At 40.0% G+C, this 72,089-nt stretch overlaps 2 protein-coding genes across 2 annotated transcripts; one reads left to right on the top strand and one right to left on the bottom strand.

Annotated features, from left to right (window-relative positions):
- Window positions 1-36,197: 36,197 nt before the first annotated feature.
- Window positions 36,198-43,217, bottom strand: LOC124261453 (nudC domain-containing protein 3-like). The gene is given in 9 exon segments (XM_046695767.1): window positions 36,198-37,400; window positions 38,237-38,425; window positions 38,953-39,054; window positions 39,056-39,130; window positions 39,752-39,854; window positions 40,544-40,769; window positions 41,660-41,723; window positions 42,198-42,279; window positions 42,872-43,217. Coding segments are annotated over 9 exon segments (1,077 nt in total). The 5' UTR covers window positions 42,979-43,217; the 3' UTR covers window positions 36,198-37,271.
- A 29-nt stretch (window positions 43,218-43,246) lies between these two features.
- LOC124261427 (GPI inositol-deacylase-like) lies at window positions 43,247-64,218 on the top strand (the record flags this gene model as incomplete). Its single annotated transcript, XM_046695748.1, has 20 exons — window positions 43,247-43,381; window positions 47,172-47,239; window positions 47,656-47,676; window positions 47,952-48,016; window positions 48,255-48,343; window positions 49,525-49,567; window positions 50,254-50,345; window positions 50,878-50,974; window positions 51,723-51,880; window positions 52,560-52,592; window positions 54,008-54,060; window positions 54,564-54,630; window positions 55,318-55,482; window positions 55,835-55,927; window positions 56,450-56,502; window positions 57,069-57,132; window positions 58,061-58,135; window positions 59,625-59,859; window positions 60,779-60,848; window positions 64,068-64,218. Coding segments are annotated over exons 1-20 (1,827 nt in total), but the record flags the coding sequence as incomplete, so codon positions are not given.
- Window positions 64,219-72,089: the final 7,871 nt, after the last annotated feature.

The raw sequence follows: 72,089 nt of genomic DNA, 5'->3' as shown, positions 1-72,089 counted from the left end.
TAGTCACCTTATACGACAAGCATGGGTTACTGAAGACTAAGTCAAACACGGATGTGTTGATTAACCTTTAGTATTACAACACAAACACAACATAATCTTTGAAATGCCATCTCTTATGCCATTGAATTAAACTGCCCACTACACACATTCCCTCAAAATCACAAATTGAATTTAAAAATGTGTGTTTGCATGATAGCAGTAGTTAATTAATCTCCTATCAAAACAGCTTCTTAGCCTGGATATATGGGAGAGAATCCATGCAGAAAAGAGAATACCCACATGCCACCTGCTTGATAAAACGATACCACGTTAAGGTTTGAAGTTTGATAAACCAGCCTCTTTCCTCACTGATATCGATTATGCCGACGCGCAGATCACTATTAAGAACCTTATGCACATTTACAAGTGTGTAATAACCGTGGAATCGCGATTGAAAATTGGAACTGTCATTTGGGTGATGCAGGGTTTCCCATCATGGTTTTACCATGAGTGCAATGCAATGAAACCCTAAGGAGGCAATGCAATATCATAATGGACTACATTTACATGAATAGACAGAGTTGTCGCCATGATGCTGGAGGACAATCCTGTCATAGAGTGCACTCGACTTTCACGTCAAGGGGTCAACCTAACAAATTGTCTACTTGTAAACAGCAATATTGTGTAACTTCTCCTGGAGATCTACTAAGAAACGTTGCTTTTACTAGTTTTGTACTTCCCGTAGCTCAGACATAATTATAACGTGTCTAATAAACATATCAGTGTATATATTCATGTGTGTGTGTGTGTGCGTGCGTGTGTGTGTGTGTGTGTGTGTGTGGTGTGTGTGTGTGTGTGTGTGTGTGCAGAATATGATGCAAATACCGCTATCTGACAGTCGAAACGGGAACTACATTCAGAGCAAACGATTGACAGCTCAGTAAATTGTCACTTAATCGTTAATTTGAATCTCTGACATTTGAAAATCGACATTCACACCCAAACTGTCATGAGTTTGAAGTCGATTTGAAAAGATAAAAGTATTTATTCAAACATGTCCGTTCTCAAATCTGTTTTTCAATGTCATTATGGGTTTTTTTGTAAGAGAAAGAAACACGAACAATAATGGAGACTACTGGACCAAATGATTTCATCACTTAAACGCACTTTGATGGAATCAAAGTCATTGAAGTAGATGGCCTGCCACTTCCAAACAAAACAGAACAGAGCCATAGATCAGAAGTTTATTTCCAGAGCTTGGATATTATGATTACTTTCTGGTGCACATATAAGTGATAGATATACTATATTTTCTTCATCGTCATGACGAGCTGTCCACACGACGAACAACACACAATATATATAATCAGCCTGACGGCGTCATACAACTGGGATGAACAAAGATATTACATATACGTACATATGACATTGGAAAATACTGATAAGGTGACAAGGTGAGATCTGAGCATTCTTCTGTTGTTCTTTTGTGTACCAAATGTGTAGCTTAAAGTGACTTAAATCCAGAGCTGAAAGACCAAGTGAGTGCGTTCAGTACGTGCCATACTTCGTATACTCTGTTATAGTGTCTTCGCTGTGATGAGCGAATGTTTAACCACGAGGCTACTCCGCCGCCCCCAGCCAGTTAAGAGAGTAGAAGTATTCATGAGCTCTTTTGAAAGTAGATTCTCATCGTCATGTTGTAAATCTCTAACTAAGGGGGAAATGTGGCAGTTTTGATATTACAGACTGTATTTCTTCATGATTATGCTTTCTTCACAGATCTTTCTGAATAAGAAGAACGCGATCTATGAAATATCAAAGAACTATTTTCCCAGAAAGTGTTCAAGCTGCACACAATGTTTAAAAATAAATGTACTTTGAACCTCTAAAACGAAACAGCTTTTATTTCAAGAAAAAAACGCTTATTCAGTGATTTGTAAAATTTGACTTCAGGAATAAATTTCGCTGGTGCTGATCAAAACTCCTGAAACGAACCATGAAAGGAGAGTTTTTCTTGCCTTGCAACAGCCTGCTACAAAAATGTAGAATCTTTAAATGAGATCTGAATTCAGTGTTCTGTATGCCTCCAAAATGGTAAACTAAATCGTGACACAGATTTATATGAAATCTGCAGTTGGATAATTCCCAAAAAATATGAACTCTCTTGACAAAATAGACCCCCCTATGCGGGTCTTTATCATGTCCGCTTCTACATATGTAAAACCAACTGAAGGTGGTAATAAATTCCTAAATCATTTCTTTTGACATCACATACTGCTATCATTCACACTATGCCACATCTACTTTAGGGAGTTTGCTGCTGTAAACATTGGCAATACATTCAACTCACAAGGACACGCAACATTCATACAAATTTCACCAACGCCCTCAAAGTAGCCACACAACAACAGTCATATAAATCTTCGAGTCTGGACCAGACAATCCAGTGATCAACATCATGAACATCCATCTACGCAATTGGGATACGATGACATGTGTCAACCAAGTCAGCGAGCCTGACCAGCCGATCTCGTTAGTCGCCTCTTACCACAAGCATGGGTTGCTGAAGATCAATATTCTAACCCGGACCTTCACGGGTTGATATGAGAGAGGTGACGCTACAGAAGAGTGTCACATTCAAACCCGACCACCTGTCACAGTTTGAAAATATCATGATACATATTCCAAGATCAAGTCCAATACTTGACAATACAAGACACATATTGATCGAGTCGACACGCAAACCACAGTTAAGGACTTTATGCAGATTTCCAAGTTGTAAAAAACAGTGGAACCTGTTAGAAATTGGAACTGTCAGCTGCATTATGCAGGATTTCCAACCATGGTATTGCAATGAGAGCAAAAGGAGGCTATCGAATATCGTAAATGGACCACATTTACATAAATAGACCAAGCTGTCTCGGTGACGCTGAAGGACAACCAGGCCACAGCGTGCAGGTTGTAATGCTGAAGACAGTCTGTGCTTACGTAAAAACGGCAAATTTACAAATGCTTCTTTTCATAAATACCTACAACATTACAACATCCACCTGTCTTGGAAAAAGTGGGGTACGACGGCGGCGGGGGTATTGGTGGTGATGGTGATGGTGATGGTGATGGTGGGTGGGTGAGGGGGACCAAGTGGTTAAAGCGTTCGCTCGTCACACCTTAAACCCGGGTTCGAATCCCCACACGGGTGAAAATGTGTGAGGTACCCCCGCTGTAATACTGCTGAAATATTGCTAAATTTATCGTAAAACCATACTCTATTTCACATGCGCGTGGACATGAGTTTGACTAAAATTGTAAACGTCTCAGACCTGAATCAACCTTGACCTTTTTTCATTCTGGCACATGTAAAGTATTATACTCTGTGTTTATAGATGGAATGAAAAAAATCCTCTTCATTTCTCAAAAATCCACATTCTGCATTTGTGAAAAACCGCTAATAGAGATTGATTAACTGATACAAACAGGAAGGCAAATGTCCTTACCTTTGCGCTCAGCTTAACCCTTGTCTGCTATAGTTTTAACTAATGTGTCCTGTTGTCCCTTCCAAAAGGTGAGGATTCAGATACGCTTGGTGCTTGTTCATCTTATGAGTATTTACAAATGAAGAGTGGATTCATGCAAGAATCATGTATGAGTATGGATCGTCTGTGGTTAATTGCGTTCAGCGGTGGTTAAAATCTTCAATGGTCACGTCGAAAACCTAGGTTCCATTCCCCACGTGGGTTCTATGTGTGAAGCCCATTCCTGATGTCCCCCGACATGATATTGCTTGCATATTGCTAAAGGCGGGGAAAAAACACACTCATGTTGTGTACGAGAATTCTATTTGATAGTTGGATAGAGCACTTTCAAAATTATATGGCCTGATATAAAAGGACGTCGAGCTGCAAGGTCATGTTGTGCTCGAAGAATGTTCAACCCCAGCTTTTGTCAGTCTGTTATTTTATGAATTGGTACCAGTGTAAGATCATATGTTCTTTTCTATAAGGAAACTAGTTTTTAACGAGGAGTGTCTTTACGACTGTCATAGTGACAGCCATGTAATCTGGATACGAATAGACACCTTAACATTGGAAACAATAGTAGTCAAAGAGCGACCATGCCTGTTTTAATTAGAGGACTAACAGTGACAAGGGGGACATTTTGTGACAGAAGCTATTAACATGCAACTACTAGCCTCCACGGGCAAGTAAGGACGCGATGCTTTGACGAATGTTTTTTTCCCTCTCTCGTTAAATTTCGCGCTTTGACTTTGTTATATTCGGTTCTTTGGTCCGAGCTACTAATTGTACGATGGCACGAGGGAAACGGGTTATGTTGCGATTATAGGAGCAAGCTTTCAGCTTTCAGATTCTTATGAATTATTGAGCCAACATACTAAGGGGGTACTGCTTTAGTCAGCCTTTGTAGTCACATGATGCTTCATTGTTGAACATGGTAAACAGTTGCTTACTGAAGATGTTGACCTCGACTGAGTGAAAATTGAGCTTCCAGAGTAAGCTGTCTATGTAATCCAAGAAATGACGTTGCAACCTTCAAATGAAGCATCCTTACATAATGGCTGTTTTACATGAGACGATACATTGACATTTCCTTTCAGACTTCACTTGATACCCAGGCAGGAGATGTTTCCGCCCCATAAGAGGATTTCACCAAGGCGAGTCCAGTTGCTGGATAATTGTTAAACTCTTGCTCATGACAAACCCAGGAAACTAAAAGTGTCTCTGGGAAAATTCATCTGTAAGCCTTCAGTTCAACCTGATAAACCTTTAGTTTGTTTGTTGTGTAATTCTCCACTCAGCAATATCCCAGCTGTATGGCGGCGGTCTGTAAATAGTCGTGTCTGGACCAGACAATCCAGTGATGAACAACATGAGCAGCGAGTCTGACCTCTCCATTCCGTTAGTCGCCTCTTACGACAAGCATGGGTTGCTAAAGACTAATTCGAAACTTGGATCTTTACTTCAGGAATACACACAACATAATCTTTGAAATGTCATCACTTATGCCATTAAAAAGTGTCCACTACACACATTCCCTCAAAACCACAAACTGAATTTGAAAATATGGGTTTGCATGATAGAAGTAGTTAAATTATCTCCTATCAAAACAGTTTTTAAGCATGGAAAAATGGGAGAGACTCCATGCAGAAAAGTGAAAACCCACATGTCACCAGCTTCATGAAACGATACACGTTCAGATTTCAGGTTTGATAAACCAACCTCTTTCCTCACTGATATCGATTATATCGACATGCAAATCACTATTAGGGACCTTATGCACATTTACAAGTGTGTAATAACAGTGGAGTCTGTGGGAAACGCGATTGAAAATTGGAACTGTCATTTGGGTGATGCATGATTTCCCATCATGGTTTTACCATGAGTGCAATGCAATGAAGCCTGAGGAGGCAATGCAATATCATAATGAACTATATTTACATGAATAGACAGAGTCATTTGGGTGATGTAGGATTTCTGTAAATAATCGAGTCTGGACCAGACAATCCAGTGATCAACAACATGAGCATCGATCTACGCAATTGGAACCGATGACATGTGTCAACCAAGTCAGCGTGCCTGACCACCCGATCCCGTTAGTCGCCTCTTACGACAAGCATGGGTTACTGAAGTTCAATATTCTAACCCGGACCTTCACGGGTAGCAATGCAATGAAAGCCTGAAGAGGCAATACAACATTTTATAGACCACATTTACATGAATAGACAGAGTTGTCGCCATGATGCTGGAGGACAATCCTGCCCCAGAGTGCAGTCACTTTCACGTCAAGGCGTTAGCCTAGCAAATCGTCTACTTGTTAATGACAGGATTGTGGAGTAGTAAGCTTCTCCTGGAGATCTACTAAGAAACGTTTCTATTACTAGTTTTGTATTTCCTTTAACTCAGACAAAATTAAAACGTGTCTTATGTACATATCAGTGTATATAAACATGTGTGTGCCTGCGTACGTGCGTGCGTGCGTCAGTCCGAATATGTCAGTTACCCAGTCTCCGATGCAGAATATGATGCAAACATTTTTATCTGACCGACAGTCAAAACGGGAACAAAATTCAGAGCAAACGATTGACAGTTCAGTAAATTGTCACTTAATCGTTAATTTAAATCACTGACATTTGAAAACCGACATTCACATCCAAACTCTCTTGAGTTTGAGGTCGATTTGATCACATGAAAGTATTTATACAAACATGTCCGTTCTCAAATCTGTTTTTCAATGTCATTATGGTTTTTTGTAAGAGAAAGAAACACGATCAATGATGGAGACCACAGGACCAAATGATTTCACCTCTTGAAGGCAATTTCATGGAATCAAAGTCATTGAAGTAGATGGCCTGCCACATCCAAACAAAACAGAACAGAGCCATAGATCAGAAGTTTATTTCCAGAGCTTGGATATTACGATTACATTCTGGTGCAGATATGACTGATAGATAAACTATATTTTCTTCATAGTCATAAAGAGTAGTCCACAAGACGAACAACACATAATACAAATAATCAGCCTGTCATACAACTGGGGTGAACAAAGATATTACTTACATATACATTTCAATATGTACTCGATACTAATGGGACGCAGGTTCAAGTCTGGACATCTTTCTGCTGAACAAACGAATTCAGGTAGCTTTAATTGACTTGAATCCAGACCTGAAAGTCCAAGTGATTGAGATCAGTACGTTCCCTACTTCGGATACCAGGTTACAGTGTATGTTATTGAAGTCTGCATTTAATGATACTCGATCTGTCACGACAGCCAACATATAGTCCACAATCTCCACTGGGACTTAAAGTGTGTGGTGATTATGGGATGAAAGCGTTATATATTATTATAATTTGCATCAGCAGTTTCTTTATATGATCTGCATGGATCCACATAGCGTTAAAACATGATCCATACCATCAAAACATGCATGGGTAAATTACAAACCAATTTACGCGGTGAACGCTGGCGATTCGTTGTCGATGATGTTGCTAATTGAGGGGTATAATCCCCCTGCCGGAGGACATGTCACCAATTTATTACGCAATGCGTGGTGAGATTACAAGCTGCATGAAACCACTCTTTCTTGACATGCATTGATCGAAGACGCCGATCTCGAATATAAAATGTTGGCACAAGGCAGATTGTTGAGCCAAAATTAATTCCTGGTTGTGGGACCACGAACCAGGGAGGGCTAACATTTATAGCCAATGTGTCATGCTATTTTGTACAGTCTGTGAGACGTGATACGGCCAGTGTTTAATTTGCTTTCGTGCAAGTATTGTTTCTGTTCGACATGGTAACATTAACGGTTGCTCGGTGTTTATTTAGGAACACAATTTAAGCGTAATTCGTCAACGTCTACTGCTAGGTTATCATTTATACTAATAAATAATCGATAAGGAATCGATGCATGGGTCGCAGCAAAATAGGAAGACATAGTGTGTTTGTACTGTTGTTTAACATGCAACCACTTCATCTGCCACATATCCCCATATGATCAAGGTACCCAGTCTACATCGACAACGTAATAGAAGCATCTCTGAATGCTTATTTCTCATAAATGAAATCGAATAATCGTAGTCAGTATGTTCCGAATTGGATACTTTCAAGTGAGTGACGAGAAAAGTTATTGAAAACATGGACAAAGAGCATGTTCATTCAGTTCCAATGTCAACTGCTCATGAGACAAGAACGGGATGCCCATGGTGATTCTGGATAAAAGAAATCCCCTCCAAAATTTGTAATATTTTCGAAAACCAGTAACTGAAAACAGGGGCAAAGGTTCTGACCGATCAACTCCATTGTCTGCGGACATTTGCAGGGAACATGTGGAGCCAATGGTGATCTGAGGTTACGAAAGATCCCCAACAATCTATGATGTTATTTACGATTAAAGTAATGGATTGGAGGGTCCTACTCGGTGACTTTGTGAGTCATCACACCCATCAAAGTGAGTAATGATTCATTCTATAACAGTCGCTTGTTGTCGTCCAAGACTTTGCAGTTCAGTGGTTGATTTTAACGCGTATTAAAGACATAAATTGGATAAGTGTTTGTTCGCATTTCAGATTTTCCCAGACCATACTTAAATGTGCCCATTACTATAAATGGACTTATATTTTCAGGTGAGGGAAACATGCAAATCACCGCACCCAACATGCACCCAACATGCACCCACGTGCTGATCAAAACACCTGAAAATGAAACATCAAAGAAAGCTCTTCTTGCCTCGCAACAGGCCTGCTACAAAAATTTAGAACTTTAGATGGAATCAGAATTCAGTGTTCCGTATGCCTCCAAAATGGAAAACTTAATCATGATACAAATGTATGTGGAATATGCAGTTGGATAAGGCTACCAAAATATTGACTCTCTTGACAAAATAAATCCCGCTTTGTGGATTTTTATCATGTCAGTTGCTCCATATGAAGCCAACTGAAGTTTGTAATGAATACCTAATCATGAGTACTTTTGACATCACATACCGCTTCCAGCCATATTATGCTATATCAACGTTTAAGGAGTTCTGCTGCTGTAAAAAATGACAGTACTTTAAGCTGGTTCACAACTTTTGAGGTTTAATCAAGCATTTCAACAAACTGAAACATGAGTCTCATTAACCTATTCAGACATTGACCTACTTTTCAACCGATCCGAATTCGAATTTTCTCGTGTGAAAGTGAAAATAGACATCACAAACAACTATGGTTACATTGAATTTCAATTCCTTTTTTCATAAGAAAATGGTATTTACAACTGAATTTTAATCTTAAACTTTAATAACATCGTATTTCTATATTTTATTGCGAGGTGTAGGCAGCATGACCTTAACTAAGGCGTCACAGACTGCCCAAGTTTGATGAGGTCGTAAAATGATTCACAATGCATCTGGCTCACTGGTTACACCTGTTATGTGTTTTTAGTGCTTATTCAGTGTAGTTCTGTAACGCACAATGTGATTGCTATAACATTAAGTCCGTACCAGACCGCAAAACGTTTCTTGCGGCAGAGCCTCGTTTTGAGATTTCCACGATTTCCAGGTTTCTGTTTATCAGTGCTCGCTGAATAACAGAGCACGCTGCACGACATGTTTGCAAGAATTATACGGAGCGTAGTGTTCCAATATAAAAGTGCTTAGATGTATCCAATAATACTGATTAATATTTATGTATCCAGTTAAATGAATTGGTCTCAAAATTCTGGACTGGTTATTGTACTAAGTTGCGCAATAGGACGGAACCCAGTCAACACGAAAGGAGAATGTTGTGTAATCAATGTTTTGACTTGCATAGGTCTATTGCTCAAAAGAAAAACTGCTTGGTCTGGGTTATAAAATTCAATGTCTTACTAAAGATATCTTGTGGATGTGTGGTGGACATGCAACATTCATACAGATCTCATCAAGACCCTCAAAAGTAGCCAGAAAACAACATTCATACAGATCTCATCATCATCCTCACAGTAGCCAGAAAACAACAGTCATACAGATCTCACCAAGACCCTCAAAATAGACCGACAACAACATTAACCCAGAGCTCATCAACACTCTCACAGTAGCCAGACAACAATATTCATACAGAACCCATCAAGACCCACACAGTAGCCAGACAGCAATATTCATACAGATCTCATCAAGACCCTCACAGTAGCCAGACAACAACATTCATACATATCTCATCAACACCCTCACAGTAGCCAGACAACAATATTCATACAGATCTCATCAAGACCCACACAGTAGCCAGACAACAATATTCATACAGATCTCATCAAGACCCTCACAGTAGCCAGACAACAACATTCGTACAGATCTCATCAACACCCTCACAGTAGCCAGACAACAACATTCGTACAGACCTCATCAACACCCTCACAGTAGCCAGACAGCAACATTCATACAGATCTCATCAACACCCTCACAGTAGCCAGACAACAACATTCGTACAGATCTCATCAACACCCTCACAGTAGCCAGACAACAACATTCGTACAGATCTCATCAACACCCTCACAGTAGCCAGACAACAATATTCATACAGATCTCATCATCACCCTCACAGTAGCCAGACAGCAACATTCATATAGATCTCATCAACACCCCTCACAGTAGCCAGACAGCAACATTCATACAGATCTCATCAACATCCTCACAGTAGCCAGACAGCAACATTCATACAGGTCTCATCAAAACCCTCACAGTAGCCAGACAGCAACATTCATACAGATCTCATCAACACCCTCACAGTAGCCAGACAACAACATTCGTACAGATCTCATCAACACCCTCACAGTAGCCAGACAACAACATTCATACAGATCTCATCAACACCCTCACAGTAGCCAGACAACAATATTCATACAGATCTCATCAAGACCCTCACAGTAGCCAGACAACAACATTCATACAGATCTCATCAACACCCTCACAGTAGCCAGACAACAACATTCATACAGATCTCATCAACACCCTCACAGTAGCCAGACAACAATATTCATACAGATCTCATCAACACCCTCACAGTAGCCAGACAGCAACATTCATACAGATCTCATCAAAACCCTCACAGTAGCCAGACAGCAACATTCATACAGACCTCATCAACACCCTCACAGTAGCCTGACAGCAACAATCATACAGATCTCATCAATACCCTCACAGTAGCCAGACAACAACATCCGTACAGATCTCAGAAACACCTTCAGAGTAGCCAGACAACAACATTCATACAGATCTCAGAAAGACCCTCACAGTAGTCAGACAACAACATTCGTACAGACCTCATCAACACCCTCACAGTAGCCAGACAACAACATTCATACAGATCTCATCAAGACCCTCACAGTAGCCAGACAACAACATTCATACAGATCTCATCAACACCCTCACAGTAGCCAGACAACAACATTCGTACAGATCTCATCAACACCCTCAAAGCAGACAGACAACAACATTCGTAAGATCTCATCAACACCCTCACAGTAGCCAGACAACAACATTCATACAGATCTCATCAACGGCCTCACAGTAGCCAGACAACAACATTCATACAGATCTCATCAACACCCTCACAGTAGCCAGACAGCAACCTTCATACAGATCTCATCAACACCCTCACAGTAGCCAGACAGCAACATTCATACAGGTCTCATCAGAAACCCTCACAGTAGCCAGACAGCAACATTCATACAGATCTCATCAAGACCCTCACAGTAGCCAGACAACAACATTCGTACAGATCTCATCAACACCCTCACAGTAGCCAGACAACAACATTCGTACAGATCTCATCAACACCCTCAGAGTAGCCAGACAACAATATTCATACAGATCTCATCAAGACCCTCACAGTAGCCAGACAACAACATTCATACAGATCTCATCAACACCCTCACAGTAGCCAGACAACAACATTCATACAGATCTCATCAACACCCTCAGAGTAACCAGACAACAATATTCATACAGATCTCATCAAGACCCTCACCGTAGCCAGACAACAACATTCATACAGATCTCATCAACACCCTCACAGTAGCCAGACAACAACATTCATACAGATCTCATCAACATCCTCAGAGTACCCAGACAACAAAATCTATACAGATCTCATCAACACCCTCACAGTAGCCAGACAGCAACATTCATACAGATCTCATCAACACCCTCACAGTAGCCAGACAACAACATTCGTACAGATCTCATCAACACCCTCACAGTAGCCAGACAACAACATTCATACAGATCTCATCAACACCCTCACAGTAGCCAGACAACAATATTCATACAGATCTCATCAAGACCCTCACCGTAGCCAGACAACAACATTCATACAGACCTCATCAACACCCCTCACAGTAGCCAGACAACAACATTCGTACAGATCTCAGAAACACCTTCAGAGTAGCCAGACAACAACATTCATACAGATCTCATCAAGATCCTCACAGTAGCCAGACAAAACATTCATACAGATCTCATCAACACCCTCACAGTAGCCAGACAACAACATTCATACAGATCTCATCAACACCCTCACAGTAGCCAGACAACAACATTCGTACAGATCTCATCAACACCCTCACAGTAGCCAGACAACAATATTCATACAGATCTCATCAAGACCCTCACCGTAGCCAGACAACAACATTCATACAGATCTCATCAACACCCTCACAGTAGCCAGACAACAACATTCATACAGATCTCATCAACACCCTCACAGTAGCCAGACAACAACATTCATACAGATCTCATCAACACCCTCACTGTAGCCAGACAACAACATTCATACAGATCTCATCAAGACCCTCACAGTAGCCAGACAACAACATTCATACAGATCTCATCAACACCCTCAGAGTAGCCAGACAACAACATTCATACAGATCTCATCAAGACCCTCACAGTAGCCAGACAACAATATTCATACAGATCTCAGAAAGTCCCTCACAGTAGCCAGACAGCAACATTCATACAGATCTCAGAAACACCCTCACAGTAGCCAGACAACAACATTCATACAGATCTCATCAAGACCCTCACAGTAGCCAGACAACAACATTCATACAGATCTCATCAACACCCTCACAGTAGACCAACAACAACTTTCACAGACCTCATCAACATCCTCAATGTTGAGCTACACGAAATGTCCATTTCCGGAACCGTAAAAGCCTTGTGAAAATGGGATTATAGTGAAAACATTCAAGAATATGCGTTAAAAATGTCATTGCACTTTATATGATCTTTTTGCAAAAATACACAATAGAGACTGATTTTGGATTTCCAGCTTCGATCAGATTCCTTTGAAAACACTCATTGTTACATTATGTACATATCACATGATTTGTTGGCAGTTGCTTTCAGCATTGCAGACATTATGACCAGACAACAAATCGTACAACAATGTTTCATAAACATTTGCATTATTCAGGGTGTTTCTTATTGTCTGGAAAGTTCTGGAAGTTTTGATTGACAATATATCACTTGCATATACACCCCTGCTGGTCGTTCGCGTCATTTTCAAACCTCTCCATAGTTTCTTTTTTGATGGGCATGTTTAGAAGTTGAGTTGATGAAGAATAATGACAATTATTATGGATATACAACTTCTTTTATTCTGTGGAGGGGACGTTTCGACATAGATTCTAATGTCGTTGTTAAGCAAGTGATGACAACGACTTGCTTGACAACGACATTAGAATCTATGCCGAAACGTCGCCTCCACAGAACAAAAGAAGTGGCATATCCATAATAATTGTCATTATTCCTCTCCATAGTTTACCGTTTTACATGTATGGGGAGGGGTGGTGTCACAATTCGCTGTACATATAACTTTAAACTGACATTTAACTTGCTTAACAATACTGCAAACTCTGTTAGATCGATGCTGTGAGAAGAGGGAGGTGACGCTACTGAAGAGTCTAACCCTCAAACTCGACCTGCTTGATCAAACGATACACATTGCGATTGCAAGTTTGATAAACCAGCCTCTTTCCTCACTGATATCGATTATGTCGACAGGCAGATCACCGTTAAGGACCTTATGCACATTCTGAAGTGTGTAATAACAGTGGAGTCTGCGGGAAACGCAGTTGAAACTTGGAACTATCATTTGGGTGATGCATGATTTCCCATCATGGTTTTACCATGAGTGCAATGCAATGAAACCCTAAGGAGGCAATGCAATATCATAATGGACTACATTTACATGAATAGACAGAGTTGTCGCCATCATGCTGGAGGACAATCCTGTCATAGAGTGCACTCGGCTTTCACGTCAAGGGGGTCAACCAAGAGAACAGTATACTTGTAAATACCAATAATACACAGCATTCAGTTTTTCTCCTAGAGAATACTAAAAACCTTCCTTTCCACTTACTTTATAACTTAAACTTATATGTGTCTGATGTATATACTTCGGCAAAAGTCATGCACCACCAAATATTAATTCCAATAATTCATTGATTTCGGACGTGATGTCATTCATAGTTTATCCCAGTGTAGAGACTAGCTTTTTGTGAAATATTAGCATAAAGCATGTTGCACGAGACGTTTCACTTGCACGTGAAGTACGCGAGGAAGAGGGCACCCTCATTAGAGGTGTTTACTGTAAAGCAATATTGACGGCGATGAAATGAGGGCGAAATTGTCAGTAGGAACAACATGGCAAATCATTGGCATGCGTAGAGCCGGGATGTCATGTCGGGCTATAGGCAGACAGTTGAATATCAGCCATGCAACAATAAGCAGACTGGTAGCGAAACATGGCGCCACAGGAGACGTGAAAGACAGGGCTAGGTCAGGGCGACAGAAAAAAACAGAATCCAGGGAAGACAGGGTTCTTGTCAGGATGGCCAGACCTAATCCGTTCCTCAACAGTGTTCAGTTACGGAACCAATGGCGGCCACACCAGAGAGTCTCCACGAGCACTGTGCGAAGACGTCTTGCTGGTCTGAGGGCAAGACGTCCTGTTCGAAGACCCCTACTCACCCCCAGAAACAAACAAGATCGTCTAAATTGGTGCATGGCTAGGCAAAACTGGAACACGAGGCCATGGCGCCGTATTAGTCGGTTCTTGCTGCATGTCACTGATGGTCGTGCAAGGGTGTGGCTGTCACAAGCTTGTGTGGGGCTTATTTTGACTATAAACTCGATTTGTGAATCATTCAAGGGAATCCTAATGGACAGCGGTACCAAAATAAAATCCTGAATCAACATTTGGGTGCCTCATTTTGATAACCATGTTCTTGCCAATCGCCCAGTATTCATGGACGTAAATGCCCGACCCCACCGAGCCATCGCAGTTCGCCAGTTCCTTCAAGACAATGCATTGAAAAGATACCATGGCAAGCTCGAAGCCCAGACCTGAATCCCCTGGAGCATGTGTGGGACATTACGGGACGCAAGATGAAAATGAGAGATCCTCCCATGAACAATCTGCAAGAATTATCTCAGGCTTTAGTGGAGGAGTGGCGCCACACATATTAGTGTGTATAGATATGTGTATATGTGTGTGTGTATAGATATGTGTATATGTGTGTGTGTGTGTGTGTGTGTGTGCGTGCGTGCGTGCGTTAAAAGAAAGGAACATTGCCAAAATGTTCAGCATGACATACACATAACTTTATTTCTTTAAAAAATGTCAAGATCATCACCCATTCCGCCTCCCTAAGAAGACATATTCAGTATCCAGTCTCTATCCATGCACATAAATTCACAGAATGGTTGCCTCTGTGCCACGTTTTTACGACAAGAGGGGTTATCTGGAATGTCTTATTTCCGAATTGCCCCTTCATGTCGAGTGTTATACCATTAGTACCAGCTTATAGCTCCACATTTGGCAATTGCTTATGCACTTTATGGTTTGCACATTTTATTGAAATTACTCGTAAAGACACGTTGCCTTTAAGTAAGCTTTTCAATCAAGGCTTCAACATCAAAAGCCTAGTTCAGTCGTTACAGAAACTGACTAATGTAACGCTTGTCCACATGATGCATAATGCTGTCCTATGAAGTGGAGTTTTAACAACTCCTGCACAAACTTAAGTGCTATCTGTAGAGCAGGACATGATTATCCCTTTCGCAAACACATGGTATCTTCACATATTTTCAGTGATACATTCATTAATTTTTCTTCATTACTTTGCCTTTGACGCCTCACAAAATCTGATCGAACACTCGCGATTATTTTTCGAATTATGTTACCCATGTAAGTACAGAGAAGACATCCTCCACATCCCGTAGCAATAAGCCTTGCTATAGTTTTAAAAGGAGCTTAAATTTGAAAAATCATTGACTACGTAATAAATTGCACATTTTTATTTGCAAGATTAAACATCTAATAGATCTCAGTTCTGAATCGTGCGTTTGATGTTGTGGCTAGCTATCAATGGTCGTATATTTCTAAGTACGTTTTTGTCACACACAATAAGTTGCATATTATAGAGTATGTACGTAACTGACAAAGATCAAAGCTAATTTTACACAGGATTCAACCTATATGTACGCACAACCCATCAAAGGAGGGGGATGAAATCAGAGAAATATTTCGCTCAGATCTTTAGACTTCGAAACATTGGGGGTGAGGTGAGGTGAAATTGGGTTTAACGTCGTGCTTGACAATATTTCGCTCATATGACGACGTGCATGCGTGTGTATGTGTATGTGTATGTGTATGTGTATGTGTGGCTGCTTGTTCTAGCCCAGACTTAAGCTGGTTTTATAGTGCTAGCCCACTGAGATACCGTGCCGCAGTGAAGCATAAATACCCCACTCAGACACATTATACTGACTCCGAGCCGACCATTCCTTGTTGTACCCATTAATGCCGAGCGCCAGGCAGGGACCAACAAGTACCATATTTTAACGTCGAAACATTGGTAAGAAACAAAATGACATTCATATACTTGTTTATCTATACTGAAAATCAACAACCTATATGTGTGTGTGTGTGTGTGTGTGTGTGTGTGTGTGTGTGTGTGTGTGTGTGTGTGTGTGTGTGTGTGTGTGTGTGTGTGTGTGTGTGTGTGTGTGTGTGTTTGTGTGTGCTTGTTGTACAATGTTTTACAGAAGTAGAATAGGTCCAACATACTTGTTGTATGTTTTACAGAAAGAAAGGACATTACATTGACTTGAATTCCAGGACACAGAACACGCTGAACTGTAATACATTGACATGTTTGGTTGTTATAGTCAGGTGTAAGGAACAGCTTCCATTATGGATTCCACCAAGCACTGGCCGAGGCGAAGTACAGGGTTGAGAGCGAATGACCCAAATGCGTGACACACTCACAAAAAGTGGGAAAGGCTCATCAACTTTTCATAGAACACTAGGGTCCTTTGAAGATATAAGCATATATTTAGCTGTGTGCTGGAGGATAAGTTTAATGCCTGCCAAGACATAATAGAGATGTATGAGAGAGATAAGTTGGATCAGCTTCTTGACTAGGACTAATGATAACAAATATCACGCTACAAAATGGTACAGGTACATACACATGTATTCATCAAAGCTTGCAACATAAATGCTAACACGTTTGTAAGCAGATCCCGGAGGAACTGAGAATGGCAACTGTATGCTGATCGTCGAAGGTCCTGGTGTGTGGGGCCCAGACAACAATAGGTAGTCGGACAACTAGGTAATTGGGATGCAAGCGTAACTTGTCGTCAGTGAAGTCCGCATGTTTTCCTGAATCCTTTCAACCACATTATAGTTAAAAAGGGCAGAACATTGTATGATAATTTCACCTAGTTTTATTGAGAGAAAAAACAAAGAAACAAGGTCAGGTTTGGTGGCTTAGATATGCCTAAGGCTGTGTGTGGTGGATTTTTATAGTTGTTTATATTATGGAATTTCATGCATGGTTAAGTTATAAAACCAAATTACGAGGTGAACGTTGTCGATTCGTTGTCGATGATGTTGCCAATTGAGGGGTATAATCCCCTGCAGGAGGACATGTCACCAATTGATTACGCAATACGTGTTGAGATTACAAGCTGCATAAAACCACTCTTTCCTGACATGTATTGATCGAGGACGCCGATCTCGAATATAACATGTTGGCACTAGGCAGATTGTTCAGCCAAAATTAATTCCTGGTTGTGGGACCACGAACCGAGGAGGGCTAACATTTATAGCCGATGTGTCCAGATAATGTTGGCTATCAGCCACACTGTTGTGTACAGTCTGTGAGACGTGATACGACCACTGTTTAGTTTTCTTTCGAGCAAGTACACGGTAATATTAGTGGTTGCTGAGTGTTTATTTTACAACACATTTTAAAGCAATTCGTCAACACCTACCGCTTAATTACCATTTATATTAACAGGGTTGGCAGAAGTAAAATGAGAGGAATCGATGCATGGTTTGCAGCTAACATAATTATCCCGATTACTTACACCTCTTACATTTGGATCAGTTTTGGTTCTGTATTTTAGATTTTCGCCGGCCATAATTAAATGATTGATGTTTACCTTATCAATAAACAAGAACGCTGGGTGTGTATCTGTTATTTTATATTTAAAGTTGCTAATCATCATTATCGTCTATGAAGGCACGGAAATGGGGTCAGTTTGATATTACAGCCTCTATTTGTTCAAGATTATATTTGTTTCACAGGAGTTCCCTAATAAAATCTACAGGTCCGTAGAATATCAAAAGAAATATCAAAGAACGGTTTTCACAAAATCTGATCAAGCTTCACACAAATTTTGCACTTGGCAACGCTGAAACAAAATACCATTCATTTGAAGAAAAAATGCTTTTCAATAACAAAGAGAGTTTTTTCTTTCCTTGCAACAGGCCTGCTACAAAAATATAAAACTTGAAATGAGATCAGAAATCCTTGTACCGTATGCCTCCAAAATGGAAAATGAAGTCATGAATCAGATTCATATGGAATTAACACTGCATATCCCGATCATGTCAGTTTAGACGTTTTGAAGCAACGTAATTAATGTTATAATGAATTCCTAATCATGACTTCTTTTGACATTACGTTAGGCTACCATCAAGAAGCATGTGTTACATCAACTTCAGGACCTTTGGTGCTTTTTAAAGTTAGCTGTACTTTCAACTTTTGAGGTATTAAGAAACCTCTTTCAAAGAGCATCAAACGTCTATTGCTCAAAAGTTGTTTGGTCTGGGTTACTTCATTCAGTATCTCACTGAAGGTTTCAAAAGCTTTTATGGTGAACATGTACGTGTGTTGAGGACATATCCAAATTCAACGCAACATCCGTATGGATCAGGATTTTACCCGGGTTAAAATTGGTCTTCAGCAACAACTGCTTCTCGTAAGAGGCGACTAACAGGATCGGGTGTTGCGGCGTTAAAACATAAACAATCAAAATCCATCATTTGTTGGCAGCAGTTAACGGGATAACAGACAATTTGACCAAACAAAACATCCTAGAACAATGTTTCACAAATGCTTGTATTATCTCAAGGTTTTGCATATAGTCTAGCAAAGTTTTGTGGCATGACAACGGATTTATGATTCCAAAGACTTCCCTTTTACCTAAACTCCAGTTAGAAGTTTCATGGAAAAGTTAAACAAGCATTAATTATTCCCATCAGTGCTATTTCTTCCCCTCCCCAAGCTGATCTGTTTCGCTTGTTATATCAATTGGATGATCGACCACAGGAGTTAAATAAAACAAAGGGAACCTTGCCAAACTGTCCAACTTCAAACACTCAGATGACTTCATTCCTATAAAAAGTTTCAAGATTAAAGCATACCATCACCTATTATACCTCCCTGAGGAACCACATTTAGTTTCCTTTCTCTGTCTATGCACATAAATTCACAATGTTGGCTGCCTTTGTGCCAAGTTGAACGACAAGAGGGGTGATTTGGAATTTCTTATTCAGTAATTGCTTCTTCAGGTTGCGTATAATACCATCTGCTTCACCTTATGGCTCCAATATGTCTCACTTTACAGATACATTTTACACAAATTTCATAGACATAGTATACCTTGAAGTAAACCTTTCAACCAAGGTGTCACAATCCAAAGCCTTGTTAAGTCAGTTCAGAAACTGAATATATTCAGAGAAGCTGACTTAATGTTACCGCTTGTCCACATAATGGGCCTTGTTGTCCTTTGACCTTTAAATGGAGGGAGTTTTCACAACTCATTTGCAAAGTTAACTTTTAGTGAAAAATGATGAGTGTCTGGTTCTTCTAAATATGAAACGTCACTTGTCTACATGAAGCGTGATGCTATCCTGTGACCTTTAAGTTTCCACATCTCCATCTACACAGCCACTTACTTTATAAATTTAAATAGTGCCGGTAACAAAAGATAGGAAAACGGAAGGACATTCTAAGTCTTTTCACATAAGTCTGGTGTCACCCCTGTTTTCAGTGTTCTGGGATATATTCCTCTACGATATATTGATATATTCTTAAACGACCTGTGAAATCTGTTTTCGCAGATATACAAAATTAATGTTACACTCACGTTGACGTCTTAAATTCTATTGACCTTGTAGGTACAATGATATGAAAATCATTCGCCACGAGCTTGCAGAAATATGTCTTGGAATCATTTTAAAATCAGCATACGGTTATGATGAGTCGGTGATAAACTGCACATGTTGTTGACAAGTTGAAACATTTACTTCAATTTTGAGTGTTGAATGACGTGTTTTCTGCTTAGTCTATACATAAATCGTCGTGTTTTGTGGATTATTTTGTCGTGGAAAACAATGAAACGTTACGTGTCATGAGAAATGTTATGATTGTATGTGTATGGAACAACATGTATGTATGTATGTATGTATGTATGTATGTATGTATGTATGTATGTATGTATGTATGTATGTATGTATGTATGTATGTATGTATGTATGTATGTATGTATGTATGTATGTATGTATGTATGTATGTATGTATGTATGTATGTATGTATGTATGTGTGTGTGTGTGTGTGTGTGTGTGGTATGTATGTGTGTGTGTGTGTGTACGTACGTACGTACATACGGATGGATGGATGGATGCATGTATGTATGTGTGTGTGTGTGGGAGAGAGATTTATGTGGTGATAAAAGTTCGTCAAGCCGGTTATCTTCAGAGACAGCAAAAATACAAACACTTGTATTATTCATAATGTGGTATTTTGCATAGCTAGGTTTTACGACCTGACAAGTGATGTATAATTGCCATGACTGCACTATTGTCCAAGGTTTAAGGGATGCAGGAGCGCGGACCTCAGAGGAAACACAGCCACAGTGACGCCATTGGCGACTGGTTTAATGACACTGCTTAGTAAATCCTTGAACGCTATTGTATAATGCTTCTATCTTCCGAAATATGACCAGTGCATTTGAAGCTTGCAACCAGTTTCGTAGCTCAAGTCTTTACTGAAAAGTTATGGGCAAACTCTTCTCCTTGGAGACAAAGAAATAAGTCTACTAGCTTTTTGTGTCATCAATGTTATGATTCTCCGTTGCCGGAGAGGAACATTGTTTCTAGAACACCATGAATCCAGATTATCACGTCATCTGTGAAGGGGTTTCTGCACTTCTGAAGGTTTTGCAAAAGGCTGCTCCTTACAGAGGTGCCACTTAATTCGTATTCGACAAACTCTGCCCTTTGTACAATGCCATGTCCAGCACATGAAATAGTGACATATCGTAAACTTTTCGCACCATGATGTTTCATGCATATTGAAATCAGGTCTACAATTTGAATTGAAAAATACAGAAAGAGTTAGTAAGTATGATCCTACGTCGTTTTCCCCAATATTCTAGCAATATCACGGACTCGACAAATGGGCTTGACAAATTGAACCCATGTGTGCAATCGAAGCCTGATATTCGGCGTGATGGGCGGACATTTTAATCACTAGACTACTCCCATCGCCCCAAACATTTTGTATATGACATAGACAGAATTTAACCCAGGTAATCGTGCCTTTGACACTTGTAGTGTGCATCATGGCTAATAAGGTACAACATTAGAACAGCTTTGTTGAAAATAGGAACCGCGGAGACAATGGTGCTCAAGTGACAATGGTTTGGCGGATCCAATGACGGTTTTTAATCAGGGAAAAGGATGTCATTTTCGTGCAGTAAATTGATAACAGAAAATGTCTCTCACATCGTCTGCCGTGTCTTATTGATGTAAGACTTTGTGGCTTTTGGCCATATTTACATCAGACATATCAATAACTTTGTATTTTAAGAAACAGGTCTGAGGCGTCTATATATGTGTGTGTTGGAAACCTATCTTTAGCTTTGATGGAGACATAAATATATCAGTTACCCATTGTGCGACGACTGCATGGTTCTAACAGGCCATGTATCTGTGATTGAGTCCGAAAGAATCTATGAAGATTGTGATGGCATGATAACTTCTGGCTGACCTGGAATCGAAACGGTAACCAAATTTAGAGTAAAAGATTGACAGCTTAGAAAAGATCACCTTATGGTAACATGTAAATCTCTGCCATTTGAAAATCGACTTTCACTCTCTCAAGCTGTCTTGAGTTTGAAATGGAGTTATGTCAGAATACATGTATTTATGCAGATATGTCCCTTCACAAACCTGTTGGTTTTCAGCGTATTTATGTTTAAACGAGAAGCAAACACGATCAATAATGCGAATATTTGATCAAATGATTGGATCATGTGAACGCACTCTGATGGAATAAAAGTCAGTGTAGCGGATGATCAGCCACATCAGAAAAATAACAACACAGTCACAGATCAGGAAGATTATTTTATTTGGGATTTACGGATTACGAGTTATTTGTTGATCGACAGTACGTGAGTTCCATTTTGGGTTGTTTACCAATGGGTTCTTCTTCCAGTGAAATTTCAGGCATTAAATCTACGTTCGAAAGCTCAAAAATAGAAACAAACTTGATTTATTTCTAAATTATATTTGGGAAGTCGCTTTCTAAGCAGCTACATGTTTAACTGTGATTACTGATGTGGAGGACCTGGTGTGAAGAAACTGACTTTGAGTCAAAACAATTCTATACATTTGGGAAAATAGGTAGCGCCATGAGTATATGCACTAGTGAAGTAATTGGTCTACATATAGTTCCTGTAATCTATCTAGCTGACATCACACCGGCGTGGATATTGTACCGTGATTGAACTATGTCCTAATCCACATAGCGTTCGTAGGCCTGTAATAAAGTCTGGACCAGACAAAAGAGTCTGGACCAGACAATTCAGTGAGCAAGACCATGAGCATCGATCTACGCAATTGGGATACTATGACATGTGTCAACCAAGTCAGCGAGCCTCAACACCAGATCCCGTTACTCGCCTCTACCGGACACCATAGTGATTATTAGCTATACAAATTCCAGATAATGAAGTGTGAAGCTAATGATTTTGACAAATAATTTTGTGATATTATATATGACTCCCGGGCGAACACATAAATGATTTTAGGTGTTGATTTCTTAGTTAACACCAGATATTCGCACGTAAAAGAATTAAGTGTGAATACTAATTTCTGTAAATTAATTACAATGACAACATGCACTAGAGTAGTAGTGCAAATTCACTAGTAGTAAAATCAAGAGAGCACTGGAAATACAATATGATATTCATTCCTAGAAGGAAACAGTGCAACACCAACAGTGCAACACTGTTCTACAATGAATAACACTGACATATAACACAATAGTCAAATAGTTCCCTATTTGAAGTGAGAGTATTTGGAGAATTTGGACCTCTGAAAGAAGGAATAACGTTGACGTGTGAATGTAAATCTAAAAAGTAGCTATCCAAAATATATATTTTATTCAAAAATGCAGAAAGTATAACTGGATCGCTTTAATCCCGGGGATGATGCCATCGTGCAAAGAGGAGTGTTGTGATCCTAGAGTGCCTTAGATCCCAGGATGAAATTGCTCAAGAGTGATTTGGTTTTTGGTAGTGACCTGATCCTCCTACAGTCGCAATGGAAACGGAGACAAAACTGAGAACAAACGATTGACAGCTCAGTACACGATCACTAACTGGTTAAATGTGAATCTCTATTTGAATTCGACATTTGAATCTCAAGCTGTCTTGAGTTTTAAGTCAAATTGATCGATACATGTAAACATTTTCAACGTTACAACACGTTAAATAATGGAGACTATTGGGCCGAACGATTCCATCACTTGAATTCACGTTTATGGAATCAAAGTCAGCGAAGCAGATGACCTACCACATTAGGAACAAAACAGAACATTAGAACAGACGTTAATGTCCTTAGTTATGGACATTACGAACAGTACATATTGCTTGAATATACACATATTAAATATATGTTAGAAACCAGAAGGTTGTCGAATTGACGTGCAGCCACACATGATCAGAGAACCAGGTAATGACGTCGAAACATAATCTATTTACGAATCAGAAAAACAGGAAGAGGTCTCTATAGTGCCAGGAGTAAAGACAGTAAGTAATTGGTCTCATTACAGTTCGTGTCCTGACTGGTGTGAGGTGTTTAATCATCAATACTCCACCTGTCACAGTAGCCAGTACATAGCTCTCGATCCAACCAGGGAGTTAGCTTGTTGTATGTTTTACAGAAAGAAAGGACATACATTGACTTGAATTCAAGGACACACAGAAAACGTTGAACTGTAATACATTGACATGTTAGGTTGTTATAGTCAGGTGTACGGACCAGCTTCCATTATGGATTCCACCAAGTACTGGCCGAGGCGAAGTACAGGATTGAGGCGAATGACCCAAATGCGTGACACACTCACAAAAAAGTGGGAAAGGCTCATCACCTTTCACAGAACACTAGGGGTCCTTGAAGATATAAGCATATATTTAGCTGTGTGCTGGGAGGATAAGTTTAATGCCTGCCAAGACATAATAGAAATGTATGAGAGAGATAAGTTGGATCAGCTTCTGACTAGGACTAATGATAACAAATATCACGCTACAAAAATGGTACAGGTACATACATGAATTCATCAAAGCTTGCAACATAAATGCCAACACGTTTGTAGGCAGATCCCGGAGGAACTGAGAATGGCAACTGAATGCCAACTGATCTGTCGCCCAGAGTAGTGTCCCGTGTGTGGGGCCTTACCCTTTACAAGTGACACACCATGTGTATCCATGTATACTGTCGTTAAGGCACCAGGAACAATAGGTAGTCAGAGAACTTGGTAATTGGGATGCAAGCGTAACATGTCGTCAGTGAAGTCCGCATGTTTTCCAGAATCCTTTCAACCCCATTATTGTTAAAAAGGGCAGAACATTGTATGATAATTTCACTAGTTTTATTGAGAGAAAAAACCAAAAGAAACAAGGTCAGGTTTGGTGGCTTAGATATGCCTAAGGCTGTGTGTGTGGTGGATTTTTATAGTTGTTTATATTATGGAATTTCATGCATGGTTAAGTTATAATACCAAATTACGAGGTGAACGTTGTCGATTCGTTGCCAATGATGTTGCTAATTGAGGGGTATAATCCCCCTGCCGGAGGACATGTCACCAGTTGATTACGCAATACGTGTTGAGATTACAAGCTGCATGAAACCATTCTTTCCTGACACGTATTGATCGAGGACGCCAATCTCGAATATAACATGTTGGCACTAGGCAGATTGTTCAGCCAAAATTAATTCCTGGTTGTGGGACCACGAACCGAGGAGGGCTAACATTTATAGCCGATGTGTCCAGATAATGTTGGCTATCAGCCACACTGTTGTGTACAGTCTGTGAGACGTGATGCGACCACTGTTTAGTTTTCTTTCGAGCAAGTACACGGTAATATTAGTGGTTGCTGAGTGTTTATTTTACAACACATTTTTAACGCAATTCGTCAACACCTACTGCTTAATTACCATTTATATTAACAGGGTTGGCAGAAGTAAATGAGAGGAATCGATGCATGGTTTGCAGCAATATAGGAAGGCAAAGGGCGATGAAAAAGATGCGTGTATTCCACATGTGGTGTTGAAACGGCAACCACTTCATCTGCGACATAATTATCCCGATTACTTACACCTCTTACATTTGGATCAGTTTTGGTTCGTATTTTAGATTTTCGCCGGCCATAATTAAATGATTGATGTTTACCTTATCAATACTCAAGAACGCTGGGTGTGTATCTGTTATTTAATATTTAAAGTAGCTAATCATCATTATCGTCTATAAAGGCACGGAAATGGGGTCAGTTTGATATTACAGCCTCTATTTGCTCAAGATTATATTTGTTTCACGGGAGTTCCCTAATAAAAATCATCTACAGGTCCGTAGAATATCAAAAGAAATATCAAAGAACGGTTTTCACAAAATCTGATCAAGCTTCACACAAATTTTGCACTTGGCAACACTGAAACCAAATACCATTCATTTGAAGAAAAATGCTTATTCAATAACAAAGAGAGTTTTTTCTTTCCTTGCAACAGGCCTGCTACAAAAATATAAAACTTGAAATGAGATCAGAAATCATTGTTCCATATGCCTCCAAAATGGAACATGAAGTCATGAATATGATTCATATGGAATTAACAATCTACCAAGAATATGAAATCTCTTCACCAAAACAGAACACCTTATGCATATCCCGATCATGTCAGTTTAGACGTTTGTGAAGGCAACGTAATTAATGTTATAATGAATTCCTAATCATGACTTCTTTTGACATTACGTTAGGCTACCATCAAGAAGCATATGTTACATCAGCTTCAGGGAGCTTTGGTGCTTTTAAAGTTAGCTGTACTTTCAACTTTTGAGGTATTAAAAACCTCTTTCAAAGAGCATCAAACGTCTATTGCTCAAAAGATGTTTGGTCTGGGTTACTACATTCAGTATCTCACTGAAGGTTTCAAAAGCTTTTATGGTGGACATGTACGTGTGTTGAGGACATATCCAAATTCAACGCAACATCCATATGGATCAGGGATTTTACCCGGGTTAAAATTGGTCTTCAGCAACAACTGCTTCTCGTAAGAGGCGACTATCAGGATCGGGTGTTGCGGCGTTAAAACATAAACAATCAAAATGCATCATTTGTTGGCAGCAGTTAACGGGATTACAGACAATTTGACCAAACACAACATCCTAGAACAATGTTTCACAAATGCTTGTATTATCTCAAGGTTTTGCATATAGTCTAGCAAAGTTTTGTGTCATGACAACGGATTTATGATTCCAAAGACTTCCCTTTTACCTAAACTGCAGTTAGAAGTTTCATGGAATAGTTAGACAAGCATTAAGAATTCCCATCATTGTTATTTCCCCCCTCCCCCCCTTCCCAAGCTGATCTGTTTCGCTTGTTATATCAATTGGATGATCGACCACAGAAGTTAAATAATACAAAGGGAACCTTGCCAAACTGTCCAACTTCAGACACTCAGATGACTTCATTCCTTTAAAAACTATGAAGATTAAAGCATACCATCACCTATTATACCTCCCCGAGAAACCATATTCAGTTTCCTATCTCTGTCTATGCACATAAATTCACAATGATGGCTGCCTTTGTGCCAAGTTGAACGACAAGAGGGGTGATTTGGAATTACTTATTCAGTAATTGCTTCTTCAGGTTGCGTATAATACCATCTGCTTCATCTTATGGCTCCAAAATGTCTCACTTACAGATACATTTTACACAAATTTCACAGACAAACACACACTTTACCTTGAAGTAAACCTTTCAACCAAGGTGTCACAATCCAAAGCCTCGTTAAGTCATTTCAGAAACTGAATATATTCAGAGAAGCTGACTTAATGTTACCGCTTGTCCACATAATGGGCCTTGTTGTCCTTTGACCTTTAAATGGAGGGAGTTTTCACAACTCCTTTGCAAAGTTAACTTTTAGTGAAAAATGATGAGTGTCTGGTTCTACTAAATATGAAACGTCACTTGTCTACATGAAGTGTGATGCTATCCTGTGACCTTTAAGTTTCCACATCTCCATCTACACAGCCACTTACTTTATAAATTTAAATAGTGCCGGTAACAAAAGATAGGAAAACAGAAGTACATTTTAAGTCTTTTCGCATAAGTCTGGTGTCTGCCCCTATTTTCAGTGTTCCGTTATATATTCCTCTACGATATATTGATATATTCTTAAACGACCTGTGAAATCTGTTTTCGCAGATATACAAAATAAATGTTACACTCACGTTGACGTCTTGAATTCTATTGACCTTGTAGGTACAATGATATGAAAATCATTCGCCACGAGCTTGCAGAAATATGTCTTGGAATCATTTTAAAATCAGCATACGGTTATGATGAGTCGGTGATAAACTGCACATGTTGTTGACAAGTTGAAACATTTACTTCACTTGAGTGTTGAATGACGTGTTTTCTGCTTAGTTTACATAAATCGTCGTGTTTTTGTGATTATTTTGTCGTGGAAAACAATGAAACGTTACGTGTCATGAAAAGTGTTATGATTGTATGTGTATGGAACAACATGTATGTATGTATGTATGTATGTATGTATGTATGTATGTATGTATGTATGTATGTATGTATGTATGTATGTATGTATGTATGTATGTATGTATGTATGTATGTATGTATGTATGTATGTATGTATGTATATACAGTCAAATCCCGATGAGTCGAATCTCTGGGGACCAAGTAATAAATTCGACTTATCGATGTATTCGAGACATAGGTATGTCTATGAGGGTAGAAAAAAAGATGATCCAGTCCTAATTCCTCCGCCTAAGCATGTGTTTATCTAATGATTTCCCTATCACTAATAGGGGCACCTTATCAGTTCCAGTCTGATTAGCACACACAGTTATTTCAGTAAAATCACTAATCTGCCTTTTGAACTCACCCATCAATGGCGGAAAGGTGTGAGCCGCGCTTGTTTGTTAATTGGATCAGTTTGCTACACCAATCAACTTCTCATTGACTGACTTCGGCTTATGTATACAATATTGCTGTTGTTTGAATCTCATGGGACCAAATTTTCTTCTCGAGTCATCGTGTGTATTTATGAGACGAATTCGTGTAACCGGTATTCAAATGATGACAACTATAACAGGGAATGGTCGGGACCGACAGGTACTTCGAGTTATGCATAATATTCGAGACACCGGCATTCGACTCATCGGGATTTGACTGTATGTATGTATGTATGTGTGTGTGTATGTATGTATGTGTGTGTGTGTGTGTGTGTGTGTGTGTGTGTATGTATGTATGTATGTATGTGTGTATATGTATGTATGTATGTATGTGTGTATGTATGTATGTATGTATGTATGTATGTATGTATGTATGTATGTATGTATGTATGTATGTATGTATGTATGTATGTGTGTGTGTGTATGTATGTACGTACATACGGATGGATGGATGGATGCATGCATGTATGTGTGTGTGTGGGGGAGAGATTTATATGGTGATAAAAGTTCGTCAAGCTGGTTATCTTCAGAGACAGCAAAAATACAAACACTTGTATTATCCATAATGTGGTATTTTGCATAGCTAGGTTTTACGACCTGACAAGTGATGTATAATTGCCATGACCGCACTATTGTCCAAGGTTTAAGGGATGCATGAGCGCAGACCTCAGAGGAAACACAGCCACAGTGACGCCATTGTCGGCTGGTTTAATGACACTGCTTAGTAAATCCTTGAATGCTATTGTATAATGCTTCTATCTTCCGAAATATGAGCAGTGCATTTGAAGCTTGCAACCAGTTTCGTAGCTAAAGTCTTTACTGAAATGTTATGGGCAAACTCTCCTCTTGGAGACAAAGAAATAAGTCTACTAGCTTTTTTTGTGTCATCAATGTTATGAACAACTGGGAACTGAAATCTGCCTGGAACTGAAATCTTTGCGGGTTGATACAGAAAGCATGACGTTGCCGGAGAGGAACATTGTTTCTAGAACACCATGAATCCAGATTATCACGTCATCTGTGAAGGGGTTTCTGCACTTCTGAAGGTTTTGCAAAAAGGCTGCTCCTTACAGAGGTGCCACTTATTCGTATTCGACTAATTCCGCCGTTTGCACAATGCAATGTCCAGCACATGAAATAATGATATATATTCTTTTTCGCTCTTTTTCGCACCATGATGTTTAATGTATATTGAAATCAGGTCTACAATTTGAATTGAAAAAATACAGAAAGAGTTAGCAAGTATGGTCCTACGTCGTTTTCCCCAATATTCTAGCAATATCACGGACTCGACAAATGGGCTTGACAAATTGAACCCATTTGTGCAATCGAAGCCTGATATTCGGCGTGATGGGCGGACATTTTAATCACTAGACTACTCCCATCGCCCCCAAACATTTTTGTATATGACATAGACAGAATTTAACCCAGGTAATCGTGCATTTGACACTTGTATTGTGCATCATGGCTAATAAGGTACAACATTAGAACAGCTTTGTTGAAAATAGGAACCGCGGAGACAATGGTGCTCAAGTGACAATGGTTTGGCGGATCCAATGACGGTTTTCAATCAGGGAAAAGGATGTCATTTTCGTGCAGTAAATTGATAACAGAATATGTCTCACACATCGACTGCCGTGTCTTATTGGTGTAACACTTTGTGGCTTTTTGCCATATTTACATCAGACATATCAATAACTTTGTATTTTTAGCTTTGATGGAGACATAAATATATCAGTTACCCATTGTGCGACGACTGCATCGTTCTAACAAGCCATGTATCTGTGATTGAGTCTGATAGAATCTATGAAGAGTTTGATCGCATGATAACAACTGGCTGACCTGGAATCGAAACGGTAACCAAATTTAGAGTAAACGATTGACAGCTTAGAAAAGATCACCTTATGGTAACATGTCTGCCCTTTGAAAATCGATTCACTCTCTCAGGCTGTCTTGAGTTTGAAATGGAGTTATTTAGAATACATGTATTTATACAGATATGTCCCTTCACAAACCTGTTGGTTTTCAGCGTATTTATGTTTAAACGAGAAGGAAACACGATCAATAATGCGAATATTTGATCAAATGATTGGATCATGTGAACGCACTCTGATGGAATAAAAGTCAGTGTAGCGGATGATCAGCCACATCAGAAAAATAACAGAACACAGTCACAGATCAGAAGATTATTTACGTATTTGGGATTTACGATTACAATTATGTGTTGATCGACAGTACGTGAGTTCCATTTTGGTTGTTTACCAAAGGGTTCTTTTTCCAGTGAAATTCCTAATTTATTTCTAAATTATATTTGGGAAGTCGCTTTCTAAGCAGCTACATGTTTAACTGTGATTACTGATGTGGAGGACCTGGTGTGAAGAAACTGACTTGAGTCAAAACAATTCTATACATTTGGGAAAATAGGTAGCGCCATGAGTATATACACTAGTGAAGTAATTGGTCTACATATAGTTCCTGTAATCTATCTAACTGACTTCACACCGGCGTGGATATTGTACCGTGATTGAACTATGTCCAAATCCACATAGCGTTCGTAGGCCTGTAATAAAGTCTGGACCAGACAAAAGAGTCTGGACCAGACAATTCAGTGAGCAAGACCATGAGCATCGATCTACGCAATTGGGATACTATGACATGTGTCAACCAAGTCACCAGATCCCGTTACTCGCCTCTTACGATAAGCATGGGTTACTGTACATCAATTCTAACCCGGATCTGCACGGGTCATTTAACATCAGTGAAACGAGTAGTATATGTTCATTGACGCTACATTCATACCGGAGCCAGTAAATACCTGAAACCATAACGAGGAGGGAAAGTGTTTACTAGTATATTTTCCGGAAATGAAGGAATTGAATTAAGGGGACACAGAAACACACTGAGCATTGAAAAAGGTTGACAGCTGCGGCCACGTTGGGTAGCGTCGTTTTAGATTCCATTGTGGGTTCCCACCAGTGATGGCCGAAGTGAAGTACAACAACCAGGCGAGCCGAATGTGTGACACACTCGCTATTAACGTGGCATTCCGGGTCCTTTGAGATACTATTTAGTGTACATATTACTATTTTGTTTTGTATAATCGTAAAAGAGAACACACTATTTGCAGAAATACATGAGGGAAGTAGCTCCACAGAATGGTGCCTGGCAACTCGACCTTTAATATATGGTATACTCCCCGTGGAACTTAGAATGACAGTTGAATCCGATGTGGCGTAGAACGTTACCCTTTACAAGTGACTCACCCACATTTATTATCATAATTTTTACAAGCAGTAATAGTAGCAGCAGAAGCAGAACCAGTAGTAGTAGTAGTAGCAGCAGCAGCAACAGCAGCAGTAGTAGTAGTAGTAGTAGTAGTAGCAGCAGCAGCAGCAGTAGTAGTAGTAGTAGTAGCAGCAGCAGCAGTAGTAGTAGTAATAGTAATAGCAGCAGTAGTAGTAGTAGTAGCAGCAGCAGTAGTAGAAGTAGTAGTAGTAATAGCAGCAGCAGCAGTAGTAGTAGGAGTAGTAGTAGTAGTAGCAGCAGTAGTAGTAGTATAATTGTTCTTACTAAATGAATCCATATTTAAGACCCTAGTATAAAAACATTGGAACTACATGTATGATTAAGTTTTAAACCAAAATTACCATCTGAACGCTGGCGATTTCTTGTCGATGATGTTGCTAACTGATGAGAATAATCTCCCTGCCCAAGGACATGTCACCAACCGATTACTCAATACATGTCGAGATTCCAAGCTGCATAGTAGCACTCTTTCCTGACATGTATTGATTGAGAATGCCGATAACGAATATAACATGCTGTTCAGCCAAACATAATGCCTGGTTGTGGGAGTACGAACCAAGGAGGGCTAACATTAATAGCCGGGGCGTCCAGATAATGTTGGCTATCAGCCACACTGTTTTGTAGTCTGTGAGACGAGATAGGACCAGTGGTGAATTTGCTTTCGAGTAAGAATTTTTCTGTTGGACATGGTAACATTAGTGGTTGCTGGGTGTTTATTTTATAACACAATTTAAGGTAATTGATCAATGTCTATTGCTCAATTACCATTTATATTAAAAGGGTTAACAATGATAAATGGGAGAAATCGATGCATGATAAGAGGCAAAATAGGTTTGATTGTTACAAAGGGCAATGAAATGAATGTTTATTTCTGCTGAATACAGAAATGAAACCACTTCATAATTAGCAATTTGCATATATAAATACGATTCAGGTACCCAATATTCATAGACAAACGAACAAGCCTCTTGAATATATAAAGAGAATGTTTTAACTGTTTCATTCAGAATAGTCCAACAAACCAGAGAGTGTGAAAAAGAACTATGTAGTGCTGTAGTGTGGAGCTGGATGACACAACACTACTGAGTATGAATGTAATTACTTCCACTTCCACCACATGGATAGTTTTCCTTTACGTTTCACACATTTCTTACTGCAGACTGAATTGTGTGAAAGTATTTTTATAATGATCAATTGTTTTTAGCAAGAAAATATCGCATTGCTTCGATTATTTCCTAAAATTTTCGACTTTTTTCGTCACTTAAAGTTTCTTTCACGTTTTGTAAAAAAAACCTAATCAAAGTAAAATGAAACCTCACGAAATTCTGAGAAACTAATCGAAGCAATGATACAATAAGCGAAAACTCAAGTATTTTATGGAAACGTGAAGTAAGGAGAAAATACTTGAAATTTCGAGAAACTATTTGAAATAACGAGAAAATAATTGAAGCAACGAGAAAATATTCAAAGCAATTAGAGAAATTTCAAATATTTTATGATACAAAAGTGGCAGCATTGAGCTTTTGAAGAAATGCGCTTATTGGGTAGAAGTGAATAACGTGTAAAGCATAGTCAACAATATTCCAGCTTGATTAAGTCGTATGTATAAAATACCAGAGGCTGAAAGCACCAGCAACGATCTGCACCATTCAGTACAATGACATGCTGTAGGCCCGGTCAACCATCCCGACCACAGATGCTATTGATCAGTTTTTACCACATGGATAGCATACTTGTCTCCCATGCTGCACAGGGATTTGCATAGGCTTTTTTATATATTAAATGCACTTGTAACTTCAATACAGCCATACATGAGCCATGTATTTATTTAGAATTCCCACTTATTCGTCCAGCTAACTAAACTATCAGAATGACATTCTTTATAAAGTCATTCGGTGGAGAATATGGTGTGTTTTTGTTACTTTTGTTACAAAGTTGATAATTACCAAAAGCTGTAAATTTAACACTGACTGACTGAGTTTGGTTTTACGCCGCTTTTAGCAATATTCCAGCAACATCACGGCGGGGGACACCAGAAATGGGCTTCACACATTGTACCCATGTGGGGATTCGAACCCGGGTTTTCGGTGTGACGAACCAACGCTTTAACCACTAGGCTACCCCACCGTCCCTGTAAATTTAACAAGGCGTTGAAAACGTAATGACCTTATATTACTGGCTCTGTTGTTTTAACAGTTCATAGTTTCTTAAAGCATCTGAAGAAGACATCATCAACATGATCGATGCAATATCCAAAGAAATGTCAAAGACTGCTTTTCACAGAATCTGTAGATGCATCACGCAAAGTTTAGATAAAAAAAATGTACTTTGAAAAAGTTCTTATTCAATAATTTTTAAAATATATTCTTCATTGCTGTTGATCAAAACACTGGAAATTTAACATGAAAGAGATTTTTTCTTATGTTGCAACAGGCCTGCCACAAAAATGTAGAACTTTAAATGAGATCAGAATTCAGTGTTCCGTATGCCTCCAAAATGGAAAATGGAAATACAATTTTATGTTGAATCTTGGATCAGACTGTCAAGAATGTGGAGACAAAATAATACACCTTATGCAGGTCCTTATCATGTTACTTTAGACATTTGTGAAACCAGCATTAATAAAGTGGTAATGAAGTGCTAATCACAACTCTTGACATTATATCATGCTGTCATCCTACAATGTCACATCATCTTCAGGGAGCATTGCTGCTGTAAAAAGTGGCAGAACATTTCCTTTCAGTCGAGCAATACTCCAGCAGTTCCAGCCTTTGATGTGTACATTTCCCAACTTTGGGGGTGTAATCAAGCATGGTCTTCCTACAAAGATTTCAAAGAGAGTCATGCTACTTTTGCTCAAAAGTTGTTTGATCTGCATTATAACATTCCTAGCTTCAGTGAAGGTTGTAAAAAAAATCTGGTCGACATGTGGAGGACATTTCCAAATTTGACAGTAATGTCGGATGCAATTCCGTTTTGATGTGTACCATGTTCTGATCTCTTCAACATTTTTTGTGTGTGCTTCTTATGGGTGCCATGGGTGGGCTGGGTAATAATATTGATTCATTAACATGTTTATGACATAGTCGGAATTAGAAAATGGACTTTGCAGACGTCTTCTGATTAAGGATAAGGTTTTGTTTTGTGGCTAAACTTTAGAGAAATAAAATGTGACTCCAGTAATAGATCTTTCTTTGAAATATATTGAACTTCTCTAAAGTATAAATGTTAAACAATGACTCTTACATAACACAGCTTTGACATATCCAAACAATAATATAATACCTTCCCTGTTATTTCTAATTCTGTGTTTTGGGGTGATTCCATGTTAACATGTTCAAGGTGAATCTGTCTGCAAGAATGATTTATAAATTTAAAGTCAAACAAGCAACAAATGTGAGCAAGAAGAGAACACAACCAACAATCAACCGGGACAAGGGTATATACCACAGACGTCATATAAAGAAGTTGACATCGATCAATTCTCACCTTTTAACAGAGCATATGTTTCTCTTGTGTGACATATAACTTACAGGACACCATTGATATGTATGTGTGACAGTTATACATCATAATCATCTCACTGTGGAAATACTATTATGATATTGTCAATTAAGTGAGATTGTTCAAGTAAAACAATAACACAGACATGAAATAACAATTTATGAACATGTTCTTTTATTTTTGGAAGTAAAATCTCAATATATGTATCAATGGATATAACAAGCCAACAGTCTTCATACAGATCTCATCAAGACCCTCACAGTAGCCAGACAACAACATTCATACAGATCTCATCAAGACCCTCACAGTAGCCAAACAACATTCATACAGATCTCATCAAGACCCTCACAGTAGCCAGACAACAATATTCATACAGACCTCATCAACACCCTCACAGTAGCCAGACAACAACATTCATACAGATCTCACCAACACCCTCACAGTAGCCAGACAACAACATTCATACAGATCTCACCAAGACCTCCACAGCAGCCAGACAACAACATTCGTACAGATCTCATCAAGACCCTCACAGTAGCCAGACAACAACATTCATACAGATCTCATCAACACCCTCACAGTAGCCAGACAACAACATTCATACAGATCTCATCAACACCCTCACAGCTGCTAAACAACAACATTCATACAGATCTCATTGAGACTCTTACAGTAGACAGACAAAAAGCCTTGTGCAAATGGAATTGCAGGTTAACAAATGTAGCAAGATGCGTTCCCTTTATCTCGTCACTGAAGGATTCATTGAAGTAGCCAGACAACAACATTCGTACAGATCTCATCAACACCCTCACAGTAGCCAGACAACAATATTCATGCAGACCTCATCAAGACCCTCACAGTAGCCAGACAACAACATTCGTACAGATCTCATCAAGACCCTCACAGTAGCCAGACAACAACATTCATACAGATCTCATCAACACCCTCACAGTAGCCAGACAGCAACATTTATACAGATCTCATCAACACCCTCACAGTAGCCAGACAGCAACATTCATACAGATCTCATCAAGACCCTCACAGTAGCCAGACAACAACATTCATACAGATCTCATCAACACCCTCACAGTAGCCAGACAACAACATTGATACAGATCTCATCAAAACCCTCACAGTAGCCAGAAAACAACATTCGTACAGATCTCATCAACACCCTCATAGTAGCCAGATTACAATATTTACACCAACCTCAGCAAGACCCCCACAGTAGCCAGACAACAACATTCATACAGATCTCACCAAGACCCCCACAGTAGCCAGACAACAACATTCGTACAGATCTCATCAAGACCCCCACAGCAGCCAGACAACAACATTCGTACAGATCTCACCAAGACCCCACAGTAGCCAGACAACAACATTCATACAGATCTCATCAACACCCTCACAGTAGCCAGACAACAACATTCATACAGATCTCATCAACACCCTCACAGCTGCTAAACAACAACATTCATACAGATCTCATTGAGACTCTTACAGTAGACAGACAAAAAGCCTTGTGCAAATGGAATTGCAGGTTAACAAATGTAGCAAGATGCGTTCCCTTTATCTCGTCACTGAAGGATTCATTGAAGTTCATGCACAAACTTGTATAGAATCTACACTGCCTTGTTTTGGATTTCATCCTTCGGTCAGATGCCATGGGAAACCATAACTGTTACATTTAATATGTATTTATTGCATCATTTGTTGGCAGTTGTTATCAGAATTGCAGACATTATGACGAGACAACACTTCCCAGAAAAATGTTCCAAGTCATGTCATCTACAGTGAAACCCTAAAGATCTGGACAGTAACATTCTTGGTGAAATGTCCAGATTAAACATATTTCCAGATATGGAATAAGGTCTTTTTGCACTTATGTCCAATTTCTGCAGCATTCATCATCCAGTTTCTGGACCAACTGGGACTGAACTTGTAAGATTTCACTGTACAGACATTTGATGCAAGCAAACAAAGGGCATCTTTCAGTAATGGAAGAGATAGTTGCATTTCACTCTTGACCAACAACAAGGGGACACAGGTCAAACACATGTCTCCAACATCACAATGGCCATGACAGTTACATGACACAACTAGTAAGGCATCAGGACTTGTTGACATTGGCAGAGATGACGCCCCCTGAATTGATGTTCAGGACTGAAGGGTCGAAGGGCTGGCCCTTGAAGGGTGAACCTTCAGCATCCCATGCTTTCCGGAGCATTTCATGCTGTTTCTGTGAACAATAAATACATTGACAGCCATTACATCATTAAATATTCTCATTTTCAAAAACTCGAAAACTTACCAAACCAAATGGTTTTGATGTGACCAGGGTTAAAAAACTGTATTTAAAATAAAACACATGACAATTATCACTGTTGACAAGTCAGCTCGAAACAGGTTTCTATTTACTTCAATACTGACAAAAAATACAGGAACTGATAAAGTGATAGTGAAATGTCATTAATGAGAATGTATGTTGACATTTGCCGAATGTCAAATATCTCAAATATTAGCTTAGATTGTTTAGAAAATGTGGACACAGCTTGGGGTAGCTTTGCAGGGAGAACAGTGCACAATACCACAGACAACCATACATAAGTTAAAAAACAGTATTACATCAAAGTGGACTGAGTGAGTGAGTTTAGTTTTACGCCGCACTCAGCAATATTCCAGCTATATGGGTGCAGTCTGTAAATAATCAAGTCTGGACCAGGCAATCCAGTGATCAACAGCATGAACAGAGATCTGCGCAATTGGGAACCGATGACATGAGTCAACCAAGTCAGCGAGCCTGACCACCCGATCCTGTTTGTCGACGCTTACGACAAGCATAGTCGCCTTTCGTGGCAAGCATGGGTTGCTGAAGACCTATTCTACCCCGGATCTTCACGGGTCCCAAGCATGGTGGACACACCAGACATTGATCTTCAGAAATACATTATTTGAAATTCAAAAATTTCCAGGGCACGTTAAATAGAAATAATTCATCTTAACTTTGAAGCAGTGACTTGTAATTCAATGAGCCATTCCAGCAAAATAATAAATCCCCCCTCAGACTATCCTCACCTGTTCATGTGATTGTGGAAGTCCTAGGCGTTTCTGCTGCTCATTGAACATCATCTCACCGATCTTGGCCTGGGCTTCATCATCAAGATCAGTCATAGGACGACTGCAGTCAATGTTACGAACGTTAATCTTAGGCTCGTCCTCTAAAGCTGATTCCCACCATCTTTCTTCTCGTTTTTCTAAACTGACCTGAAAAACATCCAGAGAAAATAAATACTTAGTTAGAAAGTTAAAGAAAGCTATTGAAAGATAAAAAGACCTGCAAAAGTGTTTTTAACTGAAGTCACTTCAATTGAAAAAATTGGACATCATTTGTTGGTTGCTTGGTTTGATTGTTTTACTGCCGCGCAGCTTTTTGTAAATAATCAAGTCTGGACCAGACATTCCAGTGATTAACATCATAAGCTTTGCTCTATGCAATTGGGATATTGATGGCGTGTCAACCAAATCAGCGGGTCTGACCATGTGACCCCATTTGTTGCCTCTTATAACAAGCATGGGCAGCTGGAGACCAATTCTAACCCTGAGTTTCATATCGACCTGCCATCTGATATTTTTATCTTGAAAATGAACCACTATTGTGGATATTGTATACACACTGTAATTTCAGAGCACTCATCCTATAGATTTGTCCTCAGATTTTCAAACAGATGGATTGAATTAAAAGACATACTTTAAATAGTGCACCCTCTTATCATCTGTGCAATCTGACTTACATGTACATGTTCTGCAGGGACCAAACTCCACATACATTCCTCCTTGTTGACATCCCAGGTTAGATTACCATCTATGACTGTCTGAGACACACCCTTGTCGTCCGCGGTAACACACTCGCAGGTGTCGTTTCTCAACGGTTACTTCAACCTGCTTTCCTTTCTTAATGTATGGCGGCACCTTTAGCAATGAAGATTGAGGGTTATAAAAATAACTAGTTTACAAATAGGCAGGTACCTTACTCTAATGTACCATCATACAAATCTAGACACATTTATGGCATTTCAAAGACCTTTTCATGGTAATTATTACACTCTTAATGCTTTAATATCTTGCCCATAAATCAGCCTTTAAAAGTTTAAGTATTATTCATCAATTGATCAAGAGACTAATATTCCTCTACATGACCTCATCAGGCAATAGTAATGAAAAAACAAGTTAAGAATTGTCGCCAAATGCCAACCATTTACATTCTGCTTGTTTTGTTTGTTTGTTGTTTAACGGCAGTCTGTAAATAATCCAGTCTGGACCAGACAATCATGCAGTCAACAGCATGAGCATCTATCTATGCAATGGGGATACAATGACATTTTGCCGTCCACAAAGTCAGTGAGCCTGACGATACGGACCTGTAAACCATGGTAATTGCCTCTTACTACAAGCAGGGATTGCTGAAGGCTAATTCTAACCCGCATCTGCATGGGTAGAAAACCATTTACAGGCTACACCATAGGTAGAACATTGTTAAGTGTAGTTTTGGAGAAAAAAAATCCACGAAATATGAGTACTGTTTCCACTTACAAAGATTCGAATGTCAACATCTGATATTGACTGTGACCAGACATACTTTTCCCTCACAGCCCCATTGTAGCTCAGCGGGTCATTCTGGAATGCCTGCTGCTGCCTGTAATTGACCATCAAGGGAACATTATGCTCAAATGTACAGGCCAATCTCTCAAGATGACGTATATAACAATACATTTGTGAAAGAAATATTATAATGTGTTTACTTGAACACACTGTGCATGCTCTCTCCCACAGAGTGGCTCTCTCTCCTTTTGAAAACCTTTTGAGTATACTAGACCAACCATTTCCATCCATACTCACCTTAGGCAAGTGAGTTTGTTCAAAATTGTCTCTGTTCACCAAACAGAAAAATGGGTACCCGGAGTGATAAGTCATGTGACTATAACCTGCTAGTGCCTAACAGGCAGATTGGGTTATCCGGCGTAATAATGTTGTGCTGTTTGAACATGCCCCTTTATGGTGTGGAGTATTGCGTGGTATAAGTACCCTCATTATTATTATTATTATTATCAATATAGAACATCATGCGCCGTACATATATGCTGCCATAAGTCAGGCTTATCATGCTTAGATCACAAGACATTTTACTAGCCTCAGGCTCCTGACTAGTGGTCAAAGACACAAATTGTGCTTGGGTTGCACAATCCACAGGGTAGTGAAAAACGAACAAGAATGAACACTTTAGCTGATCATGTTTGTTAAACAGGGAAATAAATCATGAACTTCTAGCACAGGCCTCTCTAGTATGGAATTGCTAATTATTTTCATTAAACACTATGAACCTACTTGGATGCCCTTGTGTTTTCATCTTCATCCTTGTTCTGACTTGGTGGAGCCTTCACATCACCAGCACCACCTGTGGAGGGGACGGTGGTTGTGCTGGCAGTAGTTGCTGTTGTTGTTTGTGGTGTGGATGTGGCAGCAGGAGTGTTAGTCTTGGATGTGGTTGTTGATGACACCTGCTGCTGTTCTGAAGTCTTCATCTCACTGATCCCTGGTGGATGTGTTGGTGCTTCTTTTGAAGAATAAAATATACACACAATTGAAGATACACAGTGAACTGGAAGTTAACACAGTTTTAGCCGGTAGCACTGACATGAAGAGACCTGAAAGTTGGCTGAAAAGTTGTGATCAACAGGTAAACCATAAAGCTTGAAAATAGATGAATATATTGCAACTGACTCTGTGGCATTTGATAGGCAAATCAATGTAACCAATCACAGTTTCATTCAATATATGTTTCCATAAACAGAAATATATATTAGCCCCCACCTACTTAAAGACTACTGTTTCCTGAGAATAAAACATGTAGGGCTTGGGTAGAATTATTGTGGTGATCAAATTGACAATGTCACAGATTTAATATTGCTGTCAACAGTTCTTTGTGTGTTGGTGATTTTGCAAGCTGTCTGTGAAGTTATTGTGTTTACATATTTATCTAGATAAGAATTGGTCTCATTACTTTAATGGGACAGGTGTAAGCAACAAGTGTCTACGGTCAAAGGGAGATAACTCTAACCCCTGGAAGTGGATAATGGATATGGCCACATGAGTCTGGATCTTGAATAGACAAGATGTGTTGTATGAGCTGTATTAAACTATTGTCTTACACAGTGAGATTAAAAAAAGACCCTGGGGTTGGTGTGGGTGTGTACCACACCTCTGGATTCACCAGTGTAAATTGCATTGGATCAAAGGTGTGAGTTTAAGTGATACCACATGGTAAGTATGGGAACTGGGAAGACAGACCAAAAACCACATTAGATGTTGAACCTCCGTTAGAATCCTCAATCTGCAGATCCAGGCACATTTTGAAATGCAAAACTGCACAAGGAATTGTGACTCCTTGGACCACTGGGCAACCTAGGGCAGGGCAATAGTTCCCTTTCGCCAACCCCTTACCTGCCCTTTTCTTCTCTCTTTCCATCTCGTCCCTCTGGGCGAATGCTTCGTACTTCTTGAATTCCTGACAAACATTGACATGGAACAAACAGCTGGATTAAAAGCACTTCACATGATCATGATTACTGCGAACAGAAACAAATTCATTTAAACACTAGCTTATATTAAGATGGGAAAAGGGTGTCAAATTCAATTTCAAATGAAATACATTTCTGCTTTGACAAATTTCGTCATGTTTACATTGCTTTTAAACGCTTTGTTATGTCAATTAACATTGTTATTGGTCAACTTAAACACTTTTTACAAACATGAAATACTGCTTTCCAGTTTAGTTGTGTAAAGGGGAAAAGAATGAATGAAGATTGTTATTATGATTGCAGGAGAACAACTACACCATGTACACAGGATGTTAATCATATTATCCAATATACATCCACATAGATACAGAATGCATAGAGCTGTGTTTAACACCACAATGACATTTAGGGTAACATGGCATGTCAGTGTAATTAAGTGCATTATCTGATTATATGCTGACCTTCAATAACAGTTTAGCAGCAGTTCCTGGTGGAAATCCAAGCTTGTCATTTTTGCTCTTCATGATGCGGAAAAAGTCTGTCCTGTAAGAAGAGATGATGAATGTTGTATCGTCATTAATCTGCATATTATTAATGAATGAATGCACTTTAACATACACCAATAAAAGATAATATTTATCAAGACTAAAATGTTACACTACAAAAAACAATCCCTGCCCCATTTTGTGGAAAAATGAGAGGCGAACAGATTCTATGGTTACACCTTATTTGAATAAAAAAGGTTGAGGATAGTTTGGTCTCGGTGTGCTTGAATATGAACCCGTCTGACAAACTGGCTCTGATGTACACGCTGAACAGCCTCAACATGCTCAATGCTTGCATAATCATGATAATGTCTGGCATTCAATCAACAGAAATTGACATATTTATACTGGTGAAATTGCATCAAACAGGCTTATCACATGAAACTATGTAACTATACAACATATTCTCTACAACTATAGAAGAATAAATGTCATACGTAAGTAGGTTCTGTCATCACAAATGATCACCAAACGAGCCTTGGTTAAGTCTTTGAGAGGTCTGAGTTTGACAGACTGAGACTCGTTACAGCTGATTTATGCCAGACAGTTGTACATCACGAGGTGATAAAGCAGCTAAGCAAAGTTCTAACCTTCTGTATAGGAATCCTATAACGACATCTAGGAAATTGGTAATTTCGCCTTCATTCGACAATATTCCAAGAAGCGTTGAATCGTATGTGTCGCGTACGCTTGCCATGATCGTATTTGTCCGTTTGTTTACAGCGTTCTCGTGGCGGAAGTCGTGTTGCAGTCTCGCGAGGAAACGATAACTTGCGAGAGTATTGACATGGGAATAGTGATATGAAACAGACAATTAAAGGCATTTGAATGAAAGATTACAAGCCATATATTAGTTTAGGATATATATATAGACCGGCATTTACACCGGTAAACGTGAAATTACTGGTCATAATCCGGTAACCAGGATGCACCATTCTACATGGCCGCGCCCATTGGAGTCAATCATGGCGCTTCCTATTCGGTATATCTTTGCTATCGCATCATTGGGATTGCTGTCCGCTGGCATATACGACTACCTAAAGAACTTTGAAGAAAATGGATGTGAAATGACATGGATGTTTGAATATCCTAAATATATTGTGCGTGTTTAGTATCTTTAGTTTTCTGAAATAAAAGACGAGCCAGTTCGCTCCGAAATTCAAATGATATTTAGACCCATTGCTTACTGGTCGACCCTGTGACATTATCACCTTATTCACCCCAAACATAAATGAACGAGATATAACAGAACTACCGATTGATTATCGGATTAAGATCGAGTGCACCTTGCACTGTCAAAAGAGGTCTACCGGAAAAGATCCGGATAAGAATTAACTGATCTTCAGCGTAAGCCATGCTTGTCGTAAGAGGCGACTAACGGGATCGGATGGTCAGGCTCGCTGATATGATTGACACATGTCATCTTATCTCAACTGCATAGATCAATGCTCATGCTGTTGATCACTGAATTGTCTGGTCCAGACTCAATTATTTACGGACCAACGACATACGATATGTAGCTGGAATATTGCTGAGTGCAGCGTTAAGTGAAAAAACCCAAATCAATTAATTATTCAATCAAAATAGGCGTGACATCTCCATATGAGCAAGTTTTTTAGGGTCTATACAATAGCCTAGATATAGACGTTGTACTAAGTGCTTGGTAAACAATTATGGCAATGTCTCCTCTGATTGTAATTAGCATGCAAATAAATTGCTAGACTGACATATAAGTTTCAGTTTGCAGACCTGTAAACTTTTTAAAATGGGATTGTCATGGACTTGTTAGAAACATTCCTTAAGGATCCTTGTGGGTGGGCACCCCTTTCCAATCAAACACCTCATTTCCTCCAGGGCTGTGGTAATTTTGTAACCCAAACAAGTTTGTAACTGTCAAAGTGACATTATCCCATGTCAGCTTTTCATAGCACCAGCAAGTGCCAACAGGCTGTACATCATACTGCATGGCACTACCTGATGCAGATTTATGTTTTTAGTGTGAAATGATTTCTAAAGACTAGAAATAAAGTCTAGTTCTAGTAGATGGATACAAGTGCAACCTGTGTGTTATAATGCAACATGACTAAAAATTCCAAAATAAATGTTTCTTCAGCTTTTAGGTAGTTTGCAGAATAAATCATATAGTGAATGAATGGTTGATTTTATGAATGTGAATGGACTGATTTTGTCATGATAAAGAATAAAATATGCAATTTCAACATCATCTGTTGTGTCTTGTCATCCCTACATGCTGAATGGACTGGTCCACTCTCATCAACTTCTTGATTGGCATTTTCATAATGTTGTTACATGAACTGGTTAGAAATATAGAAACAGGTTTCAGTTCAGTAAATGTTATCTATTTAACAAAAAAGTTACACCAAAACGAATATCAGGTTTTCAAAACTGCATAAGGGTTTAGTTGGTTTTTGGAGTTACAAAATTACATACACTACTTTTAAGTTTCTAAACTTTGATGGGTAGTATAGTTAGGTACCATGTTACAATCTGGAGGGTTAGTTGTATGTGTTAGCTGTCACCTCTTTTAATGAATTAATCAAGGATAATTTGAGGAAAGTCAGTACAATATATATTTAATGTCATGGTTACAGCACATGTGCACCAAGGTTACAATTGTGTGCTCAACTTATGGTAAATGAGAGCTGTAATTACTTGTAATGGCACCTGTTGTCCTGTGGTAAAATTAATCAGATTAAATTATTAAAAGGGAGCGGGAAGGGGTTTGGATTATAGATGTTAACCTCTGTATTATGAGGAACATGAAATTTTAGAGTATTTATCAGGTGAATAATGAAGGTGTAAGAGTATACTCTGAACCATTGTATTCCTCATAATATAGAAGTTGTCATCCATTATTTGTTCCCTCTTATGATTTTAGTTCTGAGTGCCATTCAAAGATATTAACTGGTTGTATCCCATTACCCCTACATCCCATTGCCCATTACTCATTAGAGAATACCTTAGCTTGAAGCTGGCAGCATGATTTAAATATTCTGTGCAGCCAATCTGAAATTAAAAGCTCTGGTCCAGGTGGAAGGCACTATGGCACAAACAATGCTGTGATATGTAAATGGTGGAAAGAGTAGGACACAACATTCTCAGACTTCTCAGTAATATCAGAATGTCACCAAATTAGCTCTTCATTATGCAATGAACATCATTTCAAAATCTTAGATGGCAGTGATGAAACACCTCCAAACATGTTTTATGAGGAATATTATGAAATGTTTTCATGGTAACATTCACACAGAGTATTAATTCCGTTAAAACCGTTTTTTGACATCATCATCAAGTCTCGGTGCTGTCTTGTCCTGATAGCCTAGCCATCAAGTGCACATTCCAAGTGGTGCTGAATCCCCAAACAGGGTTAGTTTACTGAATACCTCGAGAATGACAACACTCAAACCCAGCAACCACAACATTAGTATACTCCTACACCAAAAACATATATAAATTAAAGCTTTCGTGGATTATCCACTTCTTTATTCAGGCGATGCACCATTTTCAGTACAGATTCTTGTATTTCTGTCAAGCAGGAGTCGATAGAAATGTCGCATCACCTGAACAATGCAGTTCTTCATCCATCCATAAAGTTTGTCCCTATCTATACCCTTTTAATTCAGATCAATGGATCAGTGGTCTAGTGATTAAAGCGTTAGCTCATCACGCCAAAGACCCAAGTTTGATTCCCCCTCGTGGGTACAATGTGTGAAGCCCATTTCTTGAGTCCCCTGCCATGATATTGCTGGAATATTGCTAAAAGTGGTGTAAAATTAAACTCACTCACATACACTAACTGAAACTGACTAAAATATTTGTTGAATAGCAATATAAATATTACCTTTAAAACACAAAATGTTTTCATTTCAGTCAGTGCCAGAAGTGTTTGAATCTGTCAGCTGAATTTGTCCAGTGCAATCATTTCAGACGATTATGATGTTTATACGTATGATATATCAGATGTTATTAGCAATTCGACTTGACTTTCACATCAAACTAGTCAGTATATAAATTTAATCACTGGAGATTTCCACACCTTGGCTGGTCAGGTAGATGACTCCAGAATCATGGTCACTGGTCAGAATTAGGGCTGTAACGATGAATCAAACTATCGATCCATTGCAATTGTTGAGTCTCCGATAGCAATTAATCGATAGTAGAAACGAAAAACTATCGATGCATCGATAGTATGTGTGACTATCGATAGTTTAGTAATTGACTTCCGATAATAAACGTGCAGTGCAATACAGGAAGTACCAAATTCGTTCACTTTGATTTAGAGTGCAGACTTGCAGCTTCACTGAGTTTATGTTTTAACTGTTTACCTGATCTGGGTTTCAAGTTTCTTGTCAGCTATTAAATTGACTGAAACTACTTTAACCTGTTTTTATTTCGTATACACATTTGGGAAATGACTTCAAATGAGACAATTCAAGGAGAAAAAACTATTGCAATAGTATTGCAATAGTTGGTCACAATAGTATGTTGCAATAGACTATCACTATCGCAATAGTTGTTTCCCCCTCAATAGTCACCCCAAGTCAAAATTGCATAAGTGTCGGACTGTCATCAATTGTTTTACCATTTCTCTAGAAAACAAGTTATAAAAATGAAAAATATGGTTAAGAAAATCTTTGCAACTACAGTGTAAAGAATTAGACTAATGTTTTGTAACAGGGTGATTTCAATCAAACATCCACAAAAAGTCCCCTTCCCCCAAACACCCTAAAAGAAAATATAAACAATAAACTAACCAATTAAAACAAATAAATAATGCTTTGTTTCAGTTTGACATTGTGCGATAGTTTAACATTGTGCTTCCATATGAAAGTTAGATTTACCGTTAACATACTTAAATTATTTTCACAGAAAATTCATATGGACGATAGAGTAGCACGCAGATTTCCTCAGTATAGGCTTCACATATATGGAGAGGGGTAAGGCACTGAAGTTTACCTGTGCAGGATACCCAATCGTGAATGAAATAATCTGAACTCAAAACATTTAAGTGACAATTTTCACATATCTGTATAAAGTTATGTGACTCTTTGTGTTATATGTTGATCTATTAAATCGCTATACATGTAGTTTTATAGTACTGTGTAATGGAAGGTATTGCTGTGCCTTCTTTTTCTATTGAAACTTCTGTTAAGTAAAATGCAGATTTTACTGAGAGACATGCTGGAAATTATTTACTAGATCCTTTGCCATGGAAGTTATTGCAGTTGCTTGAATTTGGTTTTCTGTTAAATGAAATATGTCACTTAGCATCCACAGAAGGAAGGATGTCACAGCATATCATGAAATGGATCCTATTCAGTCTTCTTTAATTTCTTGTTGAATTATGTTTCAGAGAATATGCAAGAAAAGTTAGGTAAGTGTTAAGAGTAGTGATGGCTTCCATGCTTGAGACAAAATCTAAATTGTTAATGCATTAATTTCTATAATGTTGTTTTATTGATGAACAAAATATTGTAGCATTTGAAGGATTTAAATTAACACAATGATGAAAATAACATGTTTCCTTAAACACTGTAATTAGTTGTCCTATTGCATGTATTGCAGCGTCTTGCATGAAAGAAGTCAACAACTGACTGTTGTGATCACCATTGCTTCCATTGTATTCCTTACCATTCTTCCTTTTCTCAGTTCCTTGAAGCTAACTGGCATTCCTGTTCTCTTCATTCCTGGAAATGCTGGTAGTTATCGCCAAGGTAATATCTTAAGTTCAACTTAGAACAATTTTGTTTACATTATTTCTTCAGCATATCAGCCAGATATCAGCCAAAAAAGCCCAAACCATTGTTTGCGGGACATTCTGCTTGTCTTGAAAATAAAATGTGTCGTGCAACAAGGAAACTGTTCAGTTGTTCTTTGTGTGATTGTATGGTTTCAAGGAGTAACCCAAACATAACAACCCATCAATGATCCATGTCTTCTGCATGCTTCTAGTGCGATCCTTGGCGTCAGTGGCACTCAGGAAGGCCGAGTCATCTCGCACAAAGTTTGAATTCAACTACTTCTCAGTAAATCTTAATGAGGTAAGCTTAACATATGATCACCAGCTTATCAAGCTATTTATCATCCAATATCTCAGAATAATTATAGAGCAATGCTTTAGCAGCTTTATGTGTATCTAAACATTTTCAAAACCAGTTAGTTACCTTGAACAGTGTTCTGTAGTTTGTCTTGAATGTGCATGGAACACTCTACTCTGTTACAAGAATACTCTACAAGCATAACTCATGTCTGTCTCAGTGATAGCATAGGATTTCCATAGTAAGGTTACAAAGTTATATCAGAAAATGCCTCTTTAATAGAGCATTGGTTGACAATATTTGTACAAGAAAAGGCAGATACTCTATACTAATGTGTTTTCACAGAGGATGGAACTGTCCATCTTCATTAGCCTTAGATGGAGATGGACCGCCTCCGTGGTGTAGTGGTTAGAGCGTCCGCCCAGAGAGCGGAAGGTCGCGGGTTCAATCCCCGACCGCGTCATACCAAAAAGACGTTAAAATATGGTACTTGTTGGTCCCTGCCTGGCGCTTGGCATTAATGGGTACAACAAGGACTGGTCGGCTCGGAGTCAGTATAATGTGTCTGAGTGGGGTATTCATGCTTCACTGCGGCATGGTATCTCATTCGGCTAGCACTATAAAACCAGCTTAAGTCTGGGCTAGTACAAGCAGCCGCACATACACATACACATGCATGCACGTCGTCATATGAGTGAAATATTCTCAAGCACGGCGTAAAACCCAATTTCACCTCACCTCAACTAGATGGAGATGAGAATTCCAGTTAGAATAGGTCTGATAGGCCTCATGTTTCAAGAGGCAATTATTTGCTTGAGGCATGTCATCATAAGCTGCATTCATAGTATCAATCACTTGGTTTTAAGGATCGAACTCGGTTATTTTCAGGCCAGCATTATCAAACAGGACAACAAATAGTAAAATAGTGTACTAGCCAAGTTTAGTCCAGCTGAGGTGATATTTTTTCCATGGTAACTGCATGCACTAAAATGTCCTCATTTATGTCAGAGTTGTACAGATATGTTTCATCATGATGGGTAGACTCAAAATGCACCTGTTCAGTGTAGAATACACTGTTGGATACATTGATGTGAGGCCTACTTGTCAGAAGGCATGATGATGTTGTTATTGATTCTGACCATGGTTCTATATGCTGCATGTTGTGTAATGTGTGTTACCCACAGGAGCTGGTTGGACTATTTGGGGGGCTGATTCAAGATCAAACAGGTAAAAAACCCTTCACTGCTTTCATAATATACATCTGTGGGCGATTAATTTATCGATTGCGCATTACACATGATAATTAAAGGCATATTTACCATGATAATCAGTGGCATATTTACCATGATAATCAACGGAAGATTTACCAGTGTTTGGAATATAGGTATAGTTTCAGTATGAATGAAACACTAACATTCACCTTCATTTTGGTCTGATACACAGTTTGGAACAATTAAAGCAAAGTTCATTTTGGATCAAAACAAACTGAAATCCAAATAATTAAAAGCTTTTTTGTTATTTTTTCAAGTCTGTCAACTCCATCACCCTTAAAGTGTGACTGTTGTTATTTCAACTTGTCATTGATGCATTGTTATGGGGCCATGGACAATTGTGATTCATCACTGGTTTTGTCATTACACCATTTGTCATTGTTGAATCTGTGTCATTCAGTTCTCAAATGAGACACTTAATGTTTAAAGTTTCAAGTACATGAACACTGATTGATAAGCTGGAAAACTGATCTGTTTTCAGCCACTGGTCTTCGAGACACACATCCTGCAAAAGGGTTTTGTTACACAGGATTACATTTTCAATCAATCACCATATTTTTCCCCTCTCTGTTGTTAGAATGAGGGTCAGCTGCCCTGTTCTGCAGGTAACTGAATGTTCTGAGCAGGTGTTGTTATTTTCAGAGTTTGTCCATGAGTGCATCAAGCTGATCCTGAGTTTCTATGCTGGAGCACCCAAACCCCCAACGTCTGTCATCCTGGTGGGACATTCCATGGTAAGAGGAGTCATTCTTTTGCTATATTTACTTCAATGTGAATGTCAAATATATTTATGAAGCTTGAATTTAGCTTTTGGGGAAAGAAGGGTTGCATTTTCTGATAACAAGTAAATGTGTAATTTGTGAAGCAGTTGGCTTTTGGTAGTGTTAAAAAAATGGGTAAGTTATGTGTTATGTGTTAACACCTACCATATCTGATCACATGTAAAATATCCAGTGCACTCTTCTGTCCATTCATGATATTATGTAAACCATCTTTCAGTAACCAATTGCTATATTCACATCCATCACGCCATCCATCAGTCATTCCTCAGTTTTTCCCAAACATTCATCATGTCCACTGATTGAACTATCCATCCTTACCACTATCAATACACCCACTCACCCACCCATCCATCCATCCATCCACCCACACACCCACTCATCTGTCCGTCCGTCCATCCATCCATCCATCCATCCATCCATCCATCCATCCATCCATCCATCCACCAATCCTTACAACACTTTTTCAATCTATTCTGCTTTACAGGGAGGACTAGTAGCTAGAGCCTTGTTCACCCTGCCTACATTTGACCCGAGACTGGTGACCACCATCATCACACAGGCCACCCCCCACCAGGCCCCAGGTGTGTGACCCCATGTGATGGGATATGTAGGATGTCAACTGACTTGCTAGTTACAGTATATATGGGAGGTTGGTTCTTAATGACAGGAGACGTCAAAAGGGCACAGGTGGTTAAATGGTCCAAGGTACAGCATTTGCGGTCCTTTACCATACCTGGAATATGCTATGGAAACACAACTTCCATTTTATCTCTATGTATATGAGGTGAGGTGAGGTGAAATTGGGCTTAACGTCGTGCTTGACAATATTTCGCTCACATGACGACGTGCATGCATGCGTGTGTATGTGTATGTGTGGCTGCTTGTACTAGCCCAGACTTAAGCTGGTTTTATAGTGCTAGCCCACTAAGATACCATGCTGCAGTGAAGCATGAATACCCCACTCAGAAACATTATACTGACTCCGAGTCGACCAGTCCTTGTTGTACCCAGTAATGCCGAGAGCCAGGCAGGGACCAACAAGTACCATATTTTAACGTCTTTTTGGTATGACGCGGTCGGGGATTGAACCTACGACCTTCCACTCTCCGGGCGGACGCTCTAACCACTACACCACGGAGGCAGTCTCTATGTTTATAAAGTATTCCTAGTTTGATTATTAGAAATATATGAATTGTTTACAATATTAATGGACTTTTGTCTATCAGTTCAAGAGTTGTCAATTTGTCTTGCATTTTTCTATGACTAGTACTATATTCTACAAATGTGAACATCTGACCGTAAGTTTGTGGAACATTTCTGAATTTTCAGCTATTGCCATTGATAGTCTGCTGAACAGTTTCTATGATGAGATCAACACATACTGGCGTCTCCATGCCAACAGTACTCTCCGTGACGTCACAGTCGTCAGTACAGGTGGCGGGTACAGAGACATCCTTGTCAGGAATGGCCTCACAACTCTCAAAGGGGTAGGATGCACATTTATTATGAACTGGAGTGTCAGCCAGAATGACTTTTAGTTTGATCACTGAATAGTTTTGTATTGCTGTGCTGAGTTGTGTCCCTTTAATATGATGAGATCTGCTGCTCATTGGTTTCAACCCAAAATGCACCCTTGTCATGAAGAACACTGGTGCAAGCAACTTTCAAGTTTTAACTTTTTCAATGCATTTATGAATTTGAACATATCCACTCACAATATACACCCACATACCAACCATCCATGCTTCAAGTAATCACACCTGTTTGTTGTTAATGTGCACTGACAGTTTCAACAGATTATAAACAAATCTATGCAAAGTGAATCTAATATGGCTGATGTCAATAATTCAAAGAAAATAAATGAAAAAAATAGTGATAAGTTTATTTTGGTGCATTAACTCTTTCAAACCCCTCTAACACTTGATTGCTTTATTTCCTGAAACTTGAATTAAATTTTTAAACATCCATCATATTGTAGTGTTGTCATATTTCCTAGTGGTCTTCCCAAGTTCTGTCCATTGGAGTTATCTTTCCCCCCTTGTCTCTCTTTAAGAATATGTAAGACTGTTCTGAACTTTTTACTTCTACCTCAAGATGGCCATGAGATCATCTTACTAGCTATCTGTGTCAGTGAATATCCAAATGGTTTAATGTTTGCATTTGCAGGTTGTGAGTCAGCACAGAGGAGTCAGTACATCAGTGAGTATATTCTGTTCCAGTTGATTCTGTTTATGTCCTCAAACCAAATTGTTTATCTACCGGTATTTTGTGTATAATCTGTAAAAACATCTGTCATGTTTGGCAAACTGTATGCAATGAGATTGCAATTGCTTGAGCTGAATAACAGCGAATTCCTATTCAATGCCCAATTCCTAACTGAAGTTCCAGTATTCTGTTGGAAGGTGAATAAGCCAACTTTCTGTAGGAAGTTGTGTCCCTTTGCTGGGAGGGTTTGCTGAGCGGAGGTCTGAATTCCCACACTCCTAGTTCAGGGCTGTGTTATTAGCAGGGTATGAAACTCCCCAAAACTTCAGCCAGACCACAGGGCTGGTTAGATGTAAAACTTGCCAGCCCTGAACAAAACTTACCTGCCCACAAAAAAATAATGAAATACATGTCTAAATTTTAACCTGACTGTCGGGCAGGTGAATTTGAGAATCTGGCAGTCCTTGTTGAATATAACCCATCCCGGGTGGTCTTGGTTGAAGATGTGGATGATTGTTCACAATCTCAGTCACTGGGTTGTCTGGTCATGACAAACATTGTGATATTACACAAACAGACAAACATTGAGGATGACACAAGTGTCTGTCTTGTGACTATTAGACATTGCGGAATCCAATGATTGATAGTGTAAATTCTACCTTTTCTCCAATTTGGATTCTCGATTGGGATATTCTTTGATTTAGATTCTTGATTTATCAGCTCAGTATCTTTGCTGATGGGTTTTGCCCAGCTGGTAAATGTCTAAGCCCTGTGTCACTTGGAGCTATTCCCTCATACTGTACTCTGTGACACACCACAATACGCTGTGCTACACCATGACACACTGTGATACACTGTGATACAGCACAATACGCTGTGCTACACCATGACACACTGTGATACACTGTGATACACCACAATATGCTGTGCTACACCATGACACACTGTGATACACTGTGATACAGCACAATACGCTGTGCTACACCATGACACACTGTGATACACTGTGATACAGCACAATACACTGTGCTACACCATGACACACTGTGATACACTGTGATACACTGTGATACAGCACAATACACTGTGCTACACCATGACACACTGTGATACACTGTGATACAGCACAATACACTGTGCTACACCATGACACACTGTGATACACTGTGATACAGCACAATACACTGTGCTACACCATGACACACTGTGATACACTGTGATACAGCACATATAGCTTCAGCTACACAGCCTCACTATGATACACTGTGATATTGCTTCAGCCCACCTCAATAGCTGTTCATGTGTGAGGTGTGATATTGCTTCAGCCCACCTCAATAGCTGTTCGTGTTTGTGGTAGTTTGCTAGTTGTATAGTGTTCCACATGGTAATAATGCTGTTTCTTCATTTAGACAATGTCGGTACCCAAGGCCTGGGTTTCAACAGATCATCTGTGTGCTGTATGGTAAGGATGATATTATCATGGGCACTGTCCATCTGTCCAGTTTTGTTTCCTTCGTATTAATCAAAGACCATTTCTTGATCAAAAGTTTACAAATAAAAGAACTGATATTGTTTGCTGATTATGTATCCCTTTGGGTTAAGTATTATTGTCTCATTAGAACAAGATCTGGGTTGGAATTGATCTTCAGCCACTCATGCTTGAAGTAACAGGCAACTGTTGATGTCTGGTGTGGTCAGGCTCTGCTGATGTGGTTGACACGTGTCGTTGTATCCTAACTGCATAAATCATTGCTCATGATACCAATCACTGGATTATCTGGTCCAAACTCAATTATTTACAGACAACCGTCATATGGCTGGAACATTGCTGAGAGTGGCATCAAATAACAAACAAACATTAGAATAAGTCCCAGACAGCTTTTGAGGCTAGGCACTTGGGTCCTCATCATCTTCTGGTTGAAAAGTTTAGTGAAGTTGATCATTCTTCTGCTTGATGTTTTCCAGGTGTAGACAAATGGTTCTGGTGACTAAGAGAGCCATGTTTGATATAATCGATCCTAATACACACCAGGTATGACACTGAATATGTCTATATAATTGTCAAGCTGATAAATAACATCAGTATTGGTCATACTTTCCTCCTATAAAGGCTTTAATCACACTTGCTGAGGTCACATTTGAGTAGTCTTGTCATGGTGATTGAATTAATGTCAAGCACTTCTGAGAACTGCAGGCTGCACCAATCTAGCGTACAAGAGATGGTAGCCTGTCTCGCAAAGATTTCTGTGACTAACTAAAACACCAAATTTTATCATAAAATGTTGAATTCTTTACTCACGATGGAATTTTATTATGATTGGTTTGTTGGTTTGTATTCAAGAGTTGACCTGATTGTGACCTTTGCCTGCACCATACCTGTGCTTGTGGGTTTCACTACAGTGAGTGAGTGTGTGAGTGAGTGAGTGAGTGCATGAGAGTGATTTTATGCTGCTTTTAGCAATATTCCAACAATATCACAGCAGTGGAAATGGGCTACACACACTGTACCTATGTGGAGAATCAAACCCCTTTAGCATGACAAGTTGATGGTTTTTACCACTGGGATACCCCACTTTGACCATTACACTGACATACATGCTGTGCTGGAGCTAAAAACTGCACAGAGGTCACTCACCTTTTTATGGGTAGTTTTTAAGTTACTAATATGTTTTTCTGTTCAGTTTAAGCATTAATCAAATTGTGACTGCCTCTGTTGCAGGTGACTACAGATGCTGACAGAAGGATGAGAGTGTTCCGACACCACTTCCTGACAAACTCAGGCAGTCAGAAACACCGGGAAAATATTCCAGGGGAGCTAACTCTTGATCCAAAGATTCCTTGGGAAGTCAAACAGAACAAATTGTTCAGATTCAGTGCTGAAAAAGTGAGAATATGTTATTATGAATCGCAGTAGGGACAGTATGTTATTGTGAAATGTTTGAAGTAGTAAAACATTGTGTCTTTGTTAAGATTGGGTGCTTTCAACACGTGCAACATTTGTCTTATTCCATGGTAAAACTCAGTTAAAAGAGTGTTCTTAGGGACACAAACTACTAAAATCATGTCACTAGATAAGTTTCTAATAGCTTTTGATAAGGGCTGCAAATGCTATGAAATTTGTCAACTGAGGATAATGAGTGGAACATTTAAAGGAAACAGTGCAATCTAAGAACTTTCGAGGTGATGCTATTTTCTCAGTTTTCTCGGTATGAAGAATGAAATATATTGTTGATCAGATGTCATCCACCAAGTATTTCGCTGTTCCTGTGATTCGGGAGACGGAAGAATCCGCAGTGGAGATAGACTCTGTCATCATCATGAGCAACATTGTAAGTCGTGTCAGCTGATTTATTGGTTTGCTTGTTTAACGCCGTATTCAGCAATATTCCAGCTATGTGGTGGTAGTCTGTAAACAATCAAGCATACGATGATATGTGTCAACAAGGTCAGCGAGCCTCAACACCCGATCCTGTTAGTCGCAGTTGTTGCTGAAGACCGATTCTAACCCAAATCTTCATGGGTAATGATGCAGTCAACACATTATGAGACACAGTCCAGTGATAAACAGCATCAACATTGATCTACCAAAGTGGGATGGCATTTGATAACCAAGTCGGCGAATCTGACCACACGATCCTGTTAGTCAACTTTTGCGATGTGTCAGCTAATTCCATAGATGGAGAAAATCCAGTTTGTTTACAAATTTTCTTTTGTCATATTCATTAGCAGACATGATGACTGCTTGATATGTGTCATTTCCAACAACAAATGTTTGTATTGTTATTACTAATGTTATTCGTATTGTTTACATGGTTCTAAACGTAATAAAACAAGTATGTTTTCCTTTCCAGACTAGACAAGACTGGGTGTGTGCATGTACCTTGAAGGAGAAACAAGACAGATGGTATGTTGTTTAAACATTTTTGATTATTTGTTAGAATTAATGGGAGGGAAGCGGAGGGATAGGAGGGATAGCCTAGCCCGGTTTCCATTAAACAATTTGTGAAGCTAACAGACGTGAGGGGTAGCCTAGTGGTTAAACCATTTGTCCAGGTTCAGTTACCCACATGGGTACAATGTGTGAAGCTAAGACTAATGTCCCTCAACGTGAGGGGTTGTGGTTAAACCATTTGTCACACAGAAGAGCTTTCCATTACCCACGGGTACAAGAATAATTGTCCCTCAACGTGATCTAGTTAAAATATGGCTAAAAGTGGCATAAAATCATACTCACTGATATGTCTGGGGCGATTTATTCTGGCAATATTCAACGCTTGTCCCAAGAGCATGGGTAGCTGGTGGTGGGTGGGGGTGGAGGGACTTTGAATAGTTACCTAGTTGATAGCTTCTTTTACTGTTGCAAGCCCTCCTACCACCCCTTACCCCCGGTCTGCCATTGTGTTTTTCATGTTGAGATAATATTTGATTTTGTCAATGTTTTCATGTCATATAAATTCATTCTGATTTCAGCACGAGCTGCATCAATCTTTCAGCCAAAGCCCAGTCTCTGCCTCCCAACTACTCCAATAAAAAGGTATGCCTGGACTATATCATGAACACTATCAAACAGTTTGGTCCTCTACACCTGTATTCAAGGGCATGAAGTGGCCCAGCCTAGTGGTGTTTATGGTTTTGTTATGTTTTGTGCAGCGTTCTCTTCCCTTAGCGGAGAGTGGAAGGTCGCAGGTTCGATCCCCGACCGTGTCATACCAAAAGACGTTAAAATATGGTACTTGTTGGTCCCTGCCTGGCGTTCGGCATTAATGGGTACAACAAAGACTGGTCGGCTCGGAGTCAGTATAATGTGTCTGAATGGGGTATTCATGCTTCACTGCGGCATGGTATCTCAGTGGGCTAGCACTATAAAACCAGCTTCAGTCTGGGCTAGTACAAGCAGCCGCACACACACATACACACGCATTTATGCCCATGCACGTCGTCATGTGAGCGAAATATTGTCAAGCACGACGTTAAGCCCAATTTCACCTCACCTCACCTCTTCCCTTAGCATGATTCTTGGTTTGTTGTCAGTATACATATGTTGTAGTGAGACTTCACATTATCACACACTTTCACTTTGTTCCTGGATGTCAATGTAATTACTGTTAGAAGAGGTGCTAATTCCACATGACTGTCTGGTTTATTCATTTCTGGTTATTTAAGGAGAGACATAATTAGCTAAATGTGTTTCAGATCTACAAGTAACATAGATCTAGATGGAATTGTTTATCTGCTAATTCACTATACTTTGTATTCTTTATCGAAATTTTGAAAAAGATTATGCAGATTTGATGTTGTGGCAAAACATTGTGGCACAATCTGTACAGAACTTAAGTGCCTTCATCTTTATGATGTGGTTGTCATGTGTATTTATTATTATTATTATTGTATATAAAAGACTTTTTATTTGTATGTGTCTTAAGTTTGTGTCATTGCCATACTGGATATGTTGATCATTTCAGGTTATAAGAATGTACTTAAAGGAACTAGGGGAGGCAACTCATATTGTTGTCATTGCAGCTCACTCAAATCAGAAGGTAGGTCGTTGTATGGAGAATTGAATTGTCACATTCCTTATGTTTATTTTTTTTTACAAATTCATATTTGTTAGCAAATCATATTGTAAGCAGAAGATTTGTTTGAGATGCGACATTACTATCTGATGTTTAAACCTCTGAAATAGACCTAGTGTGTAATTAAGGTTTATGTCGCGTTTTACAATATTTCAGTAATAGTATGGTGGCAGACACCCAAAATGAGCTTCACACACTGTACCCATGTGGGGCATGTAACTTGGGTCTTTGGTGTGACGAGAGAATGCTTTAACCACCAGGCCTCCCCATTGCCCCTTGAATGAGTGAGTGAGTTTAGTTTTATGCCGCACTCAGCAATAGTCCAGCTATATGGCGGTGGTCTGTAAATAATCGAGTATGGACCAGACAATCCAGTGATCAACAGCATGAGCATCGATCTGTCCAATTGGGATACGATGACATGTGTCAACCAAGTCAGCGAGCCTGACCACCTGATCACAATAGTCGCCTCTTACGACAAGCATTGCCCCTTGAAGTAGAAGCAAGATGCTTGTATATATGTATGTGTCATACTCTAAAGAACAGCACTTCAACTAGGACCATTCCATCTTAATGTCATTCCCCATGTATTCAATAGTTTTCGGTGGGCTTGAGTTGCCCAGGGGCTGCAATTCTCTGTGGGGAATTGGGATCCTAAGGCATAGCAGAAAGGAGTCTGTGTGGGTTTGAATCCAAGATTTTCTCCTTGATTGTGTTTCTTGGTTTGTCTGCACTATATCCATCTCACCCATGTACTACACACTAAATTAACCTACCTCTGTGAAAAATTCACCCTACCTCTGTGAAAATTCACCCTACCTTTGTGAAAATTCACCCACCTCTGTGAAAATTCACCCTACCTCAAAATGAAAGATACATGGATCCCAGTGTCTGAGATCGGGTGGTCAGGCTTGCTGACACTGTCATTGTATCCCAATTGTGTAAATCGATGTTCATCCCAATTGTGTTGATCACTGGATTGCCTTGTCCACACTTGATTATTAAGAGACCGCCGCCATACAGCTGGAATATAAAGCTGCAGTGTAAAAGCAACAAACTAACAAAACAGAGATATTTTTGTATTCTATTTCAAGATGTTTGATTGAAAAGTGGAGGCATTCTAATAATGAAATAAAGTAAGAATGTCTTAAGCAATCTGTTAAAAACACAGTTGGGTCAAATCTTCTACCTTGAAAAGTGATAAATTCCTTGAGAAAGACTGACTGAGTTTAGTTTTTCGCCTTTTAGCAATATTCCAGCAATATTTGGGGGACAACCAGAAATGGGCTTCACACATTGTGCCCATGTGGGGAATCGAACCCGGTCGGGGGACAAGCCCGCTTTAACCACTAGGCTAGAGGGGACAATGAGACATTGTGAGAAGAGCATGAACAGGCCTTAAATATGGTTGCACAAGTATTGAAATAGCATGCCCTCTCATGTGGTGTTACAGGTGGAAGTGGTGGTTGAGCAATACCCAATGATAGAACGCCATCTCATATTCAACCTGCCTGGAATATACTATTACTTTATCATATCCTACCCGGTCAGTGTGCTGGACATGGCGGCCATGTTGCAGATACGCAATGACTCTGTGTACTACAGTCTACATCTAACCGGACTTGACGGGCCAATGAGGGCTTACACTGCGCACATCACACCTCGCAGGTGTCGCAAACTTCATGCAGGTGAGGAGTTGGCTACTTGGGCATCTAATCTGAAACCCAAATCTTGTCAGATGTACTTAGCTGTAATGACATCATGTACATTTCAGATGCTTAAAGGCACAATGTTGTGCTTTTTCGACAATATTTTGGTCTATGATATATATATTGGGGCATATGCACTCACTGTAGCTTCCTATTGATACAATAAAAGACTTATTATCCCTTACGACTTGCCTGAAATCGATAATTGAAACTTCAAGGCGAACAGCTTCTAAACAGATAACACTTGCCATGTAATGTAAATGATTGCTCCGTACATTGAAAACTGTTGCACGCAGTGTTGTTGGTGTATGCCGAACTGGCCTCAATCACAAGTTGGATATAGGATATTCGTAAAGAGCATTCCAAGGGACATAACTCAATGGGGTTTGCTTGAAATACAGTTCGGTCAGTAGAAGGCGTGAATGTCGATTTAATGCAATGTTGCACTAAATCATTCGAACTTTTTAATTTCATATTGTAATCATAATACGTAATTTTTTTCAGAATAAATTATATTGTCTCTTCGCTGGGGGCTGATAGTTAGTATTAATGAGAGAAATGCATTACTGATTTTTAGAGAAGTGTGGCGTGATAGTGTGCCTTTAAGAACATCTGTTGTTTTCTCGCTAATGCCATGAACAACTGTAAAACATGTCACTAAGTTATATAACACAACTTACTCTGAAACACAAGCCATTATCCGAGTTGTTACAATATCTGTGTGATGCAACACACCTCATTTTAGCTTGAGCAAACACGTACAACAGCTGAAAAAACATATAATCCTCATTCTGTGTGATTAAAATATGATTCTTACAGTTTATGTTAGGCTCATTGTTTTTGTTGCTCTGGGATTGACAATGGTTATGATTGGTACAATCAATTGTGTGTATTTCAGCTGAGTATGAAGGGATTGTGTACACTCTGAATGTACCCTGGAGTAATGAAAGCACATATGGATTCAGCAAGTAAGTTGTATGTAATAAGGAGGATATCTCTTTAAAGTGGTAACGTTTCCAGTCAAACCACGATCATTGGTTTTCATTGGTCATAAAATGGGTGCAAATATTCCCTTTTAGACTTGGCATGGAGTGAGTGAGTGAGATTTCAGTTTTACACCGCACTCAGCAATATTCCAGCTATATGGCGGCGGTCTGTAAATAATCGAGTCTGGACCAGATAATCCAGTGATCAACAGCATGAGCATCGATCTGCGCAATTGGGAACCGATGACAAGTCGGCGAGCCTGACCACCCGATCCCGTTAGTCGCCTCTTATGACAAGCATGGGTTACTGAGGTTCATTCTAACTGAGACCTTCACAGTTAGAGTTGGCATGGATGGTTCTGTTGGTTTTGTGCAGAAAATAAACAGGATGCTAACAGGATTTTAACAGTATTTATCGCTGCAGTACTGTCATTGAATTTCTTTACATGATGTTTGCTGAGGTCATATACTATGTAGATAGCTTCAATTATGTTTTTGAATTTATGGGGTTTTATGTTGGCTTTTTGTGGTTGTATAGTTGTATGTGCTGAATATGTCAACAAGTGTTTAATAAATATAAATTTATAAATGCTGTTATTTCATATTTAATAAATATCAGAAAATACACAGTGTGGCCATAGAATGAAAACAATATTTATCACCATTCTTTTATGGGTCTTATATATTTTATGGGGTTATATGTCATATTAGGGATGCAGAGATACCCTCAGTCAATAATCTCTTATAATCTCTGATAAGTGCCGATAACAATGTCAAAGGTACATATAAACTTTAATGGAGGGATCATGAGACCATAACAAGTCGGAAGAATTTCAATTGAAAAGTCAATCACAATGACGCCACGAGTCCACAAGCAGGACAGGGGTCAAACGATCATGTCACAAGCTCAATAGCGGGTATGTCCACCATCGGGCATTGAGAACAGCAGTGCATGGACGGCGCATAGAGCCTATCAAACGTGCAAGGAAGGCTTGTGGGATGTCACGCCAGATTCTCTCAAGTTCTGTTGCAAGGTCAAGGATGTTATCTGGCGGATGAGGAAGGCGGCGAGACGCCGAACCATCTCGTCCCAAACATGCTCTATCGAGATCCGGGTGAATTTGCAGGCCAAGGCAGTAAGTCCAGCGTTGTGGTGTTGCAAGAAATCCATAGCAACCCTTGGCGCATGAGTGAGGGCATTGTCCTGTTGGAATGTTAACCCAGGGCCATGACGCTGCAGAAAAGGAATTATCACAGGTCGAAGAATCTGAGTCCCTGTAGCCCACACCAGTTAAGTTGCCCTGAACAATCACCAAAGGAGTTCTTTGGCGTGCTGTTATTCCATCCTCAAATCATCACGGAACCACCACCAAAGCAATTCCTCTCCAAGACACAGGCCTGTGCATAACGCTCCCACGCAGTCTATAGGCACGCTTGGCGTCCATCACTATGGGAAATGTTAAACCTGGACTCATCTGTAAAACAACATTTTCTCCACCAAAACAAGGGTCTGCGGACATGATTTCAGCACCACATTCGGCGAGCTTGTCGATGACGCTTGTGTCAGGATAGGTTCGTATGGGCGGGACGTCGTGGTCTGATCGTGATGACGTGAAACGCTTGTCGAACTGTGTTAGTGGATAATGGGCGGAAGTCCTGGGATGGTTCGGGCAGTCATCACCTGCAGTCTGAAATCTGTAAGTAGATGGGTCACCCTTATCCATCTGTCCTGTCTTGGCGTTGTTACACGCTGATGTCAGAACGTGGCCGCATCGATGACGCCATTTGTGTTCTGGTAGCGCCCTCACAAGTGCAGAAATGGTGTTCCTGTGGCAGTGGAAATGTGCAGCCACTTGTCGCTGAGACATTCCCCACGGATCCTCCGATGGCCTCATGACGCTGAGCAGACATGAGCCTTGGCATGCTATGCGCGCTTCAATAGCCGCTATATATATTCAGCAAAAAAAAGGAAACACTGAAATAGAATAATCGGAAATATCTGACAGAAAAAGGATCAACATTGGACCTACCCAGATCAACCCTTTCAGCCCAGACAGTGAGAAACCGCTTGTGTGTATTTATGCAGATGACCAGTGCAAGGCGTGGATTCTGACTGATCAGCATTATCGGGTTGAGAGGTCAACAGTGTCGTGTCAAGGACACTGAGTATGGCCACAATGGAGATGTGTTTTAGTAGTATATACAATGGGGATCCGGCCAATCCCCCTCATTGTGTCCTTTCTATCTATTTGGCTCCCATCACTTGTACAGTGACAAATCTCATCTTTTTGCTTTTCTGTACAATTTGAAGACATATTTACTTGAAACGGCATGCAGGAAGTGGACAGGTTTGGTGGTAGGAGTGTAATGATTGTAATGATGTGGGCTGCCATCTCCCATATGGGTATAGCAGACTTGGTACACATCCAGGGCAGTTTAATGGCACAATGTTACATAGATGAAATTCTTCGGCCACATGTCCATCCAATTAAGGAACAAGCAAATGTCATTTTTCAACAACGCCCGACCTCACACAGCAAGACTGACAACCTTTTTGAGGAACCACAACATCCAAGTATTTCATTGTCCCTCAAGGTCTCCAGATCTAAACCCCATCAAACAGTAAGAGATGAATGTCTGTGATGACGTCAGCAACAGCCACAGAACCTCCAACAGTTGTCACTGCAGGAAGAGTGGGTGAACATTCCTTGTCCTCAATTCGTAGTCTCTTTGATTCAGTGGTGATGCCAGGCAGCTCTGGACTCTCGCTCTCATGGGGCCAAACAAGATATCAAGGATAGATGACCTTCACCTTGACATTTGATTGTTTCATGTGTGCAGTGATGAACCTCACTCAATGACTTGTGCCAGATTTGAACAATTTATTATGATCTTATGTATGTATACATTAAGTATACATCTGAAAACCACTTTTGCATTTCTTATTTTTGCAGAGTATATGTCGATTTGATGTAGATAGGGTACAGTTTTAGGGTGTGTTAGAAACAGATTACTGCACTTGTGCCTGGCAGATAATATTTATGTTGCAACTTCTTTTATGAAACATATCTAACTGGTTTCCATTCATTAGATATGATTTGAAACAACTTTGTTAAGATAAATAGTATCTGACAGACAATCGGTAATTTCTGTGTATCAAGAAGGTTTAAACATGTGCTGCAACTTATGATCGGTATTCAGGTTCCGAGAGACTGGACAATTCCCAGTGAAGGTGCAGAGCGGCAAGCCGCGGGATGCTGAGGATGAGGCAGTTCATCTGGAGATGTTCCTCCATCCATCCTGCTCATACCACCTGAAGCTGACCACGTCACCTGTACATGTCATGGGGCAGGTAGGTGTCACACTAGTCCCAGCTGCTCTGATGGTTGCCGTAGGGCACCTTCATAGTGATTGTTGTGTCAGGGTGCCGTGATGGTTTCATCCAGATGCCATGGCACTGGGACTCTGTTGCATGATATGAATGGAACTTAGGGCTTTGAAAGCACTCATTGTCAGCTACTCTGGTGAAGGTGAGACATAGTGGGTGAAGCAGTTGTAAAATCTCACTGTTGTCTTGGTTATGGTGAGGTGAGGTGAAATTGGGTTTAACGTCTTGCTTGAGAATATTTCGCTCATATGACGACGTGCATGCGTGTGTATGTGTATGTGCAGCTGCTTGTACTAGCCCAGACTGAAGCTGGTTTTATAGTGCTAGCTCACTGAGATACCATGCCGCAGTGAAGCATGAATACCCCACTCAGACACATTATACTGACTCCGAGCCGACCAGTCCTTGATGTACCCATTAATGCCGAGCGCCAGGCAGGGACCAACAAGTACCATATTTTAACGTCTTTTTGACCTTCCGCTCTCCGGGCGGACGCTCTAACCACTACACCACGGAGGCGGTCTGTATATTGTATGTTTCTGTGCAAGGAAGTTACTGCTTAACGTCTCACTAGATTGCTCAAGAGCTGACTGTGTAGTTTGTATATAGTAAGCTCATAAAACATGTCATTAAAAACATCTTATTAATTCTTGTCTTGCATTCAAAACAGTCAAACCTTGTTAATCCAGCCAGTTTCATCCCAAAGAAATCATTCATTGTCAAATTTCAGGATTTGTGAATCAGGTTTACAGACTATGATCCTGTTTGCAGCATGTAAGCTTTCCAGCCATATTATTTGATAATTCTAGGTGCCCAGATTCACAGGGTCCAGATTAACAAGGTTTCATTGTGTACATTCAATGTTGCCAGATAATGCATCAGAAATGTAGAGCTATTTCGCTCACATTTTAGTGAGTGAGTAGGCTTTTTACTCTACTGGGGCGGTGGGGTAGCCTAATGGTTAAAGCGTTGGCTCGTCACGCCGAAGACCCGGGTTCGAATCCCCACATGGGCACAATGTGTGAAGCCCATTTCTGGTGTCCCCCGTCGTGATGTTGCTAGAATAGTGCTAAAAGCGTCGTAAAACCAAACTCAGTCAGTCAGTTTTACGCTACTTTTAGCAGTATCTAAGCATTATCATAGCAGGGGACACTAGAAAAGGGCTTCACATACTGTATCCAAGGAGGGAATTGGACCCTGGTGTTCGGTGACTACTTTAACCACTAGACTGTCCCACTGCTCCTGCTTATGGTCTACAACCTTCTGACCGGTTGACATGTTCAGTCCTCTCACTGAAGACATATGTACAAACCTGCACTTACATCCATTGTGTGAAGTCAGTTATTAATGAACACCAACATCATATGGCAAGTGTGTAGATAAATCAACATAACATCTCAGTCACATTAAAATGCTACATGCAAGAACATGCAGCAATCACTACATGTACTTTAGGTTAGGCCAGTCCTCCCTGGTCATCCCTGTAAGATTCCTTCAGTCTGCCACTGTGAGCATACCCCCTCACATCAAGGCCAACACTTTATCCTGTCAGTTTCATTAAGACATTAAGGAGTTTTGATACTAGCCAGATGTCCATAATCAAGTCTTTGTCCTTTATGTCGTTTTAAGATACAATAAACAGATACTTGGCAAGAAAGAAAAGAAGACTGTAAATTGTTGTTTGCGTGTTTTGTGAAATTGTAAACAAATGTGATAACAGATTAATGTCTTGAAATGCTTTTTTTTCCAAGTTTTGATCTTAAAATACAAAATGAGAAGAGTAATTAATGAACTTTAGAAATAAAATTATAAGAGCATTTGACTTCATATACATTTTGTTATTGTTATTTTTTCAATAATCCTCACCAAAATGCCCTTTTAGATTATGAAGTGCCCTTTTCTTTGAAGTTACCCTGCCCTTTCTGAATCCTAGAGGAAACATTAACCCCCATATGAGTAGAAGCCCACTTGGTGTCCCTGTTGGCACTGGAATATTGTTATAATGTGACTTCATCAGTCTGAGGTTGATAGGATAACAAAATGTCATATAGAATTCCTTTGAAAACATTTTTGAAAGATAATGAGTTTTCCAAAGAAACTTTGACAGTATGTTGTTGCCATGGCTGCACAGCATGGCTGCAGGTTTTTAACTCGATTTGGGACAGTTGGTTTTCCATTCCTGCAAAACCTAAAAATGAATTGTCCAGCCATCATTTAGCATCATTATATCATTTCTGCTGTGGGGGATTCTTTGCACCACCAATAGGAAGCCTTCTACACCAATGGGATCTATGGACTCCAGCACTCTTGGCAGAAGTGTGTGGAGATTGTAGGTGGAAATGTTGAAACAATAATTCATCAGACCTTCCATCAGAGCAGTTCATAGTAGTTTGGCTCTCAACTTTTCTGCCACCTCTTGAAGATGCATGATAGACCCAGTTTTGTATCTGACTCAGGAAGAGACTGGGTTCAGTTCTGCATTTTCTCAGTTTTCTCTGGCAGATCCATGGCAGACCAGGATGAGACTTGAGTAAGACATTCACTCAAAAGAGAATGGAACCAGTTTAGCTTTTCTGTGGATGTTCCTACGACAGACCAGGTTAATATTTGACAGGAATGGTCACTCAGAAGAGACTGAAACCAGTCTAGCTCTTCTCTAGATGTTCCCATGACAGACCAGGTTGATATTTGGCTGAGAACCTAATTTTCTCTAATTCCAAGAGCCCAAGTTCAGTGTAGTGACTCCCAAGAGGTTAGGTCATGTGCCGTCTGCAAGTGGTCACCTGGAGACTAATCCGCACCTACCATGTTTCAAGCGGACAGCATCAGCTAATGACCAACTGGAAGATGATGCTTGTAACATTATCCAGCTGAAACTCAATTGTCTTCAAATTGGACAGGATTGTTCTTTGATGGTACACGAGGTGGACACTCAGCCCTAATTGTCTAACTTGATACAGTTTCAGCTCCAATGACTGGTTGTGTGTCTGAGGAGTGATATGATTGTTCCAGCATGTCTGAAAGGAATGAAGTCTCCAGATCAACTTATCCTCATCCATCTGTGCCTTGTAACATGTTTATGTTCATGTCTGGTTTGTTTCAGTACTGTTGCTTGCATGGCACTCAAATACTTGTTTTTTCTTGTGTGTTGTTCAATGCTGCACTCAGCGAAAACCTAGTTGTATGGCTGCATGGTGTTAAACCTCACAGCACTCACTCACCTTCGTGTTAAACTTCAAAACATTCACTGTAGTGATAAACCTCACAACTCTCACTCACTGTAGCATTAAACCTCACAACCCTCACTAACTGTAGTGATAAACCTCACAACCCTCACTCACTGTAGCATTAAACCTCACAACCCTCACTCACCATAGTGTAAACCTCACAACCCTCACTCACTGTAGCATTAAACCTCACAACCCTCACTCACTGTAGCATTAAACCTCACAACCCTCACTCACCATAGTGTAAACCTCACAACCCTCACTCACTGTAGCATTAAACCTCACAACCCTCACTCACTGTAGCATTAAAACCCCCTCACAACCCTCACTCATCATAGTGTGTGTAAACCTCACAACCCTCACTCACTGTGTAGCATTAAAAACCTCACAACCCTCACTCACTGTAGCATTAAACCTCACAACCCTCACTCACTGTAGCATTAAACCTCACAACCCTCACTCACTGTAGCATTAAACCTCACAACCCTCATTCACTGTAGTGATGAACCTCACAACCCTCACTCACTGTAGTGATGAACCTCACAACACCTCACTAACTGTAGTGATAAACCTCACAACCCTCACTCACTGTAGATTAACCCTCACAAACCTCACAACATTAAACCTCACAACCCTCACTGTAACATTAAACCCTCACAACCCTCACTCACTGTAGTGATGAACCTCACAACCCTCACTCACTGTAGTGATAAACCTCACAACCCTCACTCACTGTAGTGATGAACCTCACAACCCTCACTCACTGTAGTGATGAACCTCACAACCCTCACTCACTGTAGTGATGAACCTCACAACCCTCACTCACTGTAGCATTAAACCTCACAACCCTCACTCACTGTAGTGATGAACCTCACAACCCTCACTCACTGTAGTGGGATGAACCTCACAACCCTCACTCACTGTAGTGATGAACCTCACAAACCTTCATTCACTGTAGTGATGAACCTCACAACCCTCACTCACTGTAGTGATGAACCTCACAACCCTCACTCACTGTAGTGATGAAACCTCACAACCCTCACTCACTGTAGTGATGAACCTCACAACCCTCACTCACTGTAGTGATGAACCTCACAACCCCTCACTCACTCACTCACTGTAGTGATGAAACAACCCTCACTCACTGTAGTGATAAACCTCACAACCCTCACTCACTGTAGTGATGAACCTCACAACCCTCACTCACTGTAGTGATAAACCTCACAACCCTCACTCACTGTAGTGATGAACCTCACAACCCTCACTCACTGTAGTGATGAAACCAACCACAACCCTCACTCACTGTAGTGATAAACCTCACAACCCTCACTCACTGTAGTGATGAACCTCACAACCCTACTCACTGTAGTGATGAACCTCACACAAACTCACTGTAGTGATGAACCTCTCACCCTCTCACTGTAGTGATGAACCTCACAACCCTCACTCACTGTAGTGATGAACCTCACAACCCTCACTCACTGTAGTGATGAACCTCACAACCCTCACTCACTGTAGTGATGAACCTCACAACCCTCACTCACTGTAGTGATGAACCTCACAACCCTCACTCACTGTAGTGATGAAACCTCACAACCCCTCACCCCTCACTCACTGTAGTGATGAACCTCACAACCCTCACTCACTGTAGTGATTAAACCTCACAACCCTCACTCACTGTAGTGATGAACCTCACAACCCTCACTCACTGTAGTGATGAAACCTCACAACCCTCACTCACTGTAGTGATGAACCTCAAAACCCTCACTCACTGTACAACAACCCCTCACTCACTGTAGTGATGAACCTCACAACCTCACTCACTGTAGTGATGAACCCTCACAACCCTCACTCACTGTAGTGATGAAACCTCACAACCCTCACTCACTGTAGTGATAAACCCTCACTCCCTCACTCACTGTAGCATAAACCTCACAACCCTCTCCTCACTGTGTAGTGATGAACCTCACAACCCTCACTCACTGTAGTGATGAACCTCACAACCCTCACTCACTGTAGTGATGAACCTCACAACCCTCACTCACTGTAGTGATGAACCTCACAACCCTCACTCACTGTAGTGATGAACCTCACAACCCTCACTCACTGTAGTGATGAACCCTCATAAAACCCTCACTCACTGTAGTGATGAAACCTCACAACCTCACTCACTGTAGTGATGAATCACAAACTCACTCAACTGTAGTGATGAACCTCACAACCCCCTCACTGTAGTGATGAACCTCACAACCCCTCACTCACTGTAGAATTAAACCCTCACAACACCTCTCACTCACTGTAGTACCCTCACTCACTGTAGTGATGAACCTCACAACCCTCACTCACTGTAGTGATAAACCTCACAACCCCCTCACTCACTGTAGTGATGAACCTCACAACCCTCACTCACTGTAGTGATGAACCTCACAACCCTCACTCACTGTAGTGCATTGAACCTCACAACCCTCACTCACTGTAGTGATAAACCTCACTAAACCTCACAACCCTCACTCACTGTAGTGATGAACCTCACAACACTCACTCACTGTAGCATTAAACTCACAACCCTCACTCACTGTAGTGATGAACCTCACAACCCTCACTCACTGTAGTGATGAACCTCACAACCCTCACTCACTGTAGTGATGAACCTCACAACCCTCACAACAACCCTCACTCACTGTAGTGATGAACCTCACAACCCTCCCTCACTGTAGTGATTGAACCTTACAACCCTCACTCGCTGCAGCATTAAACCTCACAACCCTCACTCACTGTAGCATTAAACCTCACAACCCTCATTCACTGTAGTGATGAACCTCAAAACCTTCACTCACTGTAGTGATGAACCTCACAACCCTCACTCACTGTAGTGATGAACCTCACAACCCTCACTCACTGTAGTGATGAACCTCACAACCCTCACTCACTGTAGTGATGAACCTCACAACCCTCACTCACTGTAGTGATGAACCTCACAACCCTCACTCACTGTAGTGATAAACCTCACAACCCTCACTCACTGTAGTGATGAACCTCACAACCCTCACTCACTGTAGTGATAAACCTCACAACCCTCACTCACTGTAGTGATGAACCTCACAACCCTCACTCACTGTAGTGATGAACCTCACAACCCTCACTCACTGTAGTGATGAACCTTACAACCCTCACTCGCTGTAGCATTAAACCTCACAACCCTCATTCACTGTAGTGATGAACCTCAAAACCTTCACTCACTGTAGTGATGAACCTCACAACCCTCACTCACTGTAGTGATGAACCTCACAACCCTCACTCACTGTAGTGATGAACCTCACAACCCTCACTCACTGTAGTGATGAACCTCACAACCCTCACTCACTGTAGTGATAAACCTCACAACCCTCACTCACTGTAGTGATGAACCTCACAACCCTCACTCACTATAGTGATGAACCGCACAACCCTCACTCACTGTAGTGATGAACCTCACAACCCTCACTCACTGTAGTGATAAACCTCACAACCCTCACTCACTGTAGTGATGAACCTCACAACCCTCACTCACTGTAGTGATAAACCTCACAACCCTCACTCACTGTAGTGATAAACCTCACAACCCTCACTCACTGTAGTGATGAACCTCACAACCCTCACTCACTGTAGCATTAAACCTCACAACCCTCACTCAGTGTAGCATTTAACCTCACAACCCTCACTCACCATAGTGTAAACCTCAGAATCCTCACTCACTGTAGCATTAAACCTCACAACCCTCACTCACTGTAGTATTAAACCTCACAACCCTCACTCACTGTAGCATTAAACCTCACAACCCTCACTCACTGTAGCATTAAACCTCACAACCCTCACTCACTGTAGCATTAAACCTCACAACCCTCACTCACTGTAGTGATGAACCTCCTCACAACCCTCACTCACTGTAGTGATGAACCTCACATCCCTCACTCACTGTAGTGATGAACCTCACAACCCTCACTCACTGTAGTTATAAACCTCACAACCCCTCACTCACTGTAGCATTAAACCCTACAACCCTCACTCACTGTAGCATTTAACCTCACAACCCTCACTCACCATATAGTGTAAACCTCAGAATCCTCACTCACTGTAGCATTAAACCTCACAACCCTCACTCACTGTAGTATTAAACCTCACAACCCTCACTCACTGTAGTGATGAACCTCACAACCCTCACTCACTGTAGCATTAAACCTCACAACCCTCACTCACTGTAGCATTAAACCTCACAACCCTCACTCACTGTAGTGATGAACCTCACAACCCTCACTCACTGTAGCATTAAACCTCACAACCCTCACTCACTGTAGCATTAAACCTCACAACCCTCACTCACTGTAGTGATAAACCTCACAACCCTCACTCACTGTAGTGATGAACCTCACAACCCTCACTCACTGTAGCATTAAACCTCACAACACTCACTCACTGTAGTGATGAACCTCACAACACTCAGCCCAAAAACACCATCTCCCTGACTGTATTCCATGATAAGGTCATGACATGTCTGATAGTCCGTGATTACCAGAAGTTGGTTAAGTACAGATCATTAGCTGTATCAGCTTGAGAGCTGAAAGGTCTTCT

Source organism: Haliotis rubra, unplaced genomic scaffold (assembly GCF_003918875.1).
Source record: "Haliotis rubra isolate DU_JTF1 unplaced genomic scaffold, ASM391887v1 Scf8, whole genome shotgun sequence".
In the NCBI taxonomy this organism is placed as follows: domain Eukaryota; kingdom Metazoa; phylum Mollusca; class Gastropoda; order Lepetellida; family Haliotidae; genus Haliotis; species Haliotis rubra.
This window is presented reverse-complemented; position numbering and strand designations above follow the sequence as displayed.